General features: G+C 37.4%; 2 protein-coding genes across 10 annotated transcripts; both read right to left on the reverse strand.

Moving 5' to 3' along the window:
- Window positions 1-595: 595 nt before the first annotated feature.
- MTFR2 (mitochondrial fission regulator 2) lies at window positions 596-13,846 on the reverse strand. 4 transcript variants are annotated; one of them, XM_040627831.1, is made up of 8 exons: window positions 12,623-13,846; window positions 11,837-11,953; window positions 7,599-7,703; window positions 6,960-7,072; window positions 6,120-6,355; window positions 4,925-5,282; window positions 862-993; window positions 596-743 (listed from the first exon to the last, which is right to left on the reverse strand). In XM_040627831.1, the coding sequence occupies exons 2-8, from the start codon at window positions 11,897-11,899 to the stop codon at window positions 629-631; spliced, it is 1,122 nt and encodes a 373-aa protein (XP_040483765.1). In that variant the 5' UTR covers window positions 11,900-11,953; window positions 12,623-13,846; the 3' UTR covers window positions 596-628. The 4 variants fall into 4 exon arrangements, with proteins under 4 accessions (XP_040483765.1, XP_040483767.1, XP_040483766.1 ...); XM_040627833.1 differs by having other exon boundaries at window positions 12,491-13,846; XM_040627832.1 differs by having other exon boundaries at window positions 11,837-13,846.
- A 6,738-nt stretch (window positions 13,847-20,584) lies between these two features.
- BCLAF1 (BCL2 associated transcription factor 1) lies at window positions 20,585-49,959 on the reverse strand. 6 transcript variants are annotated; one of them, XM_040627834.1, is made up of 13 exons: window positions 49,802-49,959; window positions 43,024-43,127; window positions 41,365-41,478; window positions 39,707-40,612; window positions 37,836-38,501; window positions 37,514-37,683; window positions 35,102-35,207; window positions 33,966-34,050; window positions 31,364-31,539; window positions 30,050-30,230; window positions 28,830-28,976; window positions 23,330-23,542; window positions 20,585-23,184 (listed from the first exon to the last, which is right to left on the reverse strand). In XM_040627834.1, exons 3-13 carry the CDS (start codon window positions 41,466-41,468, stop codon window positions 23,179-23,181), a joined length of 2,760 nt encoding a protein of 919 aa, XP_040483768.1. In that variant the 5' UTR covers window positions 41,469-41,478; window positions 43,024-43,127; window positions 49,802-49,959; the 3' UTR covers window positions 20,585-23,178. The 6 variants fall into 6 exon arrangements, 5 of the variants coding, with proteins under 5 accessions (XP_040483768.1, XP_008689281.1, XP_040483769.1 ...); XM_008691059.2 differs by having other exon boundaries at window positions 39,707-40,618; XM_040627835.1 differs by lacking the exon at window positions 28,830-28,976.
- Between the last annotated feature and the right edge of the window lie 22,130 nt (window positions 49,960-72,089).

Genomic DNA, 72,089 nt, shown 5'->3' on the forward strand with positions numbered 1-72,089 from the left:
ACTTTTTTGCCTTCTCAGAGTTACGAATTTCCAGAGCGGGCACGCTAACATCAGAGAGTGGGACGGTTCCTCCCGCTCTGATTCACCCCGGGAGCCACTCCATCCCGTCCTGCTGCGGCCCGGCTCCTCAGGGCTGTGCGCCTCCCGGGGACACTTCCCTCCCTCTCGCTCCTCCGGCTCCCAAGGCTTATTTACTCATATGTACAACGACCTCAAGGACACCGTGAGATGGGAAAACCACCCCCCAAAGTAATGTCTGAATTAAAGAAAAAAGACTTCCAAAAAGAAGCCATCTCAAGGGTCAAGTGTTTGAAAGACAGTTAAGTGTCCTTTTAAACAGCCAAGAAGCATGGTAATTGAAGATAATTATGATCCCAGTTGCTTTTTGAAAAGCACTGTTAACATTCTATTTAACTAAATAACCCAGTCTTTATATTTGAGAAAAATATTGGAGTATTCGTTTAACTCTGGTGAGGTTGAATCTGCCACATTCTTCTCTGGTCTCGCCAAGTTTCAGACACCCCGTTCCAACGGCGGACAGCAACATCAAGTTAGCTCCTGTCAGGAGAAACCCTGACAAACTCATGCACAAGTATTTTTCAAATCAAGTGTTTTATTTCAAAAATCCTCATAGCAAGCTAAACGCTAAAAGGAACATGTGAAAGTGAACAGAAACAACAGAACCATGAGCGGTACCAGCAAACAACGGTGTGGCCCATTCCGTGCAAGTACTTGAAGAGAACCTGCAGGCAAAGATAGATCATGAACAATACACTTTAGAAAAATTAAAACATTAACTTTACGTTATTATAGCTCACTCTTGCAGTTTCTGGACTAGAAAATGGAGAAGATTCCCAAGACCTATTTTCTCTCTCAAAGGAATCATCTTCTTGGAATGCAAACTTCTGCTTAAGTGCACGGGATATTAAAGACACTGGATCCCAATGTGAATCTTGCCTTTTCCTCTTATGGATGGGTCTACCTCCAGGTGACCTATTTAAAAAAAAAAAAAATTTAATTAAAGCTTTGTGTAATTTAAGCTCCTAGTTGACAAAGATACCAAAAATATAAGCATAATACATTACAATCTAATTATTCTTCAAGAGATTGAAAATTTTTGCCAAAGAATAAGGAATCTGGAAGACACAGTGAATTAGGAATCAGAAAACCAAGAAACCATGTGGGTGGGGCTCCACCACAACCTTGTTTCGACCTGAGATTATCAAATGCCTTGCTGTACTGAAGATCTTTTTTTCTTAATATTCTAATTTTCCAGTGGAAAATTTAAAGAAATATTTAAGAAATTTTAAGGGGACTATCAAATTCATGAAAAGAAAGCTATTAGGCCAATTGTTCATTCAGTCTTCACTTAATGCCCACTATCATACCGGGCTCCATTTTACACTTTGAGAGTAGAGCTGTATCTTACCCCCGCGGAACATTCTGGTGACAGGAAATCATTAATGAACAAGTGAGATCACTGCAGACAGCAATGCATGTTATGAATAAAATTGAGTAGATAATGTGACAGTGACTGGGACAACAGCACCTTAGATGAGATGACCAGGAAAAGCTTTTTTTTTTTTAATTTTTTTTTTTAAGATTTTATTTATTTGACAGAGAGGGAGCACAGGCAGGGGGAGCGGAAGGTAGAGGGAGAGGGAGAAGCAGGCTCCCCACAGAGCAGGGGGAGCCTAATGTGGGACTCGATCCCAGGACCCAGGACCATGACCCAAGCTGAAAGCAGTCACTTAACCAACTGAGCCACCCAGGCGCCTGACCAGGGAAAGCTTCTTTAAGGAGATGGCATCCTCTCTACAAATGACTTCGAGTCAGTGTTAGTGTAAACATCCAGTGGATGCATCAGGAAGCAGCTTGGCATGTGTGAGAAAAAGGAAAAATAGGCACCTGGAGCGCAGAGTGACATGGGAAGTAGGTCACGAGGTCAGAGACAGAGCAAGGGCTGGATCCTGGGGGGACTTAAGAGGCCACAGGAAGGTGTCTGGATTATATTCTAAGCACAATGGAAAACCACCAAAGGGTTTTAAGCAGGGAAGGCCAGATCGAACTTTAAGTATTATTTGTCTTTTTTGTTTTCAAAGATTATATTTTTAAGTAATCTCTACACTCAGCATGGGGATCGAACTTACAACCCCAAAATCAAGAGTCACACGCTCCACCAACTGAGCCAGCCAAATGCTGCTGGCCTTCCATTTTTAAAGGGTCACCCTGATTACTATACGGAGAAAAGACAAGGCGAGACCGCAGAGAGAGCAGTCAGGAGGCTACTGCGGAAGCCCAAGCTAGAGATGGTGGCTGAGATCGGGGGAGGCAGCTAGATCATGAGGGTATACACATGTGAACTGTATGCTGATAGAAAGGAAATGGGAAGGAAAGGAAAAAGATGATTCTAGATGTCTGGACTGAACAGACAACTTGGTGATGAACAACTGAGTGGTGGTGTTGCCATTTACTGAGATGCAAAAGACTTGGGGCAGAACAGGTTTTCAAGGTGGAGGAAGTAGACAGGTAGGAAGGAAGAGTTCTGTTTTGGACATGTGAAGCCTGAGACACCTGTGAGACAGGCAAATGATGTCAGGCAGGCATTTCATCAAGAAGGCATGGGGTGCAGAGGAGCAAGATCAGGGATAGAAAAATAAATGTGAAGGCCATTAGCCTATCACTGGTATAGACAGCCACAGGCCTCAGTGAGAGGACCAAAGGAAACAATGTGGATACAGAGAGAAGGGGACTGAGGTCTGAGCCTTGCACATGCCAACATGTAGACACCAGGGCCAGAAGGAAGAGTAAGCAAAGGAGTAAGGAATAGGTGTGAAGTAAGAGGAAAACAAAGTGTGATTTCCTTGAAGCCCAGGGAAGAAAGTGTTCCAAGGAGGAGGGAACCACAGACCATACAAATACTACCCAAGACATCAGGGAGGAGGAACAATAAGAACTGACCATTATATTTAGCAAGAGAGTCACCAGTGACCTTGATAAAGAGCAGTTTTCAGTGGAATGATGGAAACAAAGACCATATGACAGTGGGTAGAAGGTGGCAGTGAGAAATGCAAACAAACTATTGACAACAAGAATTTATACCAGAAAGAGGAGCAGAGAAACAATAATAGCAGGGATATATGTGTTTTGAAGACAGAAAACACTCAGGTGTGAGGAGAATAAAGTAAAGAAGGAAAATCTGAGGATGTAGAAGACAGAAGGAATAATTTTAAGTAAAATCCTTGAGAAGATGAGAGAGAAGGGGAACCAGTGACCCAGGGGAGAGCCTGGATATGAACAGTGACACTTCATTCACAGTAACAAGAGAGAAGGCAGAGCACATGGATAGTGACTTTGTAAATGTAAAGATGGGGAAGTCTCATCTGATTCTGCAGTAATGTCTAATGCAAAGTTAGTTGTAGAAAAATGAGAGACGGGTGTGGAGGGGAGAGTCTACTGGTCTCCCTGCTGTGTTTCCAGTGATGGTCACAGAGGGAGTAACCATCTGACACTGACTGGGCCCAGTGATAACAGTCAGCCCTCTTGCTGGAAGAAGCGTGCCCATCCAGCCATAACATTTTTCTCTGTACCAGGTGCTACACACAAGGATCAAATCATAACCTCGTTAATAATGAAAGGGTGTAGCTTTCCCAACACTATTACATAGAAAATATACTTATTTTCTCACAAAAAATCCACATTGAGGGATTTCCAGATGAACATGGCAGATCTCTGTGCAATCCTAATAAAATGAGAGTAAAGAAATGAAAAGGATGTAATCCACAAAGACAAAGATACTAGGAGAGAGTGGGTAAGAATCACAACAAAACACTGGAAGCTGTAAAGCTGATGAAAGCAAAGATAGTGGGAGTGAGCTGCCTTCCTGAAAACAGGGACTGAGGAAAAGTCTACATACTGAATGAAACGTAAACTCAAGACTGAGTCCACAAGTGCCCAGCATAAAAATTAAAAAAGGAACTCTCCAGGGCATGGCATCATGAAATTTCTGAACGCCAGGACAAAAGAGAAGATCTTAAGTGCTTCAAGAATAAAGAAACAGGTTTCAGACATGGTGCCAGGAATGAGAATGATGTCAGCTTCTGAACAGGAACACTGGAAGCTAGAAATCAATGGAATGATGTCTACAAAATTCTGCAGAAAAATGATTTCCTGCCACTGTATACCCAGCCGAACTAGCAATGAACTGTAAGAATAAAATAGTAACATTTTCAGATATGCAAAGTCTTAAAATAATCTCCCCTTTTTATAGATCCTTTCTCAGGAAGGTATGGGAAGATAGGACACCCAGGAAATGGGTGAGGCAACACAAGAGAGAGGGTAGAGAATGCCCGTGATGATGGCCAAGGAAATCCTCAGCATGGCCACAGTGCAGCAGACTTGCAGGAACCAGAGACTGGAGCAGGACAGAGGGTGCCTACAGGGGATTTATTTTAAAAAGAAAAAGAGAAAGAAACTCAGACATTAACTGCCATAGAAAATAAAATTATTCAACAAACAAAACGTAATCATAGCATAAGAAATGGCTTACCTGTGAATGTTTACTGTTATAAGGATGTAAATTCTGATTCTGATTTAAGTAAAGACTGGATTTAATTATATTGGGAAGATGGAACAAGAGGTGTGTACGTGTTAAGAGGATAGGATGGCTGGGAGAACACACTCATGAGTTTTCACAAAGGGAAATAAAGTATCAAGAAACAGCAAAAGAAATATGTTGTTTCAAAAATACAGATAAGACATCAGAAGGAAGAGTAAAAAAAATGGAAAATGATTTTTTCTGGGAGAGGTGTTTGGAGTAAAGAGGAATAAGAGAGAAGACTTGTCTGTGTGTACTTTGATAAATATAATAAATTATTAAATCATTAATAGAATTTGGTTCATTTCTCAAGTTATGATAACATACCGTTCAATAGCACGAAGCTTAACCTTATTCATGTCCTTTAGAACATCCAACATGTTTGGAACATCTTTATTTTCCTGGTTTTTTGAATGACTGTAATTGGTCTTACTGTCACCTGGGTGCTGTTTTTTCATTCCATTTGCTGAATTATCTGAGTCACGCGTATTAGATTCTGGCTGTGTGAGAGGAGAACACGCAGGCTGTGGAGAAAAAAGCTGAGAGGGCAGTGGAGGAGGTAGAGGAGGGGGAGGAGGGAAAAGCAGTGAACTTGAAAACGGATCTGGCTGGGCACTCGTTTCAGCAGTCCCTGGTGACGTTCTTTGTTCCAAACCGCTAGGCTCATCACTCAAGTCAAAGAAGCCTAAAAACAAAGTAATCTTTTGAAAAATCATGCAAAATTCTCTCCAACATAACACATACCACTAATTAGAACCGAAACAGGAACAATTTCTGTAATGTTACTAAAATAATGATAGGGTGGCCAGGAAGGAGAAGCAATCCCGTCTGCTTAGTAATTTTTTTAACAGTCAAACCAAAGAATAAATTTATTTTTAATCCAATTAGGATTGTCTGTGGTAGGCCTTTAAAGGGAGGAAGGGTGAGAATGCATTTTAAAAAAATAAAAAGTGCTTTTTCAGTAATTAATATATATATTTGTAATATATATATTATAAATATACAATACTATATTCATGTTGTATATGAATTACACATGCGTGTATATAGATGTGTAGAGACACACGTATATATTACGTGTGTGCATTATTTAAAACAAGTCACATCCCTAAACATTTAGAAAGGATCCTCTGGAACACATTATTCAACCTGAATTTGGTGGAAGGACAGCAGCCATAACTTCAAGCTATAAACACATGCTCTTCTTTCAAATTAATACATCCTTCCTCATAAATTTCAATGCTTTTCCGAAGAGGCAGAAAAAGCTTCCTTGGAAAACAGGTTTTTTGATTCAAAAGCACAATCTTCAGCAGTGTAGCTGGAACCAAAGCCATCCCCCTCACCACAAACGTGTCTTCACGTACTCTCAATAAACACCACGCAGAGTAATCGCACAGCCCCGACATCCTACATTTACTGGACATCCTACATTTACAGATCGTCACTCACAGACTGCGCCTGCATCAGACAGTGATTGGGCACCGCCCGGTCGGGCTGAACCGAAACCCGGCGCGTGACTCACCCACATGCGCACTGGTTCTCGGTTCCCGCCTTCCCACGATTGCAGCAATCTGGGTGCGGAGAAAAGTCAGCTCCTCTTCAAGGGCAGCTATCTTTTTAAATGCAGCTTCACCTACAGGCCCGTCACTTTTCATTCGCTTATTCTGTCGTAGAGCAGGTGACAATGGATTCCAAGCTGGTTGCAAAGAATGGAAAAATTCCATTTTCTCCTCTTCTTCAGGTTTCCACACACTATTTCTGTGGGTAGAAGGAAGAAATGGACAATGACAGTGAGAGAGAGGGAAAGGGAGAAACGGAGGGAAATTTCCCAAGAGCAATAAATTCTTTCAGTCAAAGAGGAATAAAGACACAAAAACAAAAATTAGAGTAGCTCTCTTTATCCCATGATTGTCTCTAGGATGGCTGAGGACAAGCACAACATCTTATGTAACTTTGTATTCTCAGTATTTAGAACACAACCGTTATAGGTAACCGTAAGTGGTAAGTGAATGAAGGAACAAATCTTGCTTTTAGACAGTAAAACAAAAATAATTATCCTGTAACTGTTTTACCTATTAGGTTTAATATATATATAGTATCTAGTGTCAGAAACAGCTTTCTCCTAAAAATGGACATACTGATTCTGACGTCCTTTTAATATTACTCCTTCCTAAGCCTGCATTAAGAGAAATGGGAAATAAAAATGAGTGACACCCACTCATCCTTAATAGGAAGATATTAGTAAGACGCAGAGCGGTAGAGACAGACAAAAGGCTCAATTAGTATGATCAAATTTTAACACGTGCAAGAATTCAGATTACAGCCCCATTCCCCATTTTCCACAGTAAGTATATAAAATTACCGAAATCTGAGATAACTGGCTTCTTCATCATTTGCCACACACAAAATATCAGCAAAAGATGGAACTACAGATCCACAGTTACCAGAGTCTACAGAGTTCAACAGTGGGATCAACTAAAGGGGAAAAAAGGCAAAAAAAAAAAAAAAAAAAAAAAGTCAGAGCTCTGTAGGGGTAGGGCACATGCATGCCCATGGAAATTACATATATTAAAAATCCAAGAGTGAAAAGGAAAAAGAATATTCAATACTAAACATGCACCTGTTAGCAAGAAACTAAACTGAGGAAAATGTTATTCTAAAGTCTAAACATGTAGCAATATTCTCTACCCTGATTAATGTCATCTATCATAAAACAGAAACTAGAAGAATAAAATAAGCTACTCAGGTGTTGCTTTGTACCTGCCCAACTTTGAATGTAATTACTTAAAGAAGTAAACACAAGGGGTGCCTGGGTGGCTCAGATGGTTAAGTGTCTGCCTTTGCTCAGGTAATGATCCCAGGTTCCTGGGATTGAGTCCCACATCTGGCTCCCTGCTCAGCGGGGAATCTGCTAAACGTTTCTTCTTTTGTTCTACTCTGTCTGTAGTACCTAGGATTATTTTATACATAGTACTTAAACAATGCCTGTTGACTGACTTACCTCAAAATTAGGCCTGGGACAAGGTTCTAGAGGAAGAATTTTCCCAATAATACGAACAATACTCCGAGCTGATCCATAGTCTTTATTTTCTCTAATCTGCAAAACCTATTTATACATAGAGTGTTGTTTAAAAAGTACTCTGTTAAAGCATGTTTATATATCTCTGAAGAAAAGCAGATGTAAATGCACTAACGCTTATTTTGAAAAAGAAAATACAGAATGGCATATTCAAAGTATTTTCTTCAAAGAATTAAACTTTATTCATATTTGTCTTTAAAAAAAAAAGAAAAAAAGGGGAAAAAAAGGATGCAAGTTAACCTATATAATATTCCAGGAAGAAAGGTCTTTTAAGAAAGCACCACAAATTCATGTTTGCTCTATTTCTGATAATGGCAAAATACCTTTGGGAACTTTATTCAGAAAAACTGCCTCCCCTTCTCCCAGCTAAACATATCTTTTGGCCCAATCAAAAATTGACACTTCCAGTTTCTCAAGCATGGGGCAGTACAGAGTAAACTCATCTAATTCCCTTTAAAGGTGAGATCCTCTTTAGAGGAATAAATTAATCCTCTTTAGGGGAATAATCAGGAACTAGACAATTTAAGAATTCTTTACTTATAGTGCAACATATCTGCTAGAAGTCAGTTCTTAAAAAGATGTTAGAAATGAAATGTGCTACTGTAATTCCAATACCACCTTGTCTTTTGGCTTGGGCTTTCCAGACTAGTATAAATTATTCACACAGGAACCTCCCGAGAAACATGACATAACATTTCTGCTCTTGGCAGAGATTTCAACACAAAGAAAGCACTTTCTCTCTTTAAAAAGCATTAGAACTTGGACTTTTCATTTTTCCTCAGATCCCAAAGCAAGGACAAAGTTTATTACAAGCAACAGATACAGGCAGCATCCTGTCAGCATCTTCTTGGAAATATCCAATAAGCAAATGGATATTCAGTTCTAGAACTCAGGAAAAAAAACATCTGGGATTTAGATGGATTTGGGAATCATCAACAGACAGAATACATGATAGGTACAAATCGAAGCCATTTGACTAGTTGAGAGAAACTGGGGCTAGAGAGGAAGATCCAGAAGCCATTGGCGCACAGAATGCCAGTCCTCTGCTTTTTTTAAGTAGTAAGGGTTCTGTATGTATCCGATTACATCCAAACACCTGAGTCTAAGATTAAATAGTGATTCCATCAACTAGCCTCAGAATCTTCCATTATTTCTGCCAATTCAGTCTCCATAACATCCTCCATGAATTCTGTATTCATTCTCCACTCACCCTTAAAGGTCCTCTGCCACTTGGCCCTGTTCTATCTGTCCAACTAAATTACCCACTTGCTATTCATTACCAAGGACACAAGCTCTTTTGGGTTAAGCGATTTTCCTCATCGTCTCAAAAACAAGCCAATATTATCCTAACTGCCAAACACTTACCCATGCGCCCAGAGGACCTGGCTCTAACTCGAGCCCCGTTTTTACCTGTCTTCTAATGCCAGATTCACATTCCTCTACAAATTTGATTCTCTCTGCTCTCAGGAGCTTCCTAGGTTCTGAATTCCTAAACTAGTTCCAAGAAGTACCATACAATAGGACACTTAACTACATATAACTTTGTTTCATTTGCAGTTTTCTGTTTGCTCCATTAGATTATAAAGTCTTTGCAGGTAAAGATTGCTTTTCAATCCTACAGGGTAGTAGTAGTTCTTAATCATAGGTATACTACAATCACCTCGGGAGGTGCTTTCCAAAAGAAATAAAACACAAACCACATATATAAAATAAATTTTCTAGTAGCTACATCTGAAAAGGTAGAAAGAGGTGAAATTAATTTTCTTAATATATTTTATCTAACTCAATATGTATATATTATCATTTCAACATGTAATCAATATTTTTTAAATAATGGCATTATTTTACATTCTTCTTTTCACACTAAGTCTTCAATCCATTATATATGTCACACCTACGATAGATTTCAATTCAGATATTTCAACTACTTGATGACGACATCTGGCCAGTGGTTACCATATTGACTAGCACAGCCTAGAGTATACAGGACCTATTAACCTAGAATTCCCCCAGCCTGAGCAGTTATATTTAAAGTGTTCTATAGCCCACTCATATGCACACCCTTCCTAAGAACCACAGGGTTGGAGGTTTTGCTACGGTGAGGGCTACTCATTGCACATAAATAGCCACCCAAATGTTGGTTAACTTGGATGGTACCTTCATGTCTTACCCTGCAAGTTCCATCCTGACAAATGTCTGTTCTTCTCTCTCATCCCTTCATTGCCATTGACCATCTTCACCATTCTGATGCTTTCCCTTCCTTCTTCTATTCCTGATCCAACACCCTCATTCTGACTTTACTGATGTGACTTTCCTATCAAGCAGAGAATTTCAACTGTTTCAGTGATATGCTCATTACCAATCAAAAACTCTTCATCCTTTTTATGTGTTCTCAGATTACTAATGGATAAACTACCCCAACTACTCTTAGCTGGAGAAGAGAAATTACAAAACAACAATATTTAGAAAGACTACAAATCCATGCTGACTTCAGCTGGGTATTCTGCACAGGTATTCTGCAACCCCTTCAGAACATGTTTTGTTTTCTACTGTATTGCCCAAAGCAATCACCAATCTCTGAAATCTCCAATGCCACCATTTCTATTACCTGCCAGTGGCCCTGACTTTGCTCTTAACTGAGAAAACTGAGAACTCCAAGGTGACATACCTCAATTTTCATTTCTCTCCATTCAAAACCTCTCCACCATTTCTCACTTTTATCCTACTGGACTGTCCATCTTCTTTCCAAGGCTTATTTATTTATATTCCTTGTCCAACTACCTTCTCTAGGGCACTGCTCACTCACTCACTATTTCACTTGGATCTTAAATATTTTCCTGTCTATGAGGTTCTTCCCCAATGCTTGCAAACATGAAGTTATCTCTAACACTGGAAAGAAAACAAAATTTCAACTTGATGTTCACTCTTGATCTCTTTTCACAAACTTTTCAAAAGAAGGTGCTGATGCCACCTCCATTCCTCGGTCATTCTTCAAAAGACAAGGCAGCTGCCACTCTCCACCTACAGAAATCCCTAAAAGCATCAATAATCTAATGATAAGCAAATCTTCAACTATTACTCAAGTTATCTTTGATCCCACTATTTCTGAAATTCGAAATGCATCAGTAACATCCAGCATCATCTTCCATTATGTCAAAGTCCATGAATTCAAATATCAAAAGAATGCAGATAACCTCTTTTTCCTACATTCTAGAACCATTTATCTGACGATCTGCAGGTTATTTGTATTTATATAATCCAACAGCATCAGGCTCACCTGATCTCCCTACTCAAACTAGTTCTTCATACTGATTTGCCCATTTATAATAATATTTATAATATAATTGCTTTTTTATAATTTATAACCACTCCTCAACTTACTTTTGTTTAAAATCTTGAAAGTATCCTTGACTGTTATTCTCCTCTAATTCACAACAAATAGCAATGATTTTCCCATTCTGTAAACCCAACTATTCTTTCTTATATTCAATCTTGTATTAGTCTGTATGTTTCTTATTCCTTGTATTATATTTTAAGCATCATGAATACAAGAACCATGTATTGCTACTCTGTATCACCTGCAGCACCAAGCATATTGTCTTAGATGTAGTAATGCTCCCTAAGTAGAGAAAATTGGATTTGCTTATAATTCTCAGACTTAAGTCATCCTCTCTCGAGATTTTTGCTGAATTTGTTGAGCTATAACTTGCATTATATATCCAAACACCAAACTTAAATTACCTTAAATAAAACCACTAGCTAATCAAAAATATGCTTTATCTATGAAGGTCATATCCATATTTTGCTGCATTTGCACCTTTTGCTGGCATTTGACCTATCCGGTAAATAGGTTCCTAATAATCTTACCTTCTTTTTTTTTTTTTTTTTTAAAGTAAACTCTACCTCCAACGTGGAGATCAGACTCACAACCCAGAGATCAAAAGTCGCATGCTCTACCAACTGAGCCAGCAGGTGCCCCCAATCTTATCCCCTTTTTAACTCAAAATACCAAAGGTATACTATTGCAAATTCACCTTCGTTACACCTGAAAATAAGTAACAATTTCGCCTTAAATTAAATGTTTGCATAACAACCATTTTCAAAATAAGACCCAACAACAAATACAACATGTTCATTCAAATCCATTTAAAGACATTTACCTGGTCAATGGGAACACCAAAATATTCCAGCATTTCTCTTAAGATATTCAATATGAGTGACATTGATGAAACAAATACATAAGCGAATTCAAGGAAACATTATCAGTTTCTTGATACCTTCAGGAAAAATAATTTAGAAAATATTACTCTTGACAAAAAAAAACACACAAAAAAAAACAAAAAAAAAAAACAACAAAAAACAAAAACCGAATGCCCCAAAGTATTAAGTAACCTGGAGGAATCCTTTCGTTTCACATTACACCATCAACTAATTTCTTTTGGCCAGCAGTATTTTGAAGGAAGTCAAAGAGAAAGAGAGGAATGGAGAAGTGGGGATGGGCTGATAAAGGAAACTTCAATTTATCAGTTAAATTGCATTAAAAGTTCATAGGATGTTTAAGACTTCATTAATAAGTATCAACCAACAATGGATTGGACACTTGGCAGGAAAGCCTTTAGGTCAGTTGCGATAGCGAAGTCTCTGCTCTCCTGAAAGCAGTGGGCTGAGGAGATGAATGAGTTCAGCTCACCCTTGAAAGAAAGTAGGTAGAGGGCCGACTCGAGGCTTAAACAAATGAACAGCAGGTCTATCTCACAAACGAACCGGGGTACCATCCATCCTCCCCGCTCATTTCAAAGATAAGGAATACAAACCCCAGATACACGACGTGACTTAGTCACCCAACTAGTGAGTAACAGGCCGAGACTGGCGCCCCGTCGTATCACTCGCTTTGGTCGCAAGCCTCCTCAGAGGCTCTCCTAACCCAGCATGGTCGCCTTGCTCACCCTCCTCTGAAGTCGCGCCTCAGAGCCACCACCGGAACTTCAAGCTGCCTCGAATCCTCAGTCTGCGAAGCTCGTAGTGCACACGTCCTGGTACAGGAGCGCTCGGTTTGCACGCCACAAACAGTAACGACGCCCCCCACCGACCCGGGACTGGGCACTGGAACCCCCTCGCTCAGCCCGGGTACCTCCACAGGAGGCACAACCCCCAACACGCCTCTCCCACCCACCCTGCGGCTCGCCCCCAGGACTGTCGCAACTTCCGCGTTCCTGGACGAAAATCAAACTCCGCGGGCCAAGCCCGTGAACGATCTCATTGGACGAGGCTGAAGACTGCTGCTTGTGATTGGCTGCGGAATGACGTCAGGTTAGTTACGGTTATTTGCACCGGCAACTGGGATTTTTCCTGGGGCTTCTTCTAGAGGGCGGGCCTTCCGCGAGGCAGCCAATAGAAGTCTACAGACAGCTGCCGGGCGGAGCGGGTTCGCGTGGGGATGGTGACGCACGTGCAGGACGTGTCTTTAGGTTCCTCCAGCTAAACTACCGGTGTCTACAGCGGAGCGTTTTGGAGCCATTATGGGTTTTGAGCCAGGCCTGCGATCCAAAGTTCGTGCCAGTTCGCAGAGAAAGTGTGTCGTCCCCTACACCCAAAACTTAAGTGGGGCCGCTCCCCCAAGTACTCATGCCGTGAAATCGCTATTTGTTGTTTAACCATTTCATTCAGCGAACATCTATTAATATGCTTATGGGACTAGCAGAAGCTTAAACACAGTCCTCGAGGGATGTGTAGCTTTGCAGTGCTTTCACTAACCAAACGCTTCTGGTTAGCTAGGCTACCAGATACCGGCCGGATGTTAACCTGGCCTAGCCGAGAATGCTTGAGGACTAAGTCATATCAGGCTATATACCCCAGTTTTTTAAAAATTCTGATCTAGGATTACTGGCTTCATAAGAGACGACAGCTTCCTTTTTTTCGTATTTCAGGGAAGGATGCACTGGAGTGACATGACAAGGTGAATTGTGCCCGCTGCTGACTTACATTTAAAAATAATAATAATAAGGGCATTTTTAAACTAATTTCTTTATGGCCCACATTTATTCAATACTGAAAGTCTGTCAATGTGCCAGGTACTATTCCAAGCATGGGGAACACAATAATGGGCAAGACCGGTAAGGTCTCCCTGCTGGAGACTACGTTCTAGTGGAGTTTTGGGTTTTTTTAATAGCCTCTCTCCCCACTCTTTTCTTTATAGCACTTACCACACCATGTACATTTTTGCTCCCCCTATCGCCAAGCTAGAATGTAAACTCCAGAACAGGTACTTTGTTTTGACCCATGCAGTTTCTGTAGTGCTTTAGAAGAGTGCCTAGTATATGAGGGGCGCGAGTCCGACTCTGTCAGTGGAGTACGCAACTCTTCATCTCATGAGGGGTCATGAGTTCGGGCTCCGCCTTGGGCGTAGAACTTACTTTAAAAAAAATAAAATAAAAAAGCACTTAGCGTGCCTAGTATATACAATAGGCAATCAATACTTGAATAAAATAACTGGATATGGGATGAGAGGAAACTGACAACAGAAATGACTTGTAACTAAGTAACTGGCTATCTCAACAGTCCAAACTAGATACCGATGAAAGTAAAGGCAGGAGAGGGCTGCTGGACAATGTAGAAGGCGGCAAATAGATCAACAACCCTGCATGCGATCAGTAAGTCACAATTTTCTCAAGTTCCTAGTCTTTTCCTTTCGTGGATCTTGTAACCTCTTCCCTTTCCAGTGTGATATCAAACAGCACCTAACAGTGTGAGTACACCACTTCCCTTGAAAACATTAGAATAGTTACCAGCACTAGAGCTGCCTCCACCCTTCACTATTGATAGAGCTTCACATTCAATTCTGATTGAGGTAGCAACATGGGCCCATGTCAAATGCTACACCCTCCATGAATGCTTTGCTGACAACTTAACCCTCACGTTCTTCAGAGATCTTTCTCCATTTTATGTTTACTAAGCATTCATACATACTATATCTTGATAACCTTTAGTGAGATTTGACATTAATATTTTCCACTTGCTCACATTTACATGAAATTATTTCCTTGGCCATTTAAAAGGACACAGGACTCAGGAAAGCTTAAACTTTACAGTTATCTTTTCTGTTGTTTTTGAGTAATGTTCAGAAATATGGTGGTGTGATTTGTAAGATTTTCCTGGTTGAGTTCCCTTCCCCCAGTTTGACCCAAGCCCTCTCTATTGCCTCTACCCTATTCAACGATTCCACTTGAGTACTTTCTCCTCAGTATGGGAGTCCTGTCCTTAAAAGGGGGTTTTGTCTTGACAGGTCTGGTTTGAGAGTTCATTGGGGTAAACCGCTCCAGTCTCTCCAATCCTTACTGTGCATACCTTGCATTCACAAGGGAGAGGACAAAAAGTCCAAGTTTCAGTTGACTAATTTGAGATTCTGCTTTTCTCAAGTCTTTCAGAAGCTACCTCAATTCTTCCTTCTATTCACACAGAAACCAGTACCAGGCAGGTTGGTGGTTTTCCCCATCTGCTATTTGGAGGTTCATTACCTAGTTTAATTGAAAATGCTATTCATAGGTATTTGGTTTTGCCATCCAAATGTATTTTTCCATTTTCCTGACTACTAATACACTATAGTTAATCATCATGCTATGTTCTGGATCCCCAACACCAAGAATTTTTTATTCATCTTTACACCCAATGCCAGGCATACTTTTTCACTGAATAAACGAAAGGAGAGAGGCCAAGGGCTGGTTTGGACCAAGACTAGAAAGATGTGTGTACTCAATCTTGCCAACTGCCTAGCAGAACCCCATTAGCCTGTGTCACAAGTTTAAGTTTCTGGTGATAGGTGAATTCAAATTACTATAATTATCTTAAGTAGTGGGACAGAATACAAGTTAACATTCTATCAAAGGAGGAAATAGCCTCTCCAACCTTAACCATAGGGTCTCATGAAAATGTGATCTCCAGATTGGGATGCACCCACCCAGAAAATTCATTTAAATATCGCATTTCAAAAAGAAAAATACTTAGGCCCTTTTCCCTTCTGTTCTGCCTGTGATTGAAGCCTTTCAGGGGTAGTACCAAAGCAGTACATTTAAACCAACCAGTGCTATTTAAAAGATTACACACCTTTTAAAATTAAACCTTTACATTTATTCAAAAATTTTAAATATTTGAGCAATTAAGACCAAGATTTTCCTTGATATTAAAATATTTCAAATTAAACTCTGCTGAAAATCTCATTTTGTCTTGGACAATTAAAATAGTTAAAACAGTTAAGACCTGCTAACTGTATTTCAACGTCTACTATGTATCAATACTACAGTAATATCTGTACACTATAAACTGCTATTTACTTGTAGTGATATATTAAAATTATAAAATCTAAATATTTATAGTCCTAAAAGCAGGATTTCTTTTTATCTGAACCCTTAAATAATTTCATTAAAAGAAAATCTAAGTTATGCTTAGTACTTGAATCCAAAGGTCTTATGTGTCTACAACTACCAATTCTATTTTGAACAAAAATAGTCTACTACAGCTAGACCTCTCTAAAAGCATAAAGGTGAACTGCTGCTTGATTTTTCTGGTTCCATTTTTTTTAGAAGATTCATAGGACTTCATAGATTCTGTAACCTGTTTCCTGATACAATCATATGTTCTCAAGTAGATATGCCTTGACTCTTGTCAATCACTTAAAAAGAGCTGGTTAAAACCTAGAACACAGGAAAAAATAGTTAAAGGATGCCCTTCCAGTCTTATTCTGCTTCTGGATCACCCAGTCAGTCAGCTATACACCAGTGCAACGGTTTGCATTTAGCCCTTTTCAATTTTTACCAATTATCAACTCATAATTTTCAATACTGTCATGGCCCCAAGTAATAGGAATAAAAATAGTCTACATCATAAAAATTCCAAGTGACTGATTTGGATGATCTTACAGCTAACAAGTTATTTGCCATCCAAAGATTTAACATATATAAAGAGTATGGCGTCAGTCTTAAAAACCAATCTAAGCTCATTCCTATCAGAACACTGAAAAAATGTAGCAACATGCAGTATTTCCTTTTAATTATCACTGGTAACTTCAGCTGATAAGATACAATTTAATAAAGCAAGCACCTGAGAGTAAAAGGGAACTCTTAATCTTGAATTACGTAATCTAGAACACTAGGGAAAAAGTTTAGGTTCAGGCAGCACAGCATTCCTGACAAAGAGATCCAGATTCTCTGTACTTCTTTAAACAGAAAACTGGCTTTTCACAAGCTAGCTGCTCTACTTGTCAGGGCACCTGGGCTGCTCATTTGGTTAAGGTTAAGCATCTAACTCTTGATTTCGGCTCAGGTCATGATCTCAGGGGTCCTGAGATTGAGTCTGCCCCGCTCATACACACGCACGCACACTCAATCTCTCTCAAATAAAACAAATTAAAAAAAAAAAAAAAACCTAGGGGCGCCTGGGTGGCTCAGTCATTAAGTGTCTGCCTTCGGCTCAGGGAGTGATCCCAGGGTCCTGGGATCAAGCCCCGCATCGGGCTCCCTGCTCCGCTGAGAGCCTACATCTTCCCCTCCCACTCCTCCTGCTTGTGTTCCCTCTCTCACTGGCTGTCTCTCTGTCAAATAAATAAATAAAATCTTAAAAAAAAAAAAAAACCTAGCTGTCAAATATTAGCTCATTGAGTCAATAACAGTCTATGTACCCTATATGGTTCTGGTTCTGTCCTCTAAATATGGAACATGTTAAAATGAGGCAGGACAAAGTAATATAAAATGTCCTTCCTGGTCATACGGAATTTGAATTTGACTCTATTTCCTTTTTTAAGGGAAAACCCTTTAAATACTTGAGGACTGCTATCAAGGACCCACCCCAGTCATCATTACTCTATACTACAGTAAACATACCTTCTCCATCAAGAACCCATCTCAGTTACCATTCCTCTACAGTAAACATTCCTTTTCCAATTTATTCACATGACACTATTTCAAACCTCAAGCTCCTGGTTCCTCTTCCTTTAAACATATTGTTTACTCTTAAAAACATGATACTCCAAAACAATACACAAGAGTGACATGAACCATGTATAAAAAGATTAATGATCTAACTCCTCTATTCACTACAATCTGAAATCTCTTCTATTCAGCACATTTTAAGGCAGCTTAGACTGTATTAGGTTTTAGTGACAGCCATAAAACAAATTGGCTAATACCAGTCAAACCTCTATACATACACAATTATATCATGCTTTCACTATACATTCAAGGAGCATTTATTTCATACCTATACTATGTATGGCATACACAATGCACAATGCTCAAAACGAAACACATATATTCTGGGAAAGGAAGACATTTAAATGGAATGAGTTGCTAGCCTAAAAGAATGTGCTACATTCAATGAGTACAAAAAAAGAATTTGGAATTTTTGCCAGCGTGTAAGATTTTAAGATAGGTAAGTGAACAACAGTGGGTAAGGCACAAAGGCAAAAAACCAGCTCACATTGTTCATCTTGCCTAACAGTTTAGGCAAGGGGAAGACACTGAAGGGTTTCAACTTAAAAATGACATTAATTTTAAAACTGGAAAACATCCCTTTAGATGACAACAGATGAAATTTAAGGGTCAAGAGTCCAAATTAGATGTCTACTGCAGCAGCTGAGCTATCTTTACCACAATATTATACGGGTTAAAAGTAGACAACACTTTGATTTTGAAATATGAGTATTATCACCAAATGTATGCATAGACTATAACCATATACCGACATTAACCAATTAAATTTGGTATTTTATTATAACTTTCTTTTCATGCTTCCATTTGGTGATGATATTCAGTTTCTTCCAAAAAATTCAAAGTGTACTTAACATTCCCCTCAAGGCAGCTTTAGATGTACCCTAATAAAAAATTTGTAAGTTTTCCCTTTTTGGTACATTATTATGACCTTCCATAGTCAACGGCCAGATAAGGTAGCAAATAAACAACTATTCTGGAAGATGAGAATAGTATTCTTTTTCTGCGGCTTTACACATTCCATGAAATTCACCAATTACGATGACAGTACCAAGAAGAGAAGTCCTTCCAAGTCACCTAATTTTAAGGTGTACTTAATTATCATCTACTTTTACTAAAAGGAGTGCTCATCGAGAAGTCGAGCAGCCCCAAGACATTACTAAGAAAAATCTGATTCTGATTCTTAGGAGACCAACCCTCTTCTACTTGCAAGAATCAAGATTATCTTCCACATTTTTTTTTTTTTAAAGATTTTATTTATTTGACAGAGAGAGAGAGAAACAGTGAGAGAAGGAACACAAGCAGGGGGAGTGGGAGAGGAAGAAGCAGGCTCCCAGCAGAGCAGGGAGCCCAATGCGGGGCTCAATCCCAGGACCCTGAGATTAGGCCCTAAACTGAAGGCAGACGCTTAATGACCGAGCCACCTAGGCGCCCCTATCTCCGCATTTTAAGAGTGCAGGAAATCAGTTCACTGTGGCAAAACAGCTAAAATGTCTGTAGGAAAAATATTTTTCTTATGCAGAGATCATTACAAATAAGGCACATTATTTGAGATTCTTAGTAGTGAAGCACCATCCTAATGCCTGTGTTCTTTTTTTAACCAGTGGGATCCATTTTTAAAGGCTAAAGTTAAGAGGTAACATACCAATATAAAAGAGAACTAGAAGACTTAATTAAATGTACAACTTTGGCTTCATTTGCATAGTTGACACACACTAATCATTACTGAATATCTGAGAAACCTAAGGAGAACAGCTTATCAATCTACACAATCGCTAAGGCTCTTGAGGAAGACAATGGATTACAACTAATTTCCATATATTCCTGGATTCTAAGAAACTGAGTAATCTTGTTGACTTAAAACTCATTAACATGGGCTCCTAATTTTTAGTACCTACATCAATGAACTGAACAATTAGAAATTAGACCCTTGACATTCAGACTTAACAATGGTTTCAATAATATTTGATAACCCTTAATGTATGGTAAATAATATTTTAAAATTTTGTTAAAGGATATATCAAGATCTACTGCTCAGAAACTAAGTCCAGTCAAACACAATCCCATGACAATAAATTTTATTTCTCCAATTGCCTTCCCTACTTAGCAACTTCATAAATTGAAACAGGTCTCTGTACTTCTCTAAATGTGAAATAACATGGTTCCATATGAAACAAATACTCCCAAAGGGATTCCAGTTGAAACCCAAAAAGAAAAAGGAAAAAAACCATGTAAACTTTAGAGCAAAAAGAGTTAAAGGTCCCTAATAAATAAGCATACTTATAATGTAGGAAACAGGTATATAACATTAAAACTACCCAGTATAATACGTTAAGCATCCACACAAAGCTCTTATTTGTCTAACAAAGTTTTAAAGGGATAATTTGTCATTTTATTAGGCAAAATATAACTGCTTTAGGACACAAATTTCTGTGAAATCCTTTTGTTTGAAGTTGACAGAATGGTCCACTTTATATTTCAAATAATTTCTAAGAGGGGCACAGTAAGAATTATACCAGACCCTACTCAAAATGAACAAGCCTAACAAAACAAAATCCAACCTCTTTAATGACTACTACAGTTTTTAAAACGAAGAGAAGTAATGCTGATTCTTTGTAGTATTATGGCTAACAAGTTCCTGTATTACCACAAGAACTAGAAGACTAGACCAGAAATCTGGAATTCCTGAATCCTTAATAATAGAATTATCCACTATAAAATTTCCCCATTTTTCCCAGGGAAAACAAAAAAACAGTAAATGGGGTTTGAGAAGTTTTCTAAAGTATTTATCAGCCCCCCAAAAGCCACAACATACCAGTAATTTTACCAACAGAGGAGGTGGTATTCTAAACTCTATAATAGGCCATAGAAATCAGTTGTATAGAACAGACACAGAAATAGTCTCAAAATCAGGTAAACAAACAACGGCTATTACCACTTATGACATTTTATTGGCATATGACAATTTACAAGGGTCCCTGTTGCAATATACATCACACTGAGTAAGAATCGTTTAGCCATCTACATTCATTCGTATTGGGTAGTATTTTTACTCAAATTATAATTTAATTCCCAACACTTGATTTTAACTGTGACAAAAGGGAACAAATAGTAATTCCTTAAAGTTGGATGCAACTGGAAAAACATATTTTGCTATTTTATATTAAAATTCCTAAGATGTTGAAAGGTATACACACCTAGGACTGAGTCATGGCCTTCTTAAACAGCTTTCTTAATCCTTCCTGGAAATATCCTTTGGTTCACTTTTATTTTCCTTCTCTAGGCAAAGGAAGTCTGTTAATGCAGGTATCAGAGTTATTATTTTTCTGGCATTTGTTAACAAAATTCCTTACCAAGAGGAACCATTCAGCTTTACGATATGTTGTGAAGTGTAGAGTTAAATTGTGGCTTTAAAAAACACAACATAGGCTTTCATATGCTTGGCTCTGAAAAAGGTAACATCCACAATGGCATCCTACTGCAGAGTTCTATCATGCTTCCCACTAAATTCTTGTATAATCCTTTCCTCAATTTTGTTTAATAGAATAAAAGTAACCAAATCATTTATCTATTTGGATTAAAGCAATGCATTTGCACTTAAAGTATAACTTGCTGATAGGACTTAGGGAGCTTTACTCCCACTCCCTATTAAATAATTTCTCAGCAAATTCCCGTTCTCCTATTGTCTTAAGTGGAAAAACAAAACTGCACATTTACAGTCATGCACAGAGATTCAGTATCTAACCAAATAATTGTTAAAATAAAAGCTAAATTATCTGTATAAAATAAAATGGTTGTGAAAATTCTCCTGTGTTGAAGATTAAATCCATGTTGCTTTAGCATATAATTAAGTATCATTCTGACTAGGAGAATATTAGCTGTGTCCTGATTAATGCAATACAAACTTGCTTTGACAGTATTTCCTCTGCTCTGTTAACAATTTCAGAAAAGACAAAATAGGAGAATCATGCAATACTAAAGATCCCAGGGCCATACACATCACATATATTGAGTTTTGTTCTCGTATTTTTCCCTCTTACAATTCTTAGCAAATGCCCCTGGCTGCAATCAAGGTGCTAGGAGCACTGCAAATCATCAAGTGAGGATGAAAGATCCATGTACTTAAGATCTCTGAAAGTTTACACTAACAGAATAAGCATTACTAGTGCAAACATATACAGATAATTTGGTTGCTGAATTAACAAATGAAATTTGACTATCAATGAGCAGACAATACAAACTTAACACTGAAATTTACTATTTCCGATTTTCATCTTAAGAGCGATCAGCATAAACATACAGGTTATTCACATCTGAAAGATTATCTACCTGAAGAATAGAACCCTTGGGAAGAAAAAGAAAAAGCCATTTTATAAACTGCAACTGAAATAGGGAAAAAAGTAAAAGCAAGTTAGACCAATGTTGCAACAAACTTCCTGTCAAAACTTTTTATTGAAAAACAAGTTACTTAAAATACTACTAATGAACAAATGTTTTGGTTTGCCTATTTTTCCTTACGGTTAGACTACAAACTAATGTTTCAGCTATCCAGAAGCTCAAATAAATATGTAAGATATGAAATCAGGTACATCCTTCTAATGTATCAAGTTATTCTGCAGGATAATCCTCTTCCATACCAAGACCGGGATTACAGGTTTTGTTCTGTTTTACTTTTTTAAGGTAATACATTTGGTAGGAATGGACTTTTTATTTGTATTGTTACAGACCAGCTCCTCTCTCAAAAAGATTAACTGATACCTAAGACCATGACTCAAACTTTCAAATTAGAAGAGAAAGAGAACATTGAATTTTGAGCCCAGAAAGTAAAGGATCCTAAGAATAGTTTTTATAGGCCACTGCTTGCTTTCAGTTTAAAAAACAAAAAAAATCTCATACTTTTGGATCTTTTAATAGCTTGTACTTTTTAGCTATTGGTAAAGCTTTTTTTTTTTATTTTCTCTTAAACATCTGCTGACATGTTAAACTAACTTAGTTTACCAAAGTAAAAACCTTTTCTGTGGTACACCTCAAAAATTAGTCACCCTACAATGTAGTGTGTTTGAATTAAGGAGAATGTTAAACAGATGTATACAGTTAAAATAATTAGTGTGGTCTCTATAAACAACTTCTGTTCAGGGATTTGTATGTAGAGCTAACGTTTACTTCAGAATAAACATTAACAAACAGGGAAGGAAGAGAATCAGAACTTTCACAGAGCTGTACTTGACCATATCTTATAGACAAAGCGAATTACAATGCATGTAACAAAAACAGTAAAAGTATTTTTTAAAAGTTGATAGTTACAAATATGGTACGTAACAATTTTCTACTTTATTTCAGTACAATTTTCAACATACAGTCTACTATTTTTCAAGATATTTGAAGACTTAAAACAAAATCTCTATTGACTACTTGCAAACAGTAAAATTTAAGTAAAATGCTTACATTCTTATTTGAAAACAAAAATCAGGTAAAAAATGGTGGGTGCAAGTTCTGCTCTCTGTTGCAATCTCACTCCAGATTTACTATTCCTAAAATAAGAGAGAGAGAGAGAGAGAAGATTAGCAAAAATGTGGAGAGTGAAAATGATCCATAATAATCACTGTCCCTCAAAACGAAATAATTAATTAGCCCACCAAACCGTGTCAGAATCACTAACAAGCTGAAATTTTCTACCTTTTCTTCTTTGCGTCTGTCCTTCTTTTCTTCATTATTTTCCATGGTCTCTTCTTCATCTTCAACAATCCCGTCCCCTTGGTATTTGTCATGAGTCCATTTTGGACTGCTACCTGATTTTTTGAAGTTAAAGCGCCCTCTGCCACGTTGAAAAGTACCACGACCTCTTCCTCTTTTGGCCCAATAATCCACACCATCATCTCTGTCATCATGCTACAGAGAGGTTAAAAACAATCATCACTAAAATGTCTTTCTTATAAGGAAAATGATCACATCCCCTATGCTTAAGTCATGGTATAAATCTTCTGAAGACTAGGGTATGTAAGATTGGTAATGTTCTAAAACACATTAAACCAAAGCCAGTAACACTGAAGTTTTCGGCAAAAATATTTTCCATTGTGAAAGCAAATAATTACTGCTTTATAACCCAAGCATTGAGAGCTGTCAGATTTTTTGGAGAATTTCAACTGCTAAATTACTGCCAACTTCCAAAATTTTGACTTTTTTGCATTCCATTATTTCAATCTAAGTCCACTGGCTAACATACTATATGTAAATGAGATAAAATAACCAATAATGTCCCCCAAAAATTACCAGTCATAAAACATTAAAAAGTCATAAAAATATCATTACAACACTATAAAATCTGTTAAATAAAATAAGTGGTATGAATTACACCTTACATATAGGAATAGATTTTAAAATCTTACTGAGATTTAAAACTCGATGTACATTACACATCAATCTTCTAAGCTAGAGAATTTCACATGCCAATTCATGACCACATGGTCCCTAGAATAATACCTCAACTTGAATCTTCTTTACCAACATGAAGTACTATAGCTTTTTATTACTTTTAGCTATTATTTTAACCTTAATTTCTCATTAACTATATCCAAATACAGATATTCCCCAAATTATAAATTATTCCATTAATTTAAACAATCTGCAAACTTGAAAAGCACTTTATTTTATGGATGAGTATTACAAAATACAAAAACAAAAAGCCGAAGTTCTTCTGTAATGTAATTTAATTAATTGCTGCCCAACTCAAACTCTCAAGTCTGTCACTTTTAAAAAATGGAAAGTAGAGCAAAATAATGCCCCTTAATGAAACAACAGGTATAATGCAAACAATGTGCATAACCTATGGAATACTTGACCAACTGTCCAAAAGTCACGAAAACTTTTTCATAAGTATTATGTGATACAAGCACCTTTTCCAAAACACAATTCATGTAATACAGATCACCCTCACGGCATGAACTGCAAAGCTCAGTTACGTAAATAACACACCACGCAGAAGAGCAGTTACCAATTTCCAATAATCTATCTTTACCAAACCGATGAAAAGTGACTAGCTCGAGACGTGTAGGACTCCATAAAGAATGAATTTAGGAATGTCAGAAGTGTAGATTTCAGAATATCAGGAAGTTCAACAGAAACCTGAAATAAAGTATTTTAAAATACTCTGCCACTCAAAATCATAGCCACACAACTACATAATTTCAGGCTCTCTTTTGGTATTAGCACAAACAACTCTACAGTCTGTTTCTGGTGTTTACACAGTATTCTATCCATTTGTGGGAAGAAGCAAACAGGTTTTGGAGTCAGAGACATGGGTTTAAATCTAAACAGAGGCTGTGTGACTTTACTTCCTCATTTTAAAAATGGGAGACAGCCGTGAAAGAACACAGATGATCTGTAACAAGCGTCCAGCCGAGGGCATGACAAGCAAGCACTCTAACAGTGGTAATAACAATTTTTACTAAGGTAAGACACTGTTCTGAGCACTTTCCATGTATTTACTTATCTAATTCTCAAAGAACCCTATAAAATACTGTTACTAATCCCACTTCAGATATAAAGAAACTGAGGCACTGCGTTACTTGCCCAAGGCCACAAAACTAATCCTTTCCACTACTCCCTAGGCCCATCACCCAGAGAATTCATTTCCTAGGTATCTTGGTGGCAGTAAGTGATTACCATATAAGACAGCTAATAACAACATTCTCATGCTAAGTGAACTCTTAACCCTCAAGTTCTAACTTCCAAGATTTTAGTCCTACTACAATTTTTAAAAATTACTTCACATGATAAAGGGTCAGATAAGTGAGATATTTACAATGCACAAAACACATAAACAAAAAAGGCCATATTAGAACAAGACCTGGGGGCCTCTGGGCAGCTCAGTCCGTTAAGCGTCTAACTCTTGATTTTGGCTCAAGTCATGATCTCAGAGTCCTGAGACAGAGCCCTGCATCTGGCTCTGCACTCAGCAGGGAAGTCTGATCAAGATTCTCTCTCCTGCTCCCTCTGCCCCTTGCCGCTCGGCGTGCCCTCTCTCTCAAATAATCTTAAAAAAAAAAAAAAAAAAAAAAAAAACAAGACCTTCTGAATCCTCTCATCTTTTCTCAACAAAATGATCAAGTTTCAAAAATTGATCAAACCTCCTACCCTGAGGCCCCTTCCACACCAGGGATTTTTCTCTTCCTCAGAAGACAACATCAACACTGAGAGTCTGTCCACTTCCATACTTTCCCTACTTGATCCAACTCTTCACATACTCACCCCCCCTCCATAGAATTTCAGGTTCTAAGATAGACTATCCTTCCTAGAGTACTTATTATTGGAAACATTACCATATCTTTGCATAAATCAGAGATTAGAGATGAGAAAAGAATGCAACAAATGTTACTATTACTCAATATTGGAGAGAGAATGGTAGGGTGCTTTCAGAACCTGGCTCTCAGGCCCAAGGCATGGGTTCAAATCCACAGCCCTGTTCTACTAGGCATGTAACCTTGGTCAAGTGCTCAACCTCTGTACCCCATTGTTTTTCATCTGTAAAAGTGGAATAAAGGACTCATCTCAAAATGATTTTTTATAAGCATGAAATAAGTTTATGTATGTAAGACACTTAGAAAGGCGCCTACCTAGGACAATACATATGCTCAATAAATCTTACGTTGTTATTATTACTACTAAATATTAATGCTTCAGTACCAAAGTTCCATATTTGATTGAAATTATTCTGAAAGAACCTCAGGGAACATCTGTAAGTTTTCAACCTCATCTCTTCTGAATATTTTTGTTTATATTTCTATTCTTAGCAGTAGCAGTGTATAAAATATCTTTGCAAAAGCAAAATCTTTCAAATTTAAATATCCACGTAAAAACCAAAGCTGTTATTTTTCAATGGTTCATTAATTAAGAACCAAAATAATTAACTGTGGGAATAGATTTATAAGAAATATATTAACATTTTAATTTTCACTAGAAGTGAACATTAGTTTCTGTCAAATGCATGTTTTATATAGAAATGCAGGTTTTTAAATATAGCCCAGAACAGCAACATGTAAAATGTTACTGCTACTTGTAAGATGCTAAATTCTTAAAATAACACATTCTTCCTCTCATCAGTAAAACTACCACCTAAATGCCAAACTAAAATGATACATCCTAATTTAAGATAGAAATTACAACACCAGATTCTGAAAGAATGCCAGAGAAAAACAAAGGTCTGGCCTAAATTAAGTATTTGTAAAACATTCAAAGTATTAAATAATTAGCATCCACTTGTTCACCTCTCATTTCCCTCTTAACTTTCTGACCTTTAACATTTGGTTTCCTCTTCTAGCATTTTTTTTTTAAATGAACAGTGTGGCAATTTTACTATCACTCACTCCTCACCCCACCTTTGACAGGGTGGCCTTTTAATCTCTTCCAACTGAGCGATCTGGCTTTGGCTCCTAAATTTTTTCTCTCTATAGACCCGCCTTAGCAACAACCCATTGCACTCTGCATTTAATTTCTCCCAGGCACTTCGAGAACAGAACTTAATTTTCTCCTCAAACTGGATTCTTTCCCCTGTATTCCCGATCTTAGAGAGATCCCTTCATCTCACTACCAACCCCCAACTACATACAGGGTCCCTGAACAAGTCCTCATAAATGTTACTCAACTTTTCTAATATCTAAGCCTTTAGTTCGACACTCAGTAACTCTCAGATCTGTCTGTACAACCATGGTTTTTCTAAACTCTGGTTAAAATCCAAATTTATTAAGATATTATGGCCTTTCACAACTTGGCTTCTGCTTTTTCTTAATTTTACTAAACTTACACTAACCATCTAGCCATAGAGTTCTATCTCAAAATGTTTCACTCCTGCAATTTGCAGTACACCTGCCTATCTTTTAAACTCAAGATTCAAGCCCACTTCCTCTAAGAAGGCTCTCCTCAGCACTCTCTCCTTGGAAATAATCCTCCATTTCCTGCTTTGGAGGAAATTCACCGCATGTATTTAGAACATTTGTTTCTAAATTTGTTCCAGCCAAGAATTGAAATCATTATTTACTTTTGCATTCATAGTACCTAGTATAAACAGCAGTCTGTGAATATATAAATTCTTAAATCAAAAAGGAGATCAATCTTTTAAGCTTTCCTATAACTAAATATAATGCCTTTCCCTGTCCACATGGTCAACTCACACAATTCAAACAAGCTTAAATTTCCCCTCAGAGGAGCATGTATTGAGTAAATATTATGTATAATAACTCTAAAAATTTTTTCAGACCTTGGTCATTAAAGTACTCAAGAGAGTCAAATAGAAATTAATTTTTGATTGCCATTCTTCAAACAATATAGATCTACTTCAGCATATAGCTCTCTCCTCTCACTTAGCAGACAGGTTATGGGCATTCAGCGGTATTCATAAAAAGCCAAATAAAAGACACGATTCCATTAATCTAATATTATTTTCCTCCTTGCTTCTGCAAAACAACTAATCTTCAGAACTAGTCTCTGAAACAGACTTCTCTGAAAAGCTATGATAAAAGTAAGTATTTCTGCAAAGAGTTTTGGTATTTTCTAAATTATCTATAATGCTGGACCCTTTTCTCCCATGTCAAACTGCAGAAAATTTCCATCATTACCTAGAAACTCTTTCAGGACCCACCACCTCTAGTTCCATCCCTTAGAAAACTACTTCAAGAAGGAATTGTATCACAAGCACATTAGTGTACCTAGCAACTTTTCCACATGTAATTTTATCTTCCTTTTATTCCAATGGAAGTAAACAGCCTCCCTGAGATTCTTAATTATGTGTACTGTGAAAGAATTCTTCTCTTTGTCTTTCATTTAAACAGACAGCTGTGATGATGAAAGGTAAATCTTAATGAGAAGTTTCTATAACAGTCATCGTCTTATAGACAGATATGAAGCATATGTTAATGTTCTTCTCTGAATGTGGCTACTATCAAATCAGGTACATTTTTAATTTACCCTGATCAGACTATAGGTGCTATCAATGAAGTATAAACAGGACCAAAGGGACCCACGTTTTCAAAACTTCAAATCATCTGGGTCATGAATTTTTAAAAGGTTGCCTGCATTATGGTGAAAACTTCTCATAGTAGTGGATATCTGTACTCAAATGTATTCACCCAGTATGCTTTGAAAATTAATGCAAACCAAATAAACACAGATTTCTAACACCCACCAAGAAGTACTTCTTGCTCTTTGGGGTATATTCTGGATCCCATTCCTCTTCCTTCGGTCTCTTTTGAAAAGTAGTATTTGAGTTGTTTGGACCAGTATTTGTCCCAGCAAAAACTCCTCTGGCTCTTCCTCTGCCTCTAATTCGAAACTGATTAACATTAACAAAGTTGTTTAGTAATGCAATCAAAAGGTATTTAGTTACATGCAAACTCTAATTTTACTGCAGTAACAAAAAACATATTCCCTAATTTCCTTCCTAAATCTCAATTTCATAGCCACTGAGGACAGAAAGGGTGGCTATTTTATATTATAGGCAAAAAAAATTCTGCCTACTGACAGTTGAAAAGGTTAAGAAATGCAGTCAATCTAAGTATTAGCATAGTGACTGCACTTTCATGGCCTGAAATATTTTTAAATAAAAAAGTTAGTTCTTTTCCCTTTTACTAGCCAAAAGAGTTGTCTAATTCTTTGAATTATCACAGGAGTCCCAAGTGTTCAACTACACCTATCACAATATAAGCAAAGCTCTTCTCTTTCCTAAATGATCTAATTAATGAACCCTACTAATAATTGACTGGATACTTGCTTACAGTGGCAATCTGAATATAGAACTTGAAGAGTCAAGAAGATGCACTACTATGAAGTCATTAAATTAATAATTACAACAATTTTATGCAAATATGGGGATACCGTGTATGCTATGTAGAATAAAAAGAAAAATTATATGATTTCTATGATTACACGCATACAAGCAAGGACTAGAAGGCAAAATAGGCAAAATAAAAATAGTTGTAATACAGAGATTAGGGTTTTTTTTTAATGTTTTAAGGTATCTTAAGCTAAGTGATTAAAGAACTGGATCTCAAATCAGTAACTTTACTTGACTCTTGGGTCTTTATGCACTATGTACAGATATTCATTCCAAAGTTTAAAAAAGCATCTAGTTTATATATACATATGAATTTTTTTTAAATTAGACAAAAACACTTATTTTTTACTCTGTATGCAAAGAAAGCATCATCCCAGCTCCAGTCCCTCCTCCCAACCTTTAAATGGTGTATCTTAATGAAGATGTATCAAATAGTATTTCACTTTTCAAGACTAATTCTTGACTGTTAAGAGTAATGACTCAGGACAATGTCTAAATCATGTATTTTTAACTTTCCTTATGCACAGTGCTCTAAAGTCCTACCAACAATCAAAGGTATTTCTACTACTTACAAAGGTTCCTCGTGGTCGGCTAACTCCTCCAAAGCTTGAGTATTCTTTCAGTTCATGGTGAGTTTTAAATTCTTCTTCTCTTTCCTTCTTACTCTCCTTTTCTTCTCGAGAACTGGGAGAAGAAGGTGATGCTGAAGAGGATGAAGATCGAGAATGATCTTGCTCTCTACTTTTATGTTTACTGCAAAATAAACAAAGAAAACAAAAAAATATGTGCTACTTTAAAAAAGATAAAAGACCCTGTTGAATCTTATAATAAAAGGGATATTTTTCAAGTCAAAAAAAAAAAAAAAAAAAACTATCCCCTATTAAAATTATTACATAACTAAAATGATTGGGTGCTAAACTTTGACACAGTCTGTTTCCATTCTCCTTCAGTTATTTTTTTTTTTTTTACATAACTACTAAAAAACATGCTATGGCCTGCCAGTTAAAAACTAGCAGTCTGAAAACTTCAAGAATAAGGTTCAGTTCTTCAATATTTTTAACTTTTTTGTTGTTATTTTAAGGAAAGGAAAAGAAGAGTAGGAAAAAGTAAGAATGTTCTTAAGGCCAAGTTTCAAAATGACTGCAGTTTGTACACCCTGGGTTAGAACAGTTGGTATGGTCTGGGCCATAACTCCATGATAGAAATTAAAAGCATATGACATACAAATACCAGTCATAAATTAAAAAAACACGAGTAAAATCCACCATTTACCTAATGAATAGCAAGAAAACGATTATCTATGATACTGAGTATTCCTACTATGTATTTGACTCTATGATGATCAATTTTATATGGTTCTAATGCAACACCCGAAAAGGTCATACCTGCGATAACTCTTACCACTGCTAACAGTATCCATGGAAACATTACTTTGAAAGATAAATACACATTGCTATTTTATAAAAACTAGTCCTTCCTCCCCCCATCTCTCCCATGTTAAACCACTAGGTATCAGTTTAAAATTCTTGTACTCTGGGTGTTATGAGTTGAAAAAGTGCGGAATCAAGCATAACGAACCAAAGTTCTTACACAAACTGTTTCTAGAAATGCACTGCATTGAAGTCCAACCTCCTGATGTAGCCTGGATAATAGGACACATTAATTTGTCATTTTTTTTTTCAGTGTTAGCTTGCTATTCCAAAGTTTTTGTCCTCATCCACCATAAGCCGTGTAAAAGACAAATACATTTTTGCTGTAAAACAAATAATTTTAATTGTTTAAATTTAAACATTCGATTACACAGTCAAAATTGAAAGCAATTAAGCTGACAATTATTAAAGGCTAATTAGAAGCTAAAACCTAACTCACACAGTTTTAACAATTACCTGTCATCTTTGTAAGATTTGTATTCCTTGTAATCTTTTGGAGTTTTTTCCTGCTTTCTCGATCCACTGGATTCCCTGGAGCCCTTGGAATCCCCCCGTTCTTTACTTCTTTCTTTTCTCCGACGATCAATGTCATGCCGAAGATCAGCAGAATCACACCTTAATTTTTTATCTCCCTATAAAAAGACAAATGTAAAATACAGATTTCAGGAGAGAGATAAGAAAAAAATAATATATATATATATATATAGCCAAATTTTATGCCAGTTCCTAAACTGGCATTTTAGTATCAGAACAGAGTGGACCATAACATACTACTTCCACACTTAGTTTTAGTTTTTGTTAAAAAAATATGCTTGGTTGTTTTGACTAAACATTTGTATACACAGTGCAACGGGACTGGGGAAGTTATGAAAAGCTGATTATCTTGAAAATGTCATAGGTTTTAGGTTTTTGTTCAAAGCAATCCATAAAAATCTCTGTACAGTAGAATGACAATTATTTTTCCACTCAGCACATCCTCACTGTCATCACTCATCCTTTTCATAGGGTTTTTTTTTAAATAGTTGAACAATGATAGAGGTTATACTCTATCTGTAGTTGTGCTATATAGCCTTCTACCTACAAAGTTGAGGGATCCTAAAGTAATGGTTCTCATTATTTAAGCCTCATTATCATCAAACTCTTCCCAACAAATTGACCAACCCAATAAAAACCACTTCAAAAGGAAGAATTGTGTAATTTCCATAACATGCAAGTGGAGTATGATTAATAAAACCAAATAAGGTTGAATAAGGGTAGAAACAAAGCCAGAAAGAGATTATTCCCAATCCTGTACTCAGTATTTTGGGCCATATACTGCCCTTTCTCAATTCAGGTATTGCAACGGACATTAGTTTAACTGGGTCACAATTCACCTCCTTCTTGTTCCATTGCTTTTTCAAATACTATATAATTTAGGAAGATGGAAAGAGGCATCTAGGAATGAAGAAAAATTATACATCAGTAAGATGCTAAGCAATGTGGACATCCTTGCTAGTATTCAACAATAAGAAGTACTTACTCTGGGAAATCTAGCTATGATATTCATAAGCATTCATAAAACTGAAAGTATAAATATATCTCCAAATGATTATCAACTACTCACCTATTTGCTCCCTGGGTAACAAAGGAAGTCTAATCAAGAGCAAAAACCTTCCTTATTCACTTAGGTATTCCAAGCCCACAAGTAACAAGATAATTTAAGTAAAACTACTTTATAAACTCCAAAACTATACACACATTAAATAATAACACATATTTATTAATTATTCATTCAGATTAGAAGACGAAGGATAAAAAGCAATGTCATATCCTCTTGTCCATCAATAAGTAATCACTATTTTCTCTCCTCCAGATGAAAATCTGGTGAATAATGAGGAAAGAAACAAGATACTCACTCTGTCAGAGCACAAGGATAGACTAAATTGTTGGCAAAACAAAGTAACCAATATGGAACCCAAGATATTGAAAGTAAAAGCCAAGATTAGTATGCAACTTTCAGAATCAGTTTTTCCAAGATCAGTATGCCCCATACAAAGCGACCACTTTCTTTTGAGCTCTAAATTTCGTATCTGGTAAGTTAATAGGATGCCCTATTAAAATATTTGTATAATACAACTATTAATAACAGCTTCTGGTAATGAAAGCGCCAATGTTTTCATAACAGCTCAACTATTTAACTCTGCAAAGCACATGTAGTCTCTTTTTTCTGATTAGAAAACCAAATGTCCAAGAGGCTAATTATTTTCCAAGTTATCACAGAGATAATACTTGGCTACAGCCAAAATTGGAACCAAGCAGCATTTCCAAGTCCCCAACCTTTCCATTACAATGGACAAGTTGCTCCTTTTCTACTTGTTCCTACATTTCTGCTAGACCCGTATGGCCTGCCATATGGACTAGCCTACCTAGAAAACACCAATTTCAAATCATCAGAATGTATCACAGTCCCCCCTTACAAAAACATTCTATTCTCACAGACCTCCCTCCCCCAACATTCACAGGTTCTTCGCTCAAGTTTTAAAAACATTTTTCCCCAACCCACAAAAATTCCAATAGTGACAGTTTTTATTCCAAATGTTCATTTGTAAATCAGTTCTTAGAATGCTTATTTCTTAGTCCAGATCAAAAATGACCAGTAGCATGGGGATTTCTTGTTCTTGCTGTGAAAAACCTAGAAATATTAATTTCAGCATACATAAATCAAGGGATATTTATTCTGGCTCATCTATTTCACCTCAAAACTTCATAGGAAAACCCTGCCATAATTTGTTTTTATAATTTTCCTTTACCTACCACTTGATTCTTCACCCTTTACTTAGAACAAATTTCTTCCTTTCATTACCATTTTTAAAAATTACTTTGGTTTTACTTAGATACATAGTATACTGTCAGCTTAATTTCTTTTAAGGAAGGAACACTATATACACTACCATAAATGCATTTATTTACAAGTTAAAAATAGACGATCTCTGCAAACATTTTGTCTACACAAACTATACTTAATATATATCATTAAGTTAAACTTAACATTAAAAAAAAACGTCCATTCAAAACATACCTTTTGATTTTCTTCTTTAAAAACTCTCTCTTCCCCTGCTAAACGAGTATGCTTCCTCAGGGCACTTGGAGAGATGTCAATTCTCCTTAATGTAAAATAAAATCTATTTGTAGTCACATTAACTTTATGGTTCACAAGATTCCTCAGAACTGTCCATTTGAATAAAGGAAATAACTAGACAGTTATTTCTCTCCCAGATAAACTTTATCATTATAAGATTATTAATCTAATTCCAAATAAACAATTAATAGACTATAGCCATTGAAAAGTGCTTCAGATATTTTTACACAGAAAAAAGTCTAACCTTTTTAAACAAACTTAACTGTAAAAAAAACCCATGTTTTGATTAAATTGAATATTATCATCCTAAGTGTCAACTATCATACAGTTATACTTCCATATCTTCAATGAACACATGAATAGGGTTATTTGTTCTCAAATATCTCCAATATTTTGACATCATCAGTGATCATTAGTTTTATGCTGTGCCTTTCCTTGCCTTTTTTAAGCTAGCGTCTGTTGCAACTTCTCAGAGCTTCTTCAGCAGTCACCACCAAAACCCTACCTACTATGTACAAAGCACTAGATACTTTATAACCAATACTAACTGTCACCACTACTCTGCAAAAGAGGCATTATTGTCCTTATTTGGTAGATGGAAAAAACGACTGTTCAGAGATTAACTAACTTGTTCATCACAATGCAATGAAGTTATAGAACCAGGATGTGAACATAATTGCCTACTTTAAACATTCATGCTCTTCTTATGAAAAACAGTTCTACCTGTTACCAAGCATTTTTACTTTACAAACTTACTGGAAGTAAATTAAATAAAGGGCTAATCTAGGCATCCAACTTCCTCCCAAAAAACAAATGTGGTATTTATTGAATTCCTTACTGCGGAGTGATTAAGACTATTTTAAGTTCTAAAAACCTGTTTAAACCAAGTGAACTAAAAATTAAAAAGAAACAGTAAATTACAAACTTTTCAAGGCTGGAAATATACTTACTCAAGGTATAAATCAGAAATAAAACCAAAGTTCATTTTATATCATGATTGCATAGTTCCATTATATTGTTTAAACAGTTTGTTTCTATCAAAACATTTTTATATGATCATTCAACACTGCACATACCTGTGTATCTCAGGGCTCTTTTGCCTGGTACTATGTTCTTCGGTGGCTTTCTGATACGAAGTGAACCTCTCGTTTAGGGTCACTGCAGCTGATTTGAAGTACTGCTCTGTTGATTTAGGAGAAATACTGCCCAATTAGTTATCTTTACTTCAAAAGAGATTTTCATTTGTGACAGAAGGGCATTTGGCAGGTGGAAAGAAAATAAAAATACTCAAGAAACCTAGCAGAAGAGAATCAAGTGTTACAAAGAGCTCCTACTCTGTCCCTTTTAACTTTTTGTACCTCAACAGGTAACTGATACAAAGTTCCTCAGAGGGCCCTGTCAATACTACATATAATCCAAGAAAAACAGATTAAAACTGAGAATCTCTAACTCAATTTCAATAATGCACTACTTCCTCAAACAGAACAAAAAGGAACAGTAAGTGAATGTCCTTATACCTTGCCAATATGAACCAATGAAGTTACTTCATGTAATCATTTGCAGAAAACAAAATAGTAAAATAACTACACAGTTGGGTTTTAGTACACTAATAAAATTATTTCATCAAGGACTATGTTGACAACAAAAAAAATGGATTTAAGAAAAAACTGAATAGTACAATTTCAATTCAAAAAGTATTCTTCAAATCAATTAACACTAATTATTCCAAAAATCTGGCATCTTGGCAAACCTGACAGCATATTTGCTATTGTTCTCATCCTTCTCTTAAATTTTAAAATTAGTGATTATCAATACCAGTTTTTAAACCATTCAAGAGACGCTGTAAATGTAAAATAGAAAGACGTATAAAGTCATGAAATGTTACATTACGAAGCAAGCTATCTGCTTAACAGGTCAACATACATCTGTGTCAACTTACCGCCCAATATCCAGCACATGTCTCATAACCAATCATTAAAACTTGAAACGGCCACTACAAGGGTAGTGCCTCAATCATAATTCCATGAAACCCAGGAATTTGAGCTAGCAACTCAGTTTTTATGCCATTTTTGCCAGGAAGACAGAAGATTCAACTTTGCCTGTATCTTTCAACAGCTATTTTACTTTGAAACATGGATTTTGCCATTTCAAAACATATTCCAGGACCTAGTTACAATGAAAAAGAAAACATCACTGGGCATTTTCAGCTCTAAATTAAGAAAGAGCTGTTCAGATCGGTTGCACAATACCAATAATGAAACATAACTACAGATCTTTAAAAAAAAAAAAAAAAAGAAAATGAAAAATAAAAAGAAAAATTTTATCAAAACCTGATCTCAAAATTCAGCAATAAATTGTAAAATGTGGAGACAGGTCAAAAAAAGGTAAAAAAAGAAAAAATGTTAATGTTTCATATTTTATGTACCACCATAATATGGTCATAAACTGGCTCACAAACCTAGTTATAGCCAAATAACGAAACTCTTGTTACCATGTTTAAATACAATCAAAAAGAAATTCATTAACTATTCAGTTTTGAAACAACTGCATGAAGAATTTGCTAGTGACAAGTTTCAGCTATTACAATGAGTTTTCTCACATAAAAAGACAAACGTTTTTTAAAAAATGGCTTTTAAGACCAACAACCATGTAGCTTCCTGGGTTAAGAACCTATTTCACAGTAAGTTGCCTTTTAAACATAGAAAGAAAATAACAAAAACAAAACCACCTAACTGCCCAAAAAGTCATACCCTAAAACCTTTGAAAATTATTAGTAACTTTGAATTATATACTGGTGAAAAGTGAACATCATTACTTTAACTGAAATGAACACCCTTATCACCATCAGGACTTAAAGAAATACAACTATCATCCCAATTAGTGACTATTCATAAAAGCACCACTCATCCAACACATTTTTAAATTTCTTAAACTTTTTTTCCCTTAAAAAATTCCAATAAATTCTTTTCCAGTTTATCATTTAAAAAAGCTAAGTATTACAACAAATTAAGTAACAAAGATATAGACAGAAAATCAATACTGTTTTTCTGCTGGTTTCAGGTTTCTTTAAAAATTGAAAAGGAAGTCTTAATAACATTCAGTAACAATACGGCCTCACTTTATTATAAATCTATGCAAGAGCACATTATAAATCATATGCATGCAATGAAAAATCATCTGTAAGCATTTTGCCCTTCAAGTACAATGACACATTTCAAAAAGACTTCCCATTAAATAAATCTTTATCAGTTTTATCATGATATAGATTTTTTAGAGTGTGTTTCAAGTCTACTTGGTATTTCAATCACTTTTTATTAAATATCTCCATGGGTCTTAATGCTAGCAAGACTGATCGCTCTTCCATGAAACTATTTTTCCAAATTTCTAATGGTGTCCATGTAAACTTGCTAGCCCTAGAGTATATTTATTAAAGCCTAACTGTTCATTTTAATTTGCAGGAAATATTTAATTCATAACAGTAAACATACCTTTAACATGATGAACCAAGGACACAATGTGTTGAATAAAAGACTCTGAAGTGCTTTTGCTGGCCTGTGGCAACTTAATGTGGTCAAAGATGGATCGGAATTCTTGTTCCTTCTTGACAGAATGGACAAGGGTACTAGCAAGTAGCCTGTCTTTAGTCAAGGAAGCAGGTCTGCAGCATATCGGTAACAAACACACACATAACAAACAAAATATACCATTGGTTTGAATACGAAATGGGAGTATGTTCAGAAAATAAGATAATTAATTAGAATATTAAATAAATCACCACAGATTATTTCTTGGGCATCAACGTGGAATTACCTGTTAGAATCATCAAGAGGAACAGGTGCCATTTTGAGTTTGACTTCAGGACGATGAGAATCACTGGCTATCATTTTGATCCTAAGTGGGCTCTCCTCTCTGAAGGTGGACTTTTCTCGTGCATCCAGATTCTTGTGTAGAGGGGGACTGTAATCAAAGAGGTCTTTGAGCTTTTCAGACTTTACCTGCTCAGGTGACTGAGTTTCTTTCTTTACTGTTATTCTCTCAGAACTTTTGTCGTCTTCCTTGTGCTTATCCTTTGCAGTGCTAGGCCTTTCCACTACGTAGCCAGTCTCTTTAAGTTTATAGTTTTTTTCTTCTCTAAATCCATCACTTTCTCTATTGCCTTTCAGTGAAACTTTGGACTTGTACTTGGGTCCTTCCTCCTCAGTATTCCGATGAGATGTAGTAGTAAAATTTTTACCCTGATCTGCAAGGACTGACTTCCTGAACTGTCTATAATCCTCTGTCTCCTCTGTGTCATCCCCTTCTGAATCATTAAACTTTTGTTTTCCAGACTCTTTATCACTAAAGTAATCTAGGGCTTCCTGATCTTCCCATTCTCCCTCTGCCCTCCCTTTCTCTGATCCTTTCTCCTTTGGAGCCTCTTTATCCCTGGTATTACCCCTATCAAGCAGGAATACTCTAGACTCTTCATCTGTGAACCTGTGAATAAGCAGAGAAGAGGATGGTAACTCTGGATTGCATTCACTGTGGATCACTTGCATACTTATATGTGTTGCCCAATACCACAGGACCAGTAATAAAGAGAAAAAAACCTTACTGAAAAGTGCTTTCCTCAGATTCCACTTTTAAAAAACATTTTAAAAGCATTCATACAGCACTTACATACTGAGTTTTTAAATAAATTTACATATTAGACCTCCTAAAGTTTAAAAAGTAAAACCTTTCTCAAAAACCTGTTCTAGTCATAGACCACAATTCTGCACTAGCAAATCCAATTATCCAGAACTTCTGTAACATGCAACAAGGTTTAATATTTGAGGCTAAATACCACTAATAAACAGTATACTTATCAGAATTCTACTTCTAATTATACTCAAAATTTCAGACTATAACACTTATCTACCAAAAGAAATGAGTTCACAAAAGTCAACTTAGTTAGTATTAGTTAATACTCTAATTGAATCACAAAATATCTCAAATATACTTTGCTGCAGAAAATGATTCTTGGCAATACTAAGTAGAAACTGTATCAGTTCAACATGAAATTTAATTCTAGTTTGTACAGCACTATCCCATAAATAGCCTGCCTGTTCTATTTTCTCACTTAGAGTCAATCAAACTACATTAGCAACCAATTTTCATGGAGTCTTTTTAGCTACTCTTTAGCAACGCTTGAAATCAGAATTTAAACAAAGTCTGTTTCAAATGTTACTAGAATAAGAAATACCACCATCTTTTCTATAGTCACATAGTTTTATTAAGAATTGGCAGCTGCATGTATTAATAGCACACAAGAACATGTACTATAACTACATTTATAGAAGTTACATTATAATGAAAAAAAAACAAAATAAGCCTTCAATGCTCAAATAGAATTCATCTCTGTAAGATCTTACACGTTAACCATCAGTTATGCCTTACGCTACTCAGTTTCTTGTTTACATTCTAATTCTGAACTGACTGAAAATGAATAAAATTAAAAAAAGAAATATAAATTAGCTTCTATTAAAATACTTAATTTCCAAAGTTAACCAGATGTAGCATAAACAACTTGGAATTTTAAAGAAGTTGTTGAGTAAAAACAGCTGACTATACATCATGCTGCAATTTTAAGTCTTATATATCCAAACAGAATTCAAAGAACAAAAGTATTAATATTATAATCTAAATACTTTAATGCTTACCTTTTTAAGAATTTTCCTGTCTTTGCAGTTTCCTGATCTCCACCATCAGGATAAAATGAAGAACGTCCCCTAGCCTCATCTCTTGGAGCATTCTGTGGTGTGATTGTCTTTGCAGGGCTTCTTCGTGAAGGGATATGATGAATTGGACTATTCTGAGAAGGACTGTACCGACTAGATCCATTTCCAACAGAACCAGACCCAGACCTTTCAGGACTATGCTGAATGGAATGTGAATGCTGAGAGGGGGTGTTTTTTGCAGAGTGGACTGTACTGAGCATGGGGGCATCAGAGCAAGATGAACTCTGACTAGGTGGTGTAGCAATCGGTGAAGGACTATGAGGTGATCTGGGACTATTATCGTAAGCTGAAAGGCCAGGCCAAATATCACCAGATGTGGCTGATGATTTGTTAAACTCATCAATAGATTCAGATGGGTCATGTTCAAATGTATCTTTCGGCTCCTCCTGTGATTTACTTTTCAAAGGACTCTCTTCTTGGGGCTCCCCTTCAGCTTTTTTGGTTTGTTTTTCCTGAGACCCTCGTCTTTTAGAGACAGGAGATTTGCTATATGGGGATGAAGAACGAGAAGAGGATGATCTTGGAGACCGAGAAGATCTATATGACCGGCGAGATCTGCTTCGGGATCTTTGAGAAGAAACGGATCTTCTTTTTGGACTCCTGGAACGTGAACGACCTCGTCTAGGACTCCTAGAGTGTCTTCTATTCCAGACAGGTCTATAACCACCTCGATGATATCTACCTCCTCCTCCTTGATAATACCCTCTGCCCCTTCCTCTGTACCCATAAGGTCGTCTCATTCCTCTATTATTTCTGTAATCTCGGCGATAATCTCTAGAATAAATACGATCTCTACTACGAGATCTTGAGTATGTCCTGGAACGAGACCTAGAACTAAAAATGAAATAAATATCAATGAAAGAAAAAGAAACTATTCCATTCTACCATTCTAAACACTTATGGTTGAATTTAACATGTCAATAGTCAAAACCAAAGATGTGCATTTGAAAAACAAAACCTCTCATTTATACAGAAGTAAAGCTCAGTTTTTAATGAATAAAGTCTCACTTCTAAGAATAATATTGAGAGAATAAAAGGCCTTAGGAATGAAGCTACAGAAAACAGGAAAATATCCAACAGCAGGACATACTAACAAATTACAATAAAGTTATACAGGCACTTAAAATAATAGAGTAAAAGAATGTTTAATGGCATAGAAGAATATTCATCAATCAAATACTACTAGCTAAATGCATAAAATACTGAGACATCGACTCAGAAACAATGAGAAACTATGAAATAATACACAAAGATGGCTTACAGTCAAATAATTCTCACGTTATCCAATTTAACTCTAAACATTACAAATTCAAAGAAATTCACCATACATGCACAGTGTAAGAATCTGAGATCTGAAGTCACGCTAACTGAAACCAAACCTAAGCACTGCCATTTACTGGCTTGCAATTTGAACAGTTCTCAATCTCTCCAACTCTAAAACAAAGGTAAGAACAGATCCACTTCACAGGGTTGAGAATAAAATATATTAATGAGTTCAGCATTGTGTCTAAACATAGTAAGCACTCCATGAATATTAACTGATTATCATTATTAAAAGAATTAAAAACACAGTAATTCACCTGTATCTCTTCTTTCTAGAATGTGATCTTGATCTTGATCGAGAACTAGACTGTGATCTAGACTTTGATCTTGAAGAATGTGATCTAGAATTGGAGCGACCCATTTCTTTTCTCCTAGTCAATAAGAGACCAAAAAAGTAAAAACTCATTATTCAATTAAAGAAGTTTCACATTCTTATTTATCTTCAAAGATCAACTAAATTTTACAAGACGTAAGCTTCTTAAAGGATATTACTCATCACCCTTTTCAAATGGATACTAAGACAATTATCCCTATTTATCTTCACCTGCATGACAGGTACTGTATATTGTAGATAGAAGATTTCTATGGACTGCAGAACCACCTATGTGCCTCAATTCAAAAAGGAAGCAGCTGCAGAAGCCAGAAAGAGCAATACAAAACTATAGCAGCATGTTAGATATTACTCCATGCCCATTACAAATGCCTACCTGTCCTGCAAAAGAGATACATAATATCAGAGTAGTAACAGCAGATAAGGAACCCAAAACAAAGAAAATACAAGTGCCATAATACTAAAAAAATAATAAACCTAGCAGACTGTCATCCTAAATGCTTTATGACCTTAAAATGGGACTAACCCCTCCATGTATATAATACTGCATGATTACCGATAAAAATGGACTTATGTGACAATGCTAGTTCACCCTGTAGCCTTCTGGTAAGTAGATGAAAAAGGATAAAAGATAAACTAGAAAGACTGCTGGAAGAAAGATACTGGAAGTAAAAGAAAAAGAAAAGTTGGGCACCAATATTCAAACTTTTCTAAACATTACTAAAATCTAGTGCAATAATTAAAACTTCACTGGGTACAGAAATAACAGGACTAAATAATTTAGAAGATCTACTCTTCCCAAAATTGAACGTATATATATGCCTCCCAAGTTTATTTCTGCTGTAACTATTTCCAAATTTCCACTTATTACCAAAATAATTGTTTCCATAAAAATGGACTCACTAAACTTCTTATAGCCTGCAATTGTCATATGAACAATTTCTCCTACAACCAAATATTTTTGAAGGCATTTATTTTACCTATGTAGGCACTGCTCAGTATTATGAAAATGGTATTTAAAAGCACTAAGATGGAGCTGAATTACAAAAGAAGCAACATAATGTCTGCACATACTTCATCAAAAACCATAAATGACAAATTCAAGGATTCAGATATTTCAAAATAAAACAGAACTATCTTAAAGACAAATATTAGTTCTATCTTCTCATAAATAAGAAATACATAAAAGACAGTATCTTCCTCGGAGTTGTAGTGAAGACGAAATAAGTTGATATATGTAATACGAACTTTAATTACCTTAACACCAATGCAAGGGTGTTAAAAATTAAGTTATAGAATTCTTCTTACATGCATAAGAGAGAAGGACTTACTGGCCTGAGTCTAAGTTGATGTGTTTTTAAGAATGGAAAAAGACACACAACAGAGAAGAAGGAGAGATAAAGAGAATCTTTTTCCTAAAACTTTTAAAATCTGGCTTACTTCATACAAGCCACCAAAATGAAACAAAACCAAACAAAAAAAGCTTCAGACCGCATCATTTTTAATCATTCAGATTCATGAATTAAGTAGTTGCATTTTCTTAAATAAACCAAAACTGAAAACTAGAAAAATGAATGCTATTTACCTTGGGTTTTATGCAGGATTAAACAGTCAAGTGAAGTCTTTGAGATCCTGTAAAGTTCTTCCTGGAGAAAATGATCCGAGAAATTAAACTCTATATTCAAACTCCTAGCAAAGAAAAAAAAATATATGAGTTTGATTTATGGTAAATTAAACACCCACTGTTCACAACAATGAATTATACTGGCACTGAAATAAACTCTTAATAAAATCACTAATGATTTCAGGGAAAAGGAAACTCATTTAAGAAATAATCTTTTACCCATAAAAGCTTAAGGAATTTTTTTTGTTTTAATCAGAATGCAGAACTGCACCATGAAACTGACAGCATTTTTCCTTTTTAATTTAAATTCTTGAATTCTTATTTTAGTAATCTGAGCTTTAGAGAACAGAAGCTATACTGCTATCCTATCAGAAAATTTCAAAGTGGCTAATAATGCCAAATATGGTATTCTTGGAATATCAAAACATGTCATCTATCAGTAGTTAGTATTCATAATGCTAGAATTATAACTTACCTAAAGTATGCGTTTATTTTTAATGCTTTGGTACTTATCTTATTCTTTATTCTCTCTTGGCCACTTCCCTTCTACAATTTAGTTTCATCTGAAACTGGTTTTTAAAATTCTTATTAACAGCTATCACAAAAATTCTAAGCTCTGTGTGCCTAAAAGCATTTTGATACACGTACAGACATTACGATAAAACAGGCGATAAATGAAACAAGTATCTAATGAAAGGCAATACTCTTCCTAAGCTAATTTACCATTACTATGCAAGTAAATTTAAATTTTGTGCAATGTACTAAGCAACTGTCAACACTGAACAGGTCAGCCTTGTAAGTAACATTCAGTGATCGATCACCAATTATGTGCAAAGGATAGTCAAAAACTACTAGGGGAGCAGAAACTAAAGAATAGAAGATTAATACATGCCTAACCTCAAGGAATTCACAGACCAGTTTAAATGAAAAAAATACACATAAATATTAAAATCTGTGACTCTTACCAAAAATCCAATAAAAAATACAATTGGAAATACAAAGGGAAAGAAATGTTAAGATTACATTGGTAAATCAAGAACACTGTCCCCTATATGCCCATGACCCTGCACTTGGGGAGATTAAGAGATCTGAGGTTCAAACGAGGAAAAATAGGAACTAATAATTAAGGGAAAAATACTAAAATAAAAAATAAAAACAAAAGACCATAGATACAGAAACAAAAGGATTTCTAAAGTGCATGCATGTTTAGTTTTAAAAATACCAAATCCCCCCAAGGGGGGCAGAAAGAAACTAATCTTCTAAACTGACGTGTTGTTATGAAACTTTGTTTTGGACCTAGAAGTCCAATACTACTGATTCACTGCCGGAAGTGATACAAGGCTCATTTAAGCTAACACCTCCCCTAAACAATTCTAAAAGGCTAATTTTAATTTCCACATATCTAAAGAAAAACCAACTGCCAAATCCCTCTTTACTCCAAATCACCAAAAAAATATATGCTAGAAATAACAAAGGGAGGAGGGGCTATAGGCTGTTATACTAGCAGATACACATTCTTGTTCACAATCTATAAATATGGCTAAGTATCCATAAAAAGAACTCCCAAGATCATATGTGAAGTATGATACATAATATATTTAACATTATTTAATAATATATAATGTTTAATACAAAATACATTTAACACTTAATAACATTAATATTTAATATAGTTAGCACAAAGACTATAATCAGCTCAGCTAGTATTTTTTAAATGAAAGTCTGTGTAAAAAGCACTATGCTAAGTTTTATGGGAACCAGGACTATGGAAGAGGCGCCTGCTCTCCAAAAGCCAACTAAAAAGGAACAGAAATCAACAATTCATAGCCAAAAACATCTGAATATCAACCATGTGCTAAGAACTGTGCTATGTGACTTTAAATAAAATCATCTCATTTAATCCTCAATCTCATAAACTACAAGTTAACCCATCTCTCAAATGAAGAGAATTCTAAGTTTCCAGAATTCATCTGAATTTAAGAGGTGCCAATTACATACCAGGCACTATTATTCTAGCACTGGAAATACTGTACTTCAAGTGAGAGATTAAGTTTCCTACTCTCCTGGAGCTTATGTTAAAGGGAGGGAAAGAGAGAGGGGGAAAAAAAACCCACAAGATGATGTATTAAGACATGGAAGACTACAAAGGTGGGTCCTTGGGCCCTCTTTAAGAAGGTAACATTAAAGCTAAAAACAAGGTACATTGCAAAGTTACACAGGAGGAGGAACATTCTAGGCAGAAGACACAAACTTGGCAAATTCAGGACAGAAGAGACCACTAAGAAAAGTAGAGGCACTCTGATCGTGGAGAGGGTGTGAGATAAGGTGGAAGAGGGAGGAATGGACCAGATCAAATTGTATCTAGAAAGCAGGCCAGACTAAAGAGTTGATTTTATTCTCACTGCAATGGGAAGGCTCTACAATCAGGGGAAGTCACACCATCAGATTTACATTTTAAAATGGCTGCTGTGAACAGCATGGACAGTATGGAGAGGAGAACAGGAGATAAATTAGAAGACTGAAATTCAATGTGATGGTTACCTAGAAAAGGTAGTAGCAATAAAGCTGGATAAAAGAGGCAAAGTCAGAATCTGGTGTGGAAGTGCAGTCAACAGTACTCGTTCATAGGTTGTTAGTGTGGAGCAGAGAGAATGGGGGAAATTCAATGGAGTTCCTAAATTCTCAGTTTGGGGCTCAAGCATCTGGGAGATTTGCAAGTTTGGGAAAGTAAACAAGAGATTTCTTTGCCTTTTTAGGTTGCCCATGGTCACAGAGTGTAAATGGTTAATCCAGAATTTGACCCAGATCTCCTGATTCCAAGTCCTGCACTCTCCAATTCCCTGACAGGTGCTTGATGTGGCCATAACCTATATATAGAATTCAAAATGCCAAATCAATCTTCCCTTTATTACAACCAAGATTACTTACTAACAGACTGTAAGAAGAGAGAGGGAATAAATTGCTTTATGTATTTTTATCCAATTTTATCCAACTGATTCACCAACCAGTGAGAAACCAAGGGAATAAATCAGGCTTTATTTATAAATAAAGTTCTTAAATACCTTAAGAAAATATATCTTTGGCAGCAGCTCTTTCTGCCCACAGGTCCTGTCTCCGTACTTAATAAACCACCAAAAAAAAAAGTCTATCTTTTATGCAGTAATACATTATGATCAGCTAGTACACAAGTGAAAAGAGCAGACAACAGAGTTCAACAAAATACTCAAGCTGAAGCCCCCCAAAATGGGTTCTTTAGATTACCTTATCAAGCATATTTGAGCCAAGTTTTCATTTTAGCAGATTCAGAGTTTGGCTTCCAGATTTCTATAAGCAAATTACTATTCACATCTTTAATAATCCTAAAAATAATATCCTAAGACTATTATTACAATAGACTAGGTTCAAAATCCTGACTTGACCATTAACTAGATGCTCAACACTGGAAAAGTTACCTTAATCTCTTTCAGCTTCAATTTCCACAGGTATAAAATAGGGCTACCAATAATGGTACTTACAGGTTTAAAGTTACATGAACATGAATGTAAACAGCGTAACATTTTGCACAAGGTATACATTCAAGCATCAGCTATCATTACTGGTAACCGGTTTGTGACAGTTTTTCCTGCAGGTTATCTAATTTTGCTTCAAATGATTCTTGTAAGAATATTCTTAGTATTTTTGATGTAACATTAATGAACACTATAAATGCATAATAAAATGACTGGAATTTTGCTTTATATACGCCAAGAAGAGGCGCCTGGGTGGCTCAGGCGGTTGAGCATCTGCCTTCTGCTCAGGTCAGGATCCCAGAGTCCTGGGAATGGAGCCCCAAGGCAGGCTCTGCGCTCAGCAGAAAGTCTGCTTTCCCCTCTCCCTTTGCCCCTCCCCCTGCTCAGACTCCCTCTCTCATTCACTCTCTCTCAAATAAATTTTCAAAAAAATCTTTAAAAATAAAAAAAATACTCCCCCCAAAAAGTAAATAAATAATATTAAAATCGGTAAATGCTGACAATTACTAAACATAGATGATGGAGCATGCAAGCTCACCATTTTCTCTACTTTTGTGCTTGAAAATTTCCGTAATTAAAAGCTTTTGAGGGGCGCCTGGGTGGCGCAGTCCTTAAGCGTCAGCCTTCGGCTCAGGGCATGATTCAGGGCATGATTCCGCCATTCTGGGATCGAGCCCCACATCAGGCTCCTCCCCTAGGAGCCTGCTTCTTCCTTTCCCGCTCCCCCTGCTTGTGTTCCCTCTCTCACTGGCTGTCTATCAAATAAATAAATAAAATCTTAAATAAAATAAAATAAAATAAAATAAAATAAAATAAAATAAAATAAAATCTTCTGAAAAATAACCGGTTTAGTCACAAATTTCTAGTTCTTTGTCCAGCTTCTCGTCATCCTACTTTAAAACAAAACAAAACCAAACCAGCACGGGACTGAGAAAAAAGCCTTGCATTCTAGACCAGGCTGTGCCACTCCCTGGTTCATGTGGCCTTAAGTAAGTCTTCTACCTTTTTGGTCTCTACCTAAGTGGAGAAATACTGGATCAAGTCTGAAAACTCCACAAAATATTACACAAATGTAGACTAGAATTATTACTACCTTAATGTTTGTAGGTTATTACTTTTCAGTCCTGGAGTCAAAACATTAGTGCTTAAGTTTGAGATAACACTAATGACCACTGTCTGTCTAAGAAGCTGGATGTGAAAAAGGAACAAATTCATAACCTAAAAGTATAATGTAAACATTTATACTTACTACCCAGAAATATACTGGGCTTCTTGATTCCCTTATCTATGTCTTTGTTGATTAATAAATCATCGTAAATTACACAGAATTCAGCTAGCGTTCAACTAAAAATTTTGAATGTAGTTTCTGGAAACTCCCAATCCAAAGTTCTACGGAGAACTGAAAAGACTTTCTCCATTTCTACAAGTCTTCTCATCACACAGTTAAATCTAATACAGGTAGTTGAATTCAATAAATATATCTAAACCTGAGTCTATCAAGTGGTTTTTAGAGATCGGTCTCTGAGTCCTAAAATACTACTGTTCTTACAAGAAAATAAAAATCTCATATGCTACCATTTATTTGAATGAAGGGGGATTCCAATGTTTACCACAATGTTACAGTGAAAACATGGTATCCTTAAAACAAGATGGCTATGAGCCATCGGTACACAAACTCTGGGTTGTTCACTATGAGTTATTTTAGACACACAATCCTTCTCACAGAATTACTTATCCTGAATTGGCTAGAATCACATAAAAATGCAAATAAACTTGTAGCGGTTTTTCCTACGTAAAGATCCTCAAAGATTCTCTACTGTCTAAACAGTAGCCCAACCATTCCAACTAGAGTCCAACTGGAATGAGAATTTACATGAGGATTAAGGAATTCTGGTTTCCTTTTTAATATCGAAGATAAAAAGTGCTGCTGCAAAAAGATAGGTCTGAAGTAACTAATCTCTTTATGTCCGTTTTGGTCACATCTGCCTTCAACTTTAGTCTTAATTTTTTCAACCTAAAACGCTAAGAAAGAAAGAACGAAAGAACGAAAGAAAGAACGAAAGAACGAAAGAAAGAACGAACGAACGAAAGAAAGAAAAAGAAAGAAAGAAAGAAAGAAAGAAAGAAAGAAAGAAAGAAGAAAGAAAGAGATTGACATAGAAGTAGTTGCCAGTACTGCTGCTTGATTCTGATAACGTGAAGAAAGCCAAATTACGGACTTAAAGTGGGGACAAAGTCCCTAACCTTGACTCACCACTCCCACCCAATTACCCCAACTGTCTACCTATCATGGTTGCAACATTTCTGACTCGACATGAAGATCTGAATCACTTGCCAAAAGGATGTGGCTTCGCTTGTACTACTGGAAGACTGGCTTTTGGGCCCGGGGTGAGGGGGCAAGGGCGGGGGGGGACCAACAGGGCCACGCTTCCATCCATCAGCTAAGGCCGGCTCCCCGAGCAAGGAAACAGTAACTAGGCACCAACTCTTAGAGTCGAGTGCACACGTTCGCTTCAAAACAGAGTGGGTTGCCAGGGGGATCCGAGATTAACCTCGGAGAACACTGTCCCACGACACCGAGGGCCGGAGGCGGATACCCGCGTCAGTAACGAGAGACAGCAGAACACGTTCTTAACAGAACAAAAAACGAGGCGTAAACCGATGGATAGCGTAAAGCCGGGAAAAAGGAATTTCAAGCCGACGCAAAAACGGGTCAACCTACCCAACGCACTTTGCTGCAGATCAGTTGTTTTATCAAAGCCCCAAAGCCTGGAAGAAAGGTGGCGCCTCAGCCAATGAGAAGCGAACACAAGCAGCACCTCCAGCGGTCTCAGGAGCCGTAGGCGGAGAAAGGAGGAAGCGCGCGTGCGCCGGGCGAGCTTTCAGTCGGGCGCGCGCAAGGGTCCGGGCCGAGGAAATGGGGGAAGGGTTGAAGAGGGAGATATGCGCACGCGCACGGAAAGGCCGCGCGGTCTCTGGGTTTCGAGCCAGGTTCGTAACCGCGCGCGCGCGCACCGTTCTCGCTACTCACCCCACCCCCCCACCTTTTCGACCTGTAGTGCCCCAAAACCTGAGGGGATCTGACAGAGAAACGCATAAATAACGGCGAAACGTCTCCTGGGTCCTCCTGTAGCCGTCAACCCGTCACTACCCACAAAAGATTCAACAATATTCACTCGTCCTCGGTATTTACTACCCTTTGAGTGATTTGAATGCAGTATGAGGCCTACCTGAAACGCCGAAAGCACCGTTCCCGGGACTTATCTCCGTTGTAACTACACAGCGGCCATTTCCCGACTCAAGAACGGCAGGAAAACCATAGAGGTATCTTCGACGCGCTAGCTCGTCTCCGTCACTTCCGACTTGGGGCGTGGCCGCCAGTGCCGCTAAATATCTGGGCTAGCCCCGCCCACCCTTCCGCCCTAAACCGGCTCCCTAGCTATTAAGATGTTGCCTGAGGCTTTCTGGGAAGTCTCGTGGCTGGTCTCGCGCGACGATGTGGCGGCTCCGCCTTCCGGCCTGGAGCTGCCGCCTTGGCGGTGGTGACGGTAGACGGTGGGCGGGGTGTTTTGTTAGGCCGTGAGGTCTTCTGGCCACACGGTGCAATTCGCGGGAGTCTCTACCTCGCTTTGAAGGTACCCTCTGGACCTCTCTGTCAGCCCCGCTTTTTGCTTGTTCGGTCTAGTCTTTCTGTGGCGCTGACTCAGACCAAAAGCAAAAAGCCAGTCTCACGCCGAGGAAAAGACAGAGAGGCTAGAGGGCTGTTCGCACACCGAGTCTCCCTTTGCCAGCAAGCGCAGAGTTTGTTCTCGGACGCCTTAACTGGAAACTTGGAAGTGTCGCCTTCGCTTTGTTGTAAAATGTGCCAAATGCACTTCGATAGTAGGAAAATGGCCACGAGCTAAGTCCCCTTCCGGAGTGCCGTCAGATAAACTCTGCTACCCCTAACGGAGTTAGCACCCCCGTGGTCTGAGCGGCTTAGGCTGCCCTGGTTTGCATCAGAGGCTGGAGCTTCTGTCCTCCCGACGCTGCTAAAGCGTTACCACTTAGGCACCGCGGAATGTTGGCATAGGTATAAAAATAATGCAGAGCACGAAGCATAACGATCATTTGTGCCGGCCGAGAAACAGCCCAATATAGCTTGGTCTGCCAGAAATGTGAGTCAGATTATAAATAGGCAAGCCGCGTTGATTTGGACAGAATTTCACGTAGAAGCCATAGCGCATTTTCTATTAATACTTGTCTGGGCTGCACCTTCCTCCTTAGGCCCTAAAACCGTTATTACTTTGATGTTTAGGGACATAAACTACCTTAAAGGATTTCAAAGTTATAATTAGCAACCAGTCTTGTGTCAGTTAAATCCAGTGTTGGGCCTTAGTTCTGAAATTAACACTGTGCTTGGGGCATTATGTCCTCACAAGCCGATTTACCAGCTCAACTAGAAAAAAATAACCTCATTTTCATGGGATAAATTCTCATTTTTCTTTCCCTGTAAGGCCTGCCCCTAAACCCCACCACCACCACCATCCAAATGTGGAAAAAGTAATCTTTGGCCCATCTGATGCCTGATAAGTCCCAAGCTTTTAGTAGGTGCTCAGTATTTGTTGAATGGGTGAACTATATTAAAAAAACCTAATCATTGATAGCTCGATATAATTCTATTCTGCATGTATGGGGGGTGGAAAGTTGTTGAAAGATTGATCTAATCAGAGGTATGACATGATCAATTTGAAAAAGATCTTTTAAGTTCCTATGTGAGAAATGGTTGACACTGGGCAAGAGATCAGTTAGGATGTTGTTTTAGTAGTTTAAGTGCAGTAATGATAATCATGGTGAGAAAAGGAAAAATTGTAAATATATTTTAGAAATGGGATTGATAGGGGCGCCTGGGTGGCACAGCGGTTAAGCGTCTGCCTTCGGCTCAGGGCGTGATCCCGGCGTTATGGGATCGAGCCCCACATCAGGCTCCTCTGCTATGAGCCTGCTTCTTCCTCTCCCACTCCCCCTGCTTGTGTTCCCTCTCTCGTTGGCTGTCTCTATCTCTGTCTAATAAATAAATAAAATCTTTAAAAAAAAAAAAAAAAAAAGAAATGGGATTGATAGGTCTTCCTGATGGATTGCATTAGGAGTTTAGAGAAAAGGAGAAAATAGTGTTGCTACCTAGCTTGTGGCCTTGATTAACTGGGTGGATTTTGGTACCGTTATAATAACTGGGAAGATTGGAGACAAGGATAGGAAAGGGAAGAATGAACAGGTTGGGAAATGGCAAGGAAATCATGGATTCCATTTTTTTAAATATTTTCTTTATTTTAGAGATCAGGGTGAGGGGCAGAGGGAGAAGGAAAGGGAGAGAATCTCAAGCAGACTCCAGGCAAAGCCCAACGCAGGGCTGGATCTCACGACCCTGAGAGCATGATCTGAGTGAAACCAAGAAGTCAGACGCTTAACTGACTGAGCCACCCAAGCACCCCATTTTTAATATGTTAGGTTTGAGATGTGTGTGAAACATGGAAGTAGAGAGGCAAGGTATGAAGTTGAACATGTGGGTTTGCAGTTCAAAGGAGTGTTCTGGCTTAGAGATAAAGTATAAAGATGATACTTAAAATCACAGGATAAAAGACATAGAGAGGCAAGAGATGACCTGGGACTGAACCTTAAAGAATTCCAACATTTAGAGATTTGTTAAAAGAGGAGGATGAGCCAATAAAGGAGACTGAGAAGAAACAGCCAGTGATGGGGCAACTGGATGGTGCAGTCAGTTGAGTGACCAACTCTTGGTTTCAGCTCAGGTCGTGATCTCAGGGTCGTGGAATCGGGCTCTGGGGTTCTCTCTGCCTCTCCCACTTGTTTTCTCTCTCTCTCTCTCTCTCAAATAAATCATTTAAAAATAAAGAATAACTGGTGAAATAAGAAATAAGTGAAATCAAGTGTATTGGTTATCTGTTGCTGCATAACAAATTACCCCAACATTTATTTTTTCACAGTGTCTGTGGGTCAGTAATCTGGGAGGGGTCATCCAGATGGTTCTAGCTTAAGGTCTCTTATGAGGTTGCAGTCAATCGGCCAGCTGAGACTGCAGTCATCTGAAGTCTGTGGATTCACTCCAAGATCATTCAGGGTTGTTGGCAGGAGACCTCAGTTCCTCATCACATGGACTTCTCCATAGGATGCCTGAGTGTCCCCTTACATAGTAGCTGGCTTGTCACAGCCCCACCCCCACACCCAGAGTAAATGATCCAAGAAAGCGCAAGCCCAGGACGGAAGCTGCAGTCTTTTATAACCTAATCTCAGAAGTCACACACCATCACTCTGCTGTATTTCACACAGACCAACCCCTGATACAGTGTGGAAGGAGACTACACAAGGGTGTGAATACCAGGAGGTGGAGATCATTGGAGACCATCTTGGAGGCTGACTGCCACACCAAGAGAGACAAGTGTTTCAAGTGTGTGAGGTCAAAAAAGACAAAACGACAAAATATGCTTATGTGCAGTTTTGCCTACAGGAAGCAGTAAGAGAATGCAGTAACTATACCTGCCTGAACTGAGCCTGGTAGGAATACGGACACATACAAGCACCTCAAACACCTACCAGCTACTTCAGTTCACACTCATCTACTTCTCATGTTACAACTGTCCACTTGATTTTAGAAACTCTCCTTCTACCATTTCATAACTAACAACTCACAAGCCTCCTGACATCCATTTCCATAAGTAAACTTAAGGCATTTTTAAGATAAAATACTATATTAATCATAGTGTTTATGTATTTCTTAGCCATCTCTGCTACCATTTTTGTTAGGTTCCTTTTTTTTTTCATGTGTAACGATTAAGTTCTTGAGTATCACACCCTAATCCTATTTTTCCATAAACCCTGTGGTTTTTATTGTGTGATTTTCCATAGCACAGTGATTTTTATGAACACATATATGGCATTAGAACAAAACTGTATAACATTCAGTATATAGTCCTAATTTTAACAGGAAGGAAATTGAAGCTTGGAGAGATAAGAGTATTTTGCCAAAAATCACATGGCTGTTAAGTGAGGAATTCAGATTTTATCAGAGATCCATCTGCCTCCAAAAACCACCTTGCTTCCACGGCAGTATTTACCCACATGAACAGTTAAAATAGGAGAAGGAAAGGAAAAATGAAATAAGATGAAAATAGAGAGGGAGGCAAACCATAAGAGATGCTGAACAAACAGGGTTGCTGGAGGGGAGGAGGAAGGGGGAAGGGATAATTGGGTGATGGGCATAAAGGAGGGCATTTGATGTAATGATCACTGGGTGTTAAATGCAACTGATGAATCCCTAAATTCCATCCCTGAAACTAATAATGCAGTATATGTTAACTAAATGGAATTTAAATAAAGAATTTTAAAAAAATAAAATAGAGATAATATTAGATCAACCTCACTTCAAGTATTGTTTCTATTTTATGCAACTTGATTGATAGTTCCCATGTGTCCTATTCTAGGTAATAGAATACATATTCTAACGTATGTACATATATATGTCTATTTCTTTATCTGAATAGTTCTCTATTACCCATAAATAAACAAATTTAGAAATTTCATAGTCTCCAAGCAGTGATTAAGTGGTCTTATTAGATGAATGATCCATGATATAATTTTACTTGGTATGTATTAAGTATTAATGTATTCTTTCATTTCAAATTTCCTTTTTCATATATTTGATTAAGGCACAAGATAAGTAATAATATTACCAATTCTCCCTGCCTACGGTGCTTTCTCAGCAAAGACAGTGTTGGGGATTATCAGTCTAGATCTTACCTGAGCCGCTCATTGCATATACCACAAAACTACTTAAATTATGGAAGGCTAAGTAGTTCCAAGATCTGGGCCACAAACAGTGTGTTGCATAAGGATAAGTGTGCAATGAAAATCTGGCGGAGGGCTTCAGGTCAGTATATTTATTAGTGTTGTAAGAAAAGACATTAGGGGACAGGTAACAAAATGGGCAGATTAAATGGTCTACTCACTGGTCCGAGAGGACCATTTGATATGATATCCTCATTCAAGCCTAGACAGCTCAAGGGTAGATTTAGGTGCACATTAACTGAAAGCTCAATGTTTAAAGGGTTAGAAAAGTAAGGCACTAAGTGTATCTACAATAGCATGAGAGGTATGGGAGAGAAAGGAGAATTAAATAATCTCTCTGAGAGGCTGGCTCAGTTATAAACATATGAATTACCTGCGTGGAAAGCATATGCCTGTCAGCTTTCCAGAGATATACCATTGTGTTAATGTTAAAAAAAAATGATTGAATTTTGAAAAGTAGATAAATTCAGCTGGATGAACTGTGATGTCATATTTCAGTCTGTTAATCAGCACATTTTTCATCAAGATAGGTCATAAATGATTGGTACCACAACTGAACCTTCTGTGCACCCCCAAACATTTGGTTGTGCTGTTTATAGAAATGCCTGACTCTGGCCTCATGAAACTGAAAGGATTTAAAGAACAAATGTATGGGACGAGAATAAATCATAGTCTAGGCTTTAAGGTTACTGGGAGTCCTGAGATAAAGCCAGGTCATGAGCAAAATTCTAGCCATCTTTGCAAATGGCTTGTGCCTTCCAGCATAAGTTATATGATCTTATACAGGGTCATACTAATTTTACCTTGAATCTTTTTTTTTTTAAGATTTTATTTATTTATTTGACAGAGAGAGAGACAGTCAGCGAGAGAGGGAACACAAGCAGGGAGAGTGGGAGAGGAAGAAACAGGTTCCCAGCAGAGGAGCCCGATGCAGGGCTTGATCCCAGAATGCTGGGATCACACCCTGAGCCGAAGGCAGACGCTTAAAGACTGAGCCACCCAGGTGCCCCATACCTTGAATCTATTTACCTTGAATATTCTACAAGCATTATTAGAGAAACCCAAGAGTTTTACTTTCCATCCTTCAGCCATTTGTAAAGAAAGCTGCATTCGAATTTTCTTTTACAATGAACTAGTGAAAAATTTTGTAATGAAAGTATACATCTACAATCACTTGTAACTGATTTCGATCCAGCATGGAATTTTTCTTTTTCTTTTTTTTCATGGATGAGGCCTTCCCTTAACTACCTTATCTTATTTTTAATATTATAAGTCTCATATTCAGCATGTCTTGTTTACCCTAGAAACAAAATATTATGCTTTGTTCTATAAAAAAATTGTTTATAGCATTTTCATCAAATCTAAAAAGCCAGTTGTAAGATGCACTATTATTTTAGTACCAGTAAGAGAGAAAAAAATCCTGCGCATTAATAGTGTTCATCAATTATTATATACATCTCAGTTTCAGAGTCATTAAAATATGCAAAAATATGCATCATAAAAGTAATGTAATATGGTATTTGATTATATCATAAAGTTAAATTTTTAGTGTCCATACAACTATAGCAATTACCAATAAAACATACTCATAACAAATTTGTCATGAGTTTACTTCAATTATATTATTATATATTTCTTTGATTTAGAACAAATTTTCCATGTAAGTTAAAATATAAAGAACGTTCAAATGAATTCATAATTCTTTATTAAATGATATCTAAAGAAGAAAACATGTGAAAAGAGCCAAGGAAAAACAACATGAACTGTGGAAACAAAGCCATAACTCTATATTAAAATAGAGTAAACAGGGGTGCCTGGGTGGCTCAGTTGGTTAAAGCATCTGCCTTCAGCTCAGGTCATGATCTCAGGGTCCTGGGCTGGAGCCCCACATCAGGCTCCCTGCTCTGCAGGGAGCCTGCTTCTCCCTCTTCCTCTGCCCCTCCCACACACTCATGTGCACTGGCGTGCGCTCAAGCACGCGCGCGCGCGCTCTCTCTCTCTCTCTCTCTCAAGTAAATAAATAAAATCTTAAAAAAGAAAATAGAGTAACCAGAAATCAACTCATTCTATACCCTGGAACTGGTTAAGAAGTAAAACAAACAAACAAAAACCAAAAAAAAAAAAAAAACAAACAAACAAACCCCAAACAAACAAAAATCAGAGGATAAAAAAGCTACAAAATTAAGAAAACTTCTCCTATTGAAATGACTAAAAAGAGGGAGGGACAGATAGGGAGAGGAAGAGAGAGAGGGAGAGAAAAACTCTTAAGCCAAAGATACAATTGGGGGAGTTACTTAAAAATATTTGAAGAAATCTGGCTAGGTAGCTAGCTTTCTTTGCTTCTCTGGAAAAGTGAAAATGGGTCGATTTGAATAGCAAATAGAATTATTCTTGGCATTAAGGATCGGGGAGGGGTTGGGGGAAATGGAAGTATATGGAAATGATTTCTATTAAATATCTACTATGTGCCATATACTGTGGTAATGATTTTGTTGAATATTCACAAACAATGCTCAAAGAAATGTATTAACACTTCATTGTTTTTATGAGGAAAATGATTTTTTTCAGGATTGAAAAATTCACCCAACAGCTAACAAATCAAAGAGCCAGGGTTTTATTTTTGTTGTTTTTAGATTTTATTTTTTTGTCAGAGAGAGAGTGAGCACAAGCGGGGGGAGTGGCAGGCAGACAGAGAAGCAAGCTCCCCGCTGAACAAGGGAGCCCAATGCGGACTTGATCCCCAGACCCTGGGATCATGACCAGAGCCAAAGGCAGACGCCTAACCTACTGAGCCACCCAGGCGTCCCAAGAGCCAGGATTTTACCTTTAAGTTTAACTCAAAGTTTCAATCAAAGTCTATGTCCATTCTACTACTTTTTGGCTGAGAATTTGCAGCCTTGGAGTGGGGGATTATAAACTCCATCATTGTGTATATGTTTGAGATTAAGTCAAAAACACTTTTGGGGAATATTTTGTGAGCAATTATGCTTGGAAGCAGTCCAAATGGATGCCTTCCAAATTACTAAGAAGCGCTAACCTTTCAGAAAACTACCCTGTCAATTCTCCCTATATTTGAGTAGTTTAGGAGAAAGATGGGTTGAGCCCAAAGGCCTGGATTTTTCCCTTGTTAAATATCACTTGATCATTTATCATTTTGTTTGAAAATGGCCTGTCTTTGAAAGGAAGGTCAGTATTTGTGAATATTTTTTTTCTTTTTTTAATTTATTTAACAGAGAGACAGCCAGTGAGAGAGGGAACACAAGCAGGGGGAGTGGGAGAGGAAGAAGCAGGCTCCCAGCAGAGGAGCCTGATGTGGGGCTTGATCCCAGAACACTGGGATCACGCCCTGAGCTGAAGGCAGATGCTTAACGACTGAGCCACCCAGGTGCCCCAGTATTTGTGAATGTTTAGATAGGGGCTTTCATCATGTTTGTTTAGCCCTGTCCTCTACAACATCAACATCCTGACCAATAAACTGGAGCAATGATAGGAGTCTAGTTCTAAAATGGCAAAGGTTTTATGGCTGCTCAGTCCTAGCTTTTCAGGAAAACAATCACTAAATTTCAGAGCAGAAATAACATAGGCTTTGTCCCTGTGAAAATTACAAAGAAAGAAAATACAACAAAAACAAAGCTTCTTTGGAAAACTTTAAGAAGACAAGGTTGCCTCTTTTATCTGTTAATCCTAGTAAGAATTGCTAAAAAAAAAAAAAAATCCTAAAAAAAAAAAATCTCATTAAAAAAATTATGTGTATTTGTATGGAAATAGACGAGAAGAATAAACCTCAAAATGATACAGTATTTCCACTTGGATGGCCACATTATAGGCTATTTTTAAATTTTCCCTTTGCTTTTCTGGGTTTAATAAAATTTCTATAATAAGCTTTACTTTTATAATAAAAAAACTTTAAAATTTCGATTACTTAATTTTATTTGAACTGTGGAAGAACTTGAGGAGTTAAGAACTAGGAAAAGTTGTTTTTTGTATGTGGTTCTTATAAATCAGGTGTTACTAAATCATGTTCTTTGATAAACCTAATTCTAAATTACTGTGAGGAGGATATTTGCTTCCAGAAAGAATTTTTTAGTTTGTTTCTTTTTTTCGTTTTACCTGGTTGCCCTACAGTCTTCTGTTTTGCTTCATGAAACTTCTCTTGAGCAATGAAGGGAAATACTGCAATTCAGTGAGAAAACAATGTTATGTTAAATTGCTTCCATTTAAAAGGAACTTTTAAGGGCACCTGGGTGGCTCTGTCAGTTAAGCGATTGATTTTTTTTTTTTTTTAAGATTTTATTTATTTATTTGACAGAGAGACAGCCAGTGAGAGAGGGAACACAAGCAGGGGGAGTGGGAGAGGAAGAAGCAGGCTCATAGCAGAAGAGCCTGATGTGGGGCTCGATCCCATAATGCCGGGATCACGCCCTGAGCCGAAGGCAGACGCTTAACCGCTGTGCCACCCAGGCGCCCCTAAGTGATTGATTCTTGATTTTAGCTCAGGTCATAATCTCAGGGTGGTAAGATTGAGCCTTGCACGGAGGACTACACTGGGCTTCCTGCTCAGCGGGGAGTCTGCTCAAGATTCTCTTTCTCCCTCCCCCTCTGCCCCTTCCCCCCAAAAATAAATAAATAAATCTTTGAAAAAGAACTTATGTATTGAATTCCAACCAACCATGACAGATAGGCCTAAAAATGGCTTGATCTTTTGCAAGACAATTATTTTCAAAATACATTTTGTCAGAGTGGAATCTGGCTAGTTAGGTTAAAAGTTAACACCACCAGCTCGTTTTTAAATTCTATTTTAGAAAAGATTGTAAAATCATGGACCTGACTTTGTTTTTCTAGTGTCCGTGCCATTATTTTTTTTATGTCTGTGACAAAAAAAAAAAAAAAAGGAGTTTAAAACTGTACTGTAGCTAGGCTAATTTCTGCCAACACAAACCCATCCAGTAGCTTTGCCTAGACACAGAATGTCGAGGGAGATATTTCAGGGAGATTTCAGGGAGATATTTCTGGCAATGGCATATGAGATGATCTGTTGCCCCCACACTGAGATGCTCATTGTTTGAAAACAAGTCCATTAACATGCTTAAAAACCATTCAGGAGCAGGAGCCATACAAATATTTATCATTATTGGTCATTTGCAATTTATTCATAGGGATCCAGCTGGTAACCATCTGGTGTATAAAACAGAAAACTGAAGGGAAAAGATGAAGTAAAAGTCACTGAAAAATATAATTTAGTCTCCATATGTCTTTAATACATATTAAGTTAGTGAGTTAGCGGTTAGTGGAATAAGATGGATGCTCTATGATAGCAGAAATCTGTATGGAATTTCACACAAAGGTAAGTTGAAATTTTTACTCAAAAGTATATGTTAAAGGCCAAAATGAAGAAAGTAACGATAGCATAATTGATAAATGGATTAGGGAGTAGAGGCGAGGCTGTAGGAACAAATGACTCTCAATAGTGGCTCACGTGCAGCAGAAGCTTCTCCCTCAACATTTTAAGGCAATAATGACAGGTTAGTAGACATTTCCTTGAGCAGTGATTCGGGGTCCTAAGCTATGTTGTGGCTCCTTCATTCATTGGGCCCATGGATTGAATTCAAGGGTCCATAACTCTGCAAAGGATCCATGAGTAGAATTCAGAGCTGTCAATATACTTGTCTGGGGAAAATGACATCCCTTTCAACTCTGAACCAGAATTTATCATTTCCTTTAGTTAAGAATGTAGGCAAAACCCACAGAATAGCAGTACTTGTGACTTTGTAGCAAATAGAAATCACAGATACTTTTTTGTTATCAAGCTTCCAAATGATTGCATTCCTGGCTGTCACCTTGAATGTAGCCTTCTGAGACACTCTGAGCCAGCACCACCCAGCTGAGCTGCTTCTGACCCACGGAAACCAGGAGATAATGTATGTTTTAGGAGTTAAGTTTTGGGGTAATTTGTTCCGTAGCAGTAGATCACTAATATACCTGCATGTTATCATATCACTAATTTTATAAATATTCTGATAACTGGATTCAGTATAATTTATTTCCTTTTTAATTCTAGTATTTTGGGGCCCCTGGGTGCCTCGGTCATTAAGCATCCGCCTTCAGCTCAGGTCATGATCCCAGGGTCCTGGGATGGAGCCCCATGTTGGGCTCCCTGCTCAGCGGGGAGCCTGCTTCTCCCTCTCCCACTCCCCTTGCTTGGGTTCCCTCTCTAGCTGTCTCTCTCTCTGTCAAGTAAATAAATAAAATCTTTTTAAAAACCCCAAAAAACAAAAAACAAACCAAAAAAGTGTATATCCTTTCATAATAATAATAATAATTCTAGTATTTTGCTGTATGTATTTTTAAAGTATTCTTGATGCAATGGTGGCTGGGAAATGTAGCTCTTGGTACATTTGCTAGCCATTGTTCCGTATAAGAGGAGGATATATTTTAATAGTGTCAGAGCAAATGGCCAAATATTAAGAAAAGCAATGAAAATGATATCTGCTAGAATGAAATCTTAAAGCTAATTTGAAAAATAAACACAGAAATGAAAGAGGCAGATGGTAATGACATAAACCGTATTCTGTGAATTGATTTTTATTCCAAGTGATAAGACATCTATAGATCTGAAGATGTAGGGACCTAATTTGAGTCCAGCATTTAGATCAGAAAATCAGAAGTGAAATTTTTCTTTAGTTGTCTTTAAGAATAAATTTTGTCAGGTTGTGAACACAGAATCTTAATTTTTCTAAAGTAAAGAATGGAATAGAATCATTGGTGTTCATTTATTCATTCAGTAAGCATTTGCTGGGAGCCTGCTATGTAACAGAGACTGTAGTAAGTACCGGGGGAAATGAGATTGCCAAAAGTAAGACCTCTGCTCCTAGAGCTCATGATGAGGGAAGTGGCTTAGCCAACTAAATCTACAGTGTTCTCTGCTGAGTACTGTGGCATACCTAACCACAGGGTACTAACGGCAGAACAATTCGCAATCACTTTTTTTTTTTTTAATTTCAACATGCCTTGAGCTAAAACATGATATTAAGTTGGAATGTCAGGCTCCAGTTGCTAAATAGGGAAGATTTCTTCGGGCTCATTTATGGAGCCCCTCCCAGGATCCCTGAATCCACAAAGTAAAGCTATCCCTCAGCATTCACAGAAAGGTTTCAAAAAAATTCCAGTCCTCTGCTATGGGGGAAATGGCAAGAAAGAATTCTTAGAAGTCCACCATAAGGTCCCACACATGTAGTATCATGCGAAAAATTAGTTATCCTGTCTATGTTCCCTCCAACATTTCCAAGCCAATCGGTGACTAATGACTCCCGGAGAAAAATCAGGACACGGGAAAACTGGGCTGCCAAGAGCTCGTCAGTTGTCTTATTTAAGATGAGGCAAGCCTCTTTTTTCCTTGAACTGTGTCAGCCCCGTGGCTTGATGAGCAGGGAAACAGTGCAAGCTGCCTCGCAGTCCCATTTGAACCTAAGGCTGCACATTCCAACGCAGACAATAATCTATATGACCATCCATCACAAGCAGAGGCCCTGCTGGAAGTTTCTTTGCAAAACAGCACCTCTCTCCCTGCTACACTCTCCTTCTGAACACCTGTCACTTTGTTATTTCCCCCTCAGCACCTTGGGGTTTCTAGCACCACATCTATTCTCCCTAGTTCGCCAGCAGGATTATGCAAGAATTCGGTTTTATAATGTTGGATATTCATTCATCATTCAACAAATATTTATTGGTAAATTGTTCCTTGGGTGAAATAATGAAGTATACACTTTTCTTTTTTTTTTTTTTTAAGATTTTATTTATTTATTTGACAGAGTTAGAGACAGCCAGCGAGAGAGGGAACACAAGCAGGGGGAGTGGGAGAGGAAGAAGCAGACTCCCAGCGGAGGAGCCTGATGTGGGGCTCGATCCCAGAACGCCGGGATCACGCCCTAAACCGAAGGCAGACGCTTAATGACTGAGCCACCCAGGCGCCCCATGAAGTATTCACTTCTAACAAGTAAATGATAGGAAATCAATTGTCTTGTTGAGCACAAGTAACTTCACATCCAGAAACTTCTAAAATCTGTATTTCACTGAAACATCACTCTTTGTCATTGCATGTATCAGAAAAAATAAGGGAGTGAGTGATTATCCCAGTTCTATTTAAAGAAACATTTAATTTTAAAGAGCTCTTCAGAAGGATCTGACTGGCGCTTAGGAAGATACTAATCCTGGCATTTGGCCCGTTGACAGTTTTTTGCCTCTGTGATAGGTAATCCATACCCGTGGCTTGATGCCGTGGTTCTCAAGCCCCGTGTCAACACACTGATGAGTTGCATTCGGTTGTACAGCATTTTGAATGCTACTTTTTTTTTAATTACCCATGTTGTGATATGAGCAGAGATACCCCTTCGTCCTCCTCTACCAGAGAAGTATGTCACCCCATTCATCCCAGGTGACTCTAATAGAGCAAATGGTTCTGGGACCACAAGCAGCAGCCTCACCTTATCTTAGACATGCAAATTCTCAAGTCCCACCACACAACTATGGAATCAGAAACTCTGGGATGAGGCCCAGCAACCCACGGTTTAACAAACCCTCCAGGTGGTTGTAATGTACACTCAAATTTGAGAACCATTGTGATAGACCCATTCCCAGTTGATCAAATGGTCCTTGTCTTGTAAATAAGCTCAGGAAAGAATCAAATGTTCCTTAACACAAAAGGCTAGCATTATTATTTCATGGATAGAATGAAAGTCATGTTAATAGGAGGAACATAATGAGTCTGGACAATGGGGGAAGCAGAGGCAGTTGTATGTGCCCCTAAGTAACTTGAGGCAGGGAGGGAGGATTGGCTGCAGCCCTCACTGGTGTAAAGGTTGGACTGAAATCTGAGCCCGTGCTATCTGCCCCCTGCAACATCTCCATGGGACCACAGCTCTTCCCTCTTTTCTTCAGAGTCAAACAGAAAGAGGGAAGCCACTCTCAGCATCTATCAAGGTTTACAGTCAATGGCATAAGACGAAATCTATTCTAGAAAGTTCTCCAGTAAGGACAGGCAGAGGAAGGGTGTGAGTACACCAGATAGCAGAGAGCAGAGCTTGAGAAGGAGTTATGAGCAAGGGTGGGGTGGGAGTGGGGACAGGCGTTGGCAGTAAAAGGCTTCTGAAGCAAATCAGGAATCCCTCAAAGACCTGAGGGATTTTTAAACTATCTGTATAGTTAAAGTCACAGATCCCAGTTCCTTCTAATTTAATCACTTTAGGAATGATTTTACAGTAGAAACAAGCTGCTTAGAGTGCCTTTATAGTTCATCGTAAGAAGACAGCTGAGATGGTGCTCCATCTGGGAAGACAGCTCCACTCTCTGATCACAGGAAGGGCTCTCTCACTTTCACGCTCCAAGCTGAAAATTCAGCAGCTCATGACCCAAAGGGCCAGTAGACTGTTGCCCCTGACTGACCATTGTGACCAGCAATGTCTCTTTGTTTTCTGTGAAGGAAATTGAATAAATGAGCACTACCCCAATGTCTTTGTGCAGCTGACTACTCACTAGTCCTGTCGTCTCGGGGCTCAGCCTCTCCCTCCACAGAGAGCAGCATGCTTCAAAACCCAGTGACTGCCCAACATGGGCCTGGGTATGTTATTCTTGTCAGATCAGGCTTACTTAGGACTAGAATAAAGTGAAAGATAATGGCAATTCCAGAAAAGATAATATTCATACAGAAGGCCAATTATAGGCTAGATGTTGCCTTAAACCAGAGGTGGGCAAGCTGCGGTTCATAGGCCAAATTGAAACCTCATCCTACAACAGCAGAGTTGAATAGTTGCAATAAAGAATGTATGGCCCACGTTAGGCCTAAAATATCTACTATCTAGCCCTTTCCAGAAAGAATTTGCTGATTCTGCCTTAGACTCAACTCTAACTCTTGGGTCTTGGAAGACACCAAAGGCCTCTAGTCTTGAGGCTACTCTGTCAATTCAAGAACCTTAGTTATGTTTACTGCTGTCACCCACTCGTTGATACCTGCATTTTTACCAAAATAGGATAGCTCCTCTCCTTGCTTATTTTGCTCTTTTCTTTGCTTCTCTTCAAAATTACATTTGATGTTCACTTTCCAAAAGAATGGCTTGTTCTCCTTTGCCTCTTTCCAACGGTGGCTTTGCCTTCTCTTTGGCAGCTTTCCCCCCCATCAATTGCTGGTCTCTTACTATGCATACTAAGGCCTCATCTTGGTGTCCGTCTCTGGATAACTCACTCATTTTCCTCATCCCCAGCCACTGACAATTAAAATATTATTTAAAGCAGTGGTCTATGGCACCCACCAGCCACAGTATAGATCTGAACATCCTCCAGTCCTCGACTGAAATCAAGGCTGTGGATCAGCCTACTTGACAGGCCCATGAGCATGACCGTATACATGTGTGCCCAAACACACATTTACATGTAGTCTGCTTTCTTTTTCTTTGAGACCAAGCTTTTCCAGTCAATGTCTGCCTTATCACTCCACATATTTTAGGGCTTAAATTCTTCCTAGTTAGAAAATGCCAGAAGCTCCAAAAACTTGTCAGAAAATACAGGATTATAGCCATTTATTTCCTCTATTATGGATGTGTGGGCCAGTAGGGTAAGTAAATAGGCTTCATACCTCCTGTGTGTTTCTCATGTACCTTTTTGATGTTCAAACTGTGTATTAGATACTCAAACTATTTGACATAATTGTTAAGAGTGCATGCCTTTTTAGAATGACCCTTTGTAGAGACAACATGGTATGATGATGTTGTAGAAAATTCCAGATCATTGCTTTCCTAGAGGATTTCAGATCCAGGAGAACTATTTCTATACTTTCTTTGGTTTATGCAATAGGCCTCTAGCTATCCACCAAATGTGAAAATACTTTATACTTTACTAAAATTTAGTATGAAGAGATTCTTCAGAGGCCATTTTTGCCTCTAGTCAAATTCTTGCTAAGTAAAGTCATTATGAAATGGCAGATTCATTCATCCTTTCTACATCAAGATCTGTAGTACAAAAAGAAAATCTATATCATATTGATGATATAAGAAAATGTCCATTTGCTTAGGAAATGCATTCTAAAAGACTTAGGGATAAAGAAGGAGGATATCTGCAACACACTCTCATATGGATAGAATAGCAGCAGTGTCCAAGAGAAATATAATTTTAGCATGTAACTAATATTGTAAAAGTATCAATGAAAGATTTTATATTCTTTTTTTCACACTAAGTCTTTGAAATCCAGTATATATTTTACACTTACAGCACATCTCAATTTGGGAGCTAAATTTTTGCTGGAAATACTCAGTCTGTATTTAGATGTCATAAAATTAACATCTTGAAAAAGTAGATTCTCATAACCAAGTTGTTCCTAACATAAAATTTTCTCCGATAACTGAATCAATTAGCACTTTTAAAATTTACATTTAAATCAAAGTAAATTAAAAATTCAGTTCCTCGGTGACACTTGCCATATTTTAAGTGCTCAGTAGTCTGAAGTGGCTAGCACAAAATAAGAAAGAGAAAATGATCAACTCAATGTAACAGTTGTAAAATGTTAAGAGTTGTTGAATCCGGAAGATTTAAAAGTCCTTTGTAGAATCCATTCAACTCTACTGTCACTTAGGACTTATTCCAAAATTAAAAAAAAAAAAAAATTTTATCCACTATACAAATGATGGATTTGCCCCCAAAACAAAACAAATACGTTCAATCAAGATGTTTGAAAGTAAACTGTATGGGCTATTTTACGAATAGAATTTTAGAAGCAGTTCTTTTCTTTTTGGTCCAAATTATAAAGTCATTCTTAACACCTGAAGTCCTAGGCACCATGCAAAAGGTTTCATGCAGACTCTGTGTATTTATCAAGACACCTTTTATTGCAGGTAACAGAAAAACAATTAAAACTAGCCTAAATAGAAAGGCAATTTGTTGGCTCACATATCTGGGGATACTTGGTTATTTCACAGGACTGAAGAGAAATCTCCAAGAACACATATTCAGTACCACGGGACTTGATCTTTGTCTGTGTACTTTCCATTTCTGTATGTTGTCATTCTGCAGATAGGCTGCCTCTGAGACGTGGGGAAGATGACTGTTGACAACCCCAGATTCATAACTTGGCAGCTTAGCAAAGCAGCTGCTGCTTCTTCCCAAGTTTAGATATTAATCCCAGGGAAAGATTCTGATTGGCCCAAATTAGGTCACATGCCTACTCTATGGACAAATTAATGTGACAACTGTGATTGACCAGGCTGAAGTCACATGCCCACCTCTATGGTTTCTAGGTAAGGAAGATAGTATATTTAGCTAAATTGAAATTGAGATTGCTCACAGAGTCATCTTCAGCAGCTCCTATGATCTCATTCCAGAACATGCCTCCGTATTCTGCCCATTCCTATGTCCTCAGTTTAATGGTGTTTGTCTCAGCAGAGAAAGAAAATAGAGCATAATAGTGTATAGTGTTAACTCTACAGCCAGGGTTCTAAGGTTTCAGTTCATGCTCCATCACTTAATCACGGTGTGATCTCGAGCAAGCGACTTAAACTTTTGAAGCTCCCATGTCCTCATCTATAAAATGGGGAACATAACACTACTCTAAAGAGCTAGAAGTACATTAACTCATTCAGTTCTCACAATTAACACAATGAAGAAAAAGAAGAGAGAATTTGAGTAGCCAATTCAAACTAATGTCATTGCTGGGGAAATCCTGACTGTCTAGCCATGGTGACACATCTACCCCCTGGGAAGGGGAACTTAGGACATGACACCTCTGTCAGGTCCACGTGGAATGAGAGAGGAAGTCTACCAAATGAAGAGTGGAGGTGGGAAATCATGCTGGGAAGACAAAAGCCAGACTCCTGTTCTCTGTAACGCTGCCAACAGCTGAGAGAAAAATACTAAGAAGGGGGTTCTGCCTTTATCAGTCAAGTGTGGGCCAAGGAGTTTAGATTAACCATTCCACTAATGACAACTAAAATACAGGACGAATACCTTTTTATTTCCTTTTGTTGAAGGCACTGAAGAAGTAAGATAAAGAAGGACTATTAGGCCAAGATCTGGAGAAGATGATGGGCAAGGAAATTAGCCAGGCATTGTTACCTGAATAATTTTACCTGGGGGCATTTTTGGATTCTGAAGGAGGTGGTTAAGACGCCATGAAGTGCTTTTGACGGCCTCTCAGAGAAAGTGATTCGATTCAAGAGCTCTCGTGGAAGGATGGGCCTTACTTTGGGTTGGGAACACAAAGGGCTTCACCAAGGACTAAGCATAAGTCAGAAGTAGATTGGCCCTGGGTCTGCAGCTCAGCTTCAGGCATGCCATCCTCTTATTTAATGAAGGAACCAGCCATAATGCTAGCTGTCCGAGTATTCCAGGGTCTGGTCCCCCAAGACTCTTGATAGAAGCAAACATAAATCTTCTGGCAAGGAAGATAGCCTCCTAAGTCTCAGATTGTTTTTGCCAACAATTTTATAAATATAGTGTCTGACATTCAATCTCAAACAGCTAGGCACATGAGAAACAAAACAGCAGAAGAAAGCCAGTAAGAGAGAGAGAGAAAGCTTGAAGTGTTCTGGATACGGAAGTTATTGTGCAGATATTTTATATTTCTCTCAGTCAAGGTGATAAAAGGCAAAATTGAAAGTTTGGGCAGAGAATTGGAATCAATTCTAAGAAATGGAAATTCGAGAACTGGAAACACAATCCATTGCTCCCACCATATAAACTACAAAATTATTGTTCTTCATGCCCACCAGAAAGAGAAGGTCCTAAGAAAACCTAATGAGTTCAAACAAAAAAGTGGAAGCCCCTCCTAGAAGAGGGCAGGACAGTTCAGGGGAGGAGGAAGCTTCCACAGACACAGGCAAGGAGAAAACAACTGAACTTACAATGAAAATTTAGACTGCCTGTGGGATGACTTGGTCATGAAAAAGACTGAGGCCCAAATGGGAGAGCTGAGAGGTACCCTGAGGTACAGGTCCATGGATGGGGCCTGTTGAAATCTGAAGGCAAGACAAGAGAATAATAGAAGTCCACAGGAACTCTGGTCCTTGCATTGCACGTCAGGTGTCATTTACAGCTGGGGGGAGAGTAGCAGCTATGAGAGAGACCCCTTCCCACTGAGGTACAAATGTCGGGCCTGTTGAAGAGCAGAGATGAACTCCTCAAGCACACAGATCTCAAATATACTAAAGAAAATGTTTTGGGACACCTGGGTGGCTCAGTTGGTTAAGCGTCTGCCTTTGGCTCAGGTCTTGATCTCAGGGTCCTGGGATCGAGCCCCACGTCTGACTCCTTGCTCAGCAGGGAGCCTGCTTCTCCCTCTGCCGCTCTCCCTGCTTGTGCTCTCTCTCTCTCAAATAAATAAATAAAACCTTTTTTTAAAAAAAGAGAATGTTTTGATTCAACCCTTGAATAATGCGAAGCTTGTGGTGAACCGAATCTATCTAAAATAACAACAAAGCCCAGGCCCAGCTCAACTGCAGACCAGATTGCTTCAACCTCCTATACTAATGTTCTGACAGAGAAGGAGATGTGCCCTTTTCTGGGTATAAAGTTTATTCATTTCAGTCTCTTCAATTTTTATACAGGTTCCATCCTGCTTTTAACCCAAAATTATGAGACATGCAAGAAAGGGGGATGCAAGGTATGGCCAAGATGTTGGAATTATCAGATAGAGACTTTAAAAGAACTGTGGTACACATGTTAATGGATCTAGTGGGATAAATGGACAACATGACTAAACAGGTGGAACATTTTAGCAGACACATGGAAACTATAACAAAGAGTCAAAGGAAGATACTAGAAATGAAAAATACAGGATCCGAGATGAAGAATACTTTGGTGGGCTTATCAGCAGACTGAACAGAGCAGAGGAAGGAATCAGTAAGATTGAAGACAAGTCAATAGAAATTACAGTAAAACACACCAAAAAAAATGAAAGTGAGAAAAAGAACAGAGTACTATTTTTTAATATTTTGAGAACACCCTCCCCCATACTGCTTTCCACAGTGGCTGCACCAGTTTGCATTCCCATCAACAGTGCACGAGGGTTCCTTTTTCTCCACATCCTTGTCAACACTTGCTGTTTTCTTGTGTTTTGATTTTCGCCATTCTGACAGGTGTGAGGGATATCTCATTGTGGTTTAGTTTTGCATTCCCCTGATGATGAGTTATATTGAGCATTTTTTCATATGTCTTTTGGTCATCTGTAAATCCTTTTTGGAGAAATGTCTCTTCATGTCTTCTACCCATTTTTAATTGGATTATTTGTTCTTTTGCTGTTAAGCTATACAAGTTCTTTATATATTTTGGGTTCTAACCCTTTATTAGATATGTCATTTGCAAATATCTTCTCCTATTCAGTAGGCTGTCTTTTGTTGATTGTTTCCTTTGCTGTGTAGAAGATTTTAATTTTGATGTAGTCCCAATAGTTTGTTTTTGCTTTTGTTTCTCTTGCCTCCAGAGACATAGCTAGAAAGATGTTGCTGCAGCCAATGTCGGAGAAATTACTGCCTATGCTCTTTTCTACAATTTTTGTGGTTTCAGCTCTCACATTTAGATTCTTAATCCATTTTGAGTTTATTTTTGTGTATCGTATAAGAAAGTAGTTCTGTTTCATTTTTTTTCATGTAGCTGTCCCGTGTTCCCAACACCATTTGTTGAAGAGACTGTCCTTTTCACATTGCATATTCTGGCCTCCTTTGTCAAAGATTAATTGACCACAAAAGCGTGGGTTTATTTCTGGGCTCTCTATTCTATTCTATTGATCTATGTGTCTATTTTTGTGCCAGTACCATACTGTTTGGGTTATTATAGCTTTGTAGTATATCTTGAAATCTGGGATTGTGATACCTCCAGTTTTGTTTTTCAAGGTTGCTTTGGCTATTCAGGGTCTTTTGTGGTTCCATACAAATTTTAGGATTATTTGTTCTAGTTCTCAGAAAAATACTGTTGGTGTTTTGATAGGGATTGGATTAAACCTGTAGATTGCTTTTGGATAGTATGGACATTTTAACAATATTTGTTCTTCCAATCCCTGAGCATGGAATATCTTTCCATTTTTTGTGCCATCTTCAAGTTCTTTCATCAGTGTTCCATAGTTTTAAGATTACAGGTTTTTCAACCTCCTTGGTTAAGTTTATTCCTAGGTGTTTTATTGTTTTTTTTTGTGCAATTATAAATGGGATTGTTTTCTTAATTTCTCTTTCTGCTACTTCATTATTAGTATATAGAAATACAGCAGATTTCTATATATTGATTTTGTATCCTGCGACTTTACTGAATTCATTTATCAGGTCTAGTAGTTTTCTAGTGCAGTCTTTAGGGTTTTATATATATAGTATCACATCATCTACAAATAGTGAAGGTTTTGCTTCTTCCTTACCAATCTGGAGCCTTCTATTTCTTTTCCTTACCTGATTGTTGTAGCTAGGACTTCCGGTACTATGTTGAATAAAAGTGGTAAGAGTGCAATCTTTGTTCCTAATCTTAAGGGAGAAGCTTGCAGTTTTTTTGCTATTGAATATGATGTTATCTGTGGGGTTTTTTTATACATAGCCTTTTTTATGTTGAGGTTTGTTCTCTCTAAACCTACTGTTGAGGGTTTTTTTTTTATCATGAATGGATGTTGTACTTTATTAAATGCTTTTTCTGATCTATTGTTTTTATAGTTTCTATTTCATTTATTTTTGCTCTAATCTTTATTATTGCCTTCCTTCCACTGATTTGGGGTTTTGTTTGTTCTTCTCTTTCCAGCTTCTCTAGGTGTAAGGTTAGGTTGTTTGTTAGAGATTTTTCTTGCTCCTTGCGGTAGTTAATGATCACTATTTTATCTTTTTTTATGAATCTTTTTTTTATCCTAATATCTTTCATTCAAGTCTTTTTCTCCTCACTTAAAGAAATTTTATATTAAGTATATTAGACCTTTAACTATGATATGTATTGCAAATATTTTGTCCCAGCTTACCAGCCTGACTTTGATTATTATTATGGTATTTTTGTCATGAAAATGGTTTTGATTTTTATGTAATCAAATGTGTCAGCTTTTCTTTTGCTGCAATCTGGACTTTCAGTCATAGTTAGAAAGTCTTTCTTCTCACCCAGGATAAAGATAATTTCACTCAAGTTTTCCTCCAGTACATGTATGCTTTCATTTTTCACATTTAGGTCACTGATCCATTTGGAGTTTATTCCTATATATGGTATGAAGTAAAAATCTAATTTTATTTTCTTCCAAATGGCCAACCAGTTGTCCTAGCACCATTTATTAAAATTCCATCTTGGTCCCAGTAACTTGAAATGCCACCTGTATTATATATTAAGGTTTCATTTGAACTTGGATCTATTTCTAGATTTTTTCTACTTCTACTGTTTCTATTCTATTCTATTCTATTCTATTCTATTCTATTCTATTCACAGGTATTCCTGTATATTCATGTACTAGTACTACAGTTTTAATTCTAGAATCTTTATAATATGTTTTTGACATGGAGGGCTAGGGGGCTACTCCCTTCTCATAAATGTTTTTATTTTAGTATTTCTCTGACTGTTCTTATATGGTTTTCCATATGAAGTTAAGTATCAACTTGCTTAGCTTCATGAAAATGCTAGAATTTATTGGCAGAAGGACTGAGTTAAATTTATAAAGAAGTTTAGGGAGAACTGACATTTTTATGATGGTGA

This window comes from Ursus maritimus, unplaced genomic scaffold (genome assembly GCF_017311325.1).
Source record: "Ursus maritimus isolate PB19 unplaced genomic scaffold, ASM1731132v1 scaffold_13, whole genome shotgun sequence".
Classification (NCBI taxonomy): domain Eukaryota; kingdom Metazoa; phylum Chordata; class Mammalia; order Carnivora; family Ursidae; genus Ursus; species Ursus maritimus.

Excerpts from the sequence above, each read along its gene's own strand:
- BCLAF1 (XM_008691059.2), bottom strand. The coding sequence starts at position 41,468 with ATGGGTCGCTCCAATTCTAGATCACATTCTTCAAGATCAAAGTCTAGA. Across the intron at positions 31,540-33,965 it reads TTAAAGAAGAAAATCAAAAG|GGAGATAAAAAATTAAGGTG; the intron begins GTATGTTTTGAA and ends GTCTTTTTATAG. Across the intron at positions 23,543-28,829 it reads AGAGCAAGAAGTACTTCTTG|CATGATGACAGAGATGATGG; the intron begins GTGGGTGTTAGA and ends ACCTCTCTGTAG.
- MTFR2 (XM_040627831.1), bottom strand. The coding sequence starts at position 11,899 with ATGTCACTCATATTGAATATCTTAAGAGAAATGCTGGAATATTTTGGT. Across the intron at positions 7,704-11,836 it reads TTGGTGTTCCCATTGACCAG|GTTTTGCAGATTAGAGAAAA; the intron begins GTAAATGTCTTT and ends ATGTATAAATAG. Across the intron at positions 994-4,924 it reads AAGCTTCGTGCTATTGAACG|GTCACCTGGAGGTAGACCCA; the intron begins GTATGTTATCAT and ends TTTTTTAAATAG.